This window comes from Podarcis cretensis, assembly GCF_951804945.1.
Source record: "Podarcis cretensis genome assembly, chromosome: 6".
Taxonomy (NCBI): Eukaryota; Metazoa; Chordata; class Lepidosauria; order Squamata; family Lacertidae; genus Podarcis; species Podarcis cretensis.
Window position 1 is genome coordinate 95,499,889 of NC_137175.1, and position 71,096 is coordinate 95,570,984.

Sequence of the window (71,096 nt, forward strand, 5' to 3'; positions counted from 1 at the left end):
ACCCCACTTTTCTGGGGGGGGGAATGGTTAAGGAACCCCCCCCTCCGGTGGAAAGGATGCGACCCCCACCGCGCGCTCTTCTTCCTCCCCCAGAAGCCGCTGCAGGAAGGATGCTGCTAAGCCGGGCTCCTTTGTCTCCCTTTGCCGAGCGAGGACTCGCCGGGGGCTGACCCAGCTCCCCCCGCCTCCGGCTCCCTCCTTCCGCCCCCCTGGCTGCCGCGGCTTCGGGGGGCTCTCAGGTCGCCTTGTCAATCACGGCCGCCCAGGAGCCGCCGGGTTGCGCGCCGCAGGTTGGAAAGCCATTAATTACTCGCTCGGCCATGCAGGTTTGCGCGCAGGCGGCTCCTCTCGCCGGGGCTTTGCTGCTGCCGCCGCCGCCGCCGCCTCCTGGCTGCCCATGGAGCTCTAGCAGCGCGCACGATGGCCGCGCCTCCCGCCTGCTCTGCCCGCCGGCTCCTCGCCGCGCCCTGGCTGCTTCTGCTGCTGGCCGGCGCCCTGGGCGCTAAGGTAAGGGGGCTGGTGGCCACCGCCAGGGACGCGGGGAGCCTGGGCTGCCGTGCGCCCCGGCGCGCTCAGGGTTGGTGCGCCCTCCCCGGGGGATCCTCTGCCAGGCCACTTGCCAGGGGGCAGCTCTGCTGCCTTGGCTGGCTCAGCCTCCGGGACTGGGGAGGGCAAACGCCGTCGGCTCACAGCCCCTGGTCACCGCGCCCAGGGCCTGGGAACCGAAGAAATGCGCCCCAGCGCGCGCCTTCCTTCTCCCAGCCGCTGTATCAGCAAAGTCTGACGCGCCCGGGTTTTGTTCTTGTTGTTTTGTTGGTTGTTGGTCTCCCTCTCTTCCTCGCCCCCGAAAACCACCCCCTCTCCAAGCCAGAGATCATTATATCACGAATTTAAGGAGGAAGAGGGGAACGGGTGGCAGTTTGCGCCAGCCACTCCCTTCGCTGCTTTGGATTCCCAAGGGATTAGGAGACCCGGAAAGCGAAATGCTTTGAAAAGTCCCCTGCTAGGATTTCCTTTGGCTCCGGAGACCCCCTTCTTGCTTTCCCCTTGGCCGGTTCAGCTATCAAGTCGTCTTCCCTTTGAAGTGGAGGCGTTTTTAACACATGGCACGAAAAACAGCCTCTGATCCTCTCCGGCTGTTTTTGCTCACGTGTGAATAACGTTAATGCCGGATGGAAAAAACGTACAGGAGGGTTTTTTATAATAAAAAATGCACTTGTATTGCATTTGAGTTAGAGACTTGGAGAAGAGCAAAGCCTGGTTTGGATAATAATGTGTGGAAACAGAATCCAAAGGAAGCTGTAGCCCTTAATGCGAGCTGACATCTGGACCGTCCAATATCCTGATCCTAAATACATTATGTGGCAATGAGGGCAATTCACAGGTGGGGAGGACCCAAGACTACAGTGCTATGCAAACTTCTCACTGTATCCATATTTTCACTGCATTATGTGCATGTGATTCCCAGAAAAGTGGCTGTACTGAGACAGTGGCATAGCGTGGGGGGGGGCGGGGGGGGCCGGCCGCACCGGGCACAACATCTGGGGGTTAGGGTTGGGGGGTGCAAATCCACGGGTTAGGGGGTGCAAATCCACGGGTTAGGGGGCGCAAATCCACGGGTTAGGGGGCGCAAATTACTTGCCTTGCCCCGGGTGCTGACAACCCACGCTACGCCACTGTACTGAGAAGCTCACCCCTCAGGATTCCCCTTGCAGACAGTGTTTCTGCAGCACAGCAGTTGGATTGCATGCACACATAACCAAAGCGTTGTGCTCCAGCACCTCCTGTGCTGTTGCATGGGATCCCGGGACTGACTTAGATGGTGTATAGTTGGTACAGCCACTTGCGGTAAGAAAACTCTATGGAAGGAAGCCTAGTTCACATGCAGGATCAATCCCATGCACTTTCATTGCTCCAACTTCTACATACCCTGTTTTAGCATCCAACTATTCTTTATTCATTTATTATTTCATTTTTTTTTTCACCTCCTTTTTTCTGCCTAGGACAGCTCACAACAATAATTTTATAGGAAACAATTCAAATCATTGTAGATAGCCGTTAAAAACCAGGAGTAGAAAAACTTAATATAACACTATCAGCCACAATCCTGGAAATATTTACATGCTTCATGAATGCAGGTGAGGAGAGGGGAGTGCCCACTTTTCCTTGGGAAGGGGCTCCACAGTGGGGCTGCTTCCGCTGTGGTCCAAATATAACCCACTCTAAATCGCATCAGTTGGGCATGTTCTGCTGGGCTGAATCTATAGTGGTAGACGTTTTGATATTTGGATAAAGTGAAACCTCAGCTACAAAGCACTTGCCTTGGAAAGAGAATTGAGGTTGATGGGGTTTTTTTAACCAGCAGAAAACCACCCCCCCCATTTTCCTGGACCTTCTGTCTCTGGGGTAAACTAGCCTTAAGCACCCCTCCTTTCCCTCTTCCATTTTCCCATTAACAACACATGTGGGCCATTCATTTGGGGAGGGAGGCAAAGACACACCTTCGGACCTGACAGAGAAGCTCTAATTAGAGCTCTGTGCTCTTTAATAACACTTGTCTCCCTGCAGCTGTAAAAACTCTGTCAAATCCTCCTCATTATTACAGAACACCCATTCAGAGGCCAGGCCAGCAAGCTCTACCTCTGCTATTCTAAACGGGGGAGGCAACCCCACCCCCCACTAACTTCAATCAGTTTGCCTGAGCCTCCCAGATTTCATGGGTCACTGAAGCCATTGTGGCCCTGTTTCTCAGAGGCTGGTGAGGAAGCCCTTTGCCGTTTCCTCACTGTGAATAGCCAGAGGGAGACATCTCTCTCCGCGTCTAGGTTGGGAGGGGCTGTCGCCCCCTCTCAAATGAGGCCTACGTTCTCTTTTGCCACCGTGCCGCAAACTTCCGGCAGCCGAGACACACTCTTCGCCTGAAATAAATTGGATGCACACTTCCCTGTTGTTCCACAAACTATTTACTTTGCTACGGATCTTGCCTTCCCAAACGCAAATGCGGAGGTCTTATGTTGCATCTCTGTGCGAGTTGCTGCTGTAGAAGTGCCTCTGGGAAGAGGCATGCTCAGAGCAGGGACTCACACAGAAGTGCAAGGTGGCCTCCTCTGTGGAGGCAATCCCGATGGATAGACGCAGCAGATTATCTGTCCTTACGAAAAGCTGATTAGAAAGGCTCGTCCCATGCTGCACAGCGATTCTTCAATCTTTTAGCTAAGCGGTTTCTCAATATTGATTCAATATTGGCACACAGTTCACCTTAATTATTGTGCTCTGTACGTTCCCACTGTGGCAGTGTTAGAAACAGAAATATGAAAGCTAGGAGCTAAATGGCACCTTAAACCGAGGTCATGGGCGCAACAATGGAATGTCTAGGAACACTTTTTAATAACAAGAATACAAAGCTGGAAATGAATTGAACTGCATCTAAAATATTACATGTTCGTTCGTCTTCCTCTGCCCACCCCCCTAATATTCTTAAGAGGGTCTCTTCGCCAGTCTTCAGAGAGTGGCTGGAAGTGGGGAGGCAGAAAAAGGTCCCTCTTTCCTTCCACACTGCAGTTTTAATCTGAAATCTTAGGCGCAGTACTGCTCCCAGAGCTCAGAAACTGCTTGCGCTAACGAAATTCCCTGTCACAAAATGCGCCTGGAACAATGGGAGTTTCGGACACTGCACTGTGGACATATTCTTCCATTCCTTTATATGCAAGTGGCTTCTACCCACTCATCATTGTCTGACACAATTGAGCTTTTCGGAAAGGAGACAAGAGAAAGACAGAAGGACCAAGACAAACACATTTTGTCCACACAGAGGAATTTGGAGCTGTTTCACGCTTTTACCATGGCTAGGATGCATGTAAACTTCAAACTACTCAGGACTAGGGCTAGGAACAGTGGGTGGTCATGGTTCCTTGGTGCATGCCTACAATGTGTTTGAAGTCAAGCTGTTCCACATCACGTTTGCAGGTGTACTTTGACAAAGACGGATTGCAGACTGGTACATCCAGTTGCCATGTTTTCTTGGTGTGTTCAAGAAGTAGGAGCAAAGTCTCGGATTGCTGATAATCCCTTGCAGACTGCTAGCCAAATGTCACTCTTATCCATTGAGCCCGTGACAAGCCGAGTGCATAACCAAACTGCCGTTTTGTGAAACACTCTCATCCTAGAATAGCTTAGTCTCTGTATTATCCTGCACAATGAATCGTGTGTAGGGTGTGTTTTTTTATACCACACATCTGGTTATCTGTATGGGCTTAGTAGGATTGGTGAAACTAGGTGCCACGTGGGACCAGTTCTACCATTAGGCAGAGTGAGATGGGTGACTCTGGTAGATTTTGGGTTTCAGGAAAGGCTAAAAAAAAAAAAAAAAAAGCTTTAAAATATAGTTTGTTGCACTTTTCCTGCCAGGGAATGGGAGAGGTGACTGAGATTTTCTGCCTCAAGTGCCAAAACAAATTGGGTCCTATGCAATGCGGCGTGTATGTATTTCTCCACCGAAGGCAGCAAAATGTCTTGGGCAAGGCCTGAAAGAGGGCAGACTGAGAATACCAGCACAAAGTTCTGGAGTTCCGGACAAATAATTTAATCAGCTGAATCAGAGCAGCAAGCATTATGGGAGTTTCAGAAAAAGACAATCTGGTTTTTTTCCTACCATTGGACAATATGTCAATATAATCATACTTAGGGCTACCCACTCTCTGTTTACTGAAATCTTGAAATCATTGAAGGCCCCATCTGCACTGTAGTATCTTACCACTTTAAACACTCATGGCTTTCCCCAAAGAGTCCTGGGAATTGTAGTTTCTTACAAGTGCTGGGAGTTGTTAGTGATATGCTACAGCTTTAAAAGCACAGGGCAAATGGGACCCAAACTTTAAAACCCAAAGCTCCGCAGCAGGGGAATGCAAGTCCTCGTACTCAAAATATATCATGAAATTAAGCAAAACGCAGGGCATGCGGCAAGCGTTCTTGAGTGGTGCCATTCAGTCTCGACCAAATAAGGAGGAACATTTGTTGCCCACAAAAATAAAACAAAAAACCCCGGCTAGCTCAAAATGCATGTGTATATGAACAGCAGCAGAGCTGTGTGGTTGGGAGAACACGCGGGGATGGAGTCTCCATGCTAACCATTCCCTGTTTTTGTCAGGACAGTAGGGAGGCACCAGAAGGAGCCGGTACCTGGAACGAAGAGGTCACCAAGTGGTGGGGGGAATGGGGCTCCTGGTCTACCTGCTCGCGCACCTGTGGAGGGGGGGTGATGTCCCGCGAGAGGCACTGCTTACGGCAGAGGTAAGTACCAGCTTGGCACGAACGCTGCGACAAATAGCTGAAGCTGTTGTTGCCACCGCAGTATAAAAAGAGCAGAGAAGGGGAAAGTTGCCGGCAGCCGAGGTTCTTCCTGAGTCCCCCTTCTCTGTGTTTGGCCCCGTTCCTCTCATTTCCTCTCCGCTCTTATTCTGCGACCCCTTCTCCTTTGAATATCATTGTATTCCCAGGGTCCCAGCGGGCTGCTCTATTCATCCTCCTGAGGTACAACAACTCACATCCTGAGCTGGTTCCCCGGCTGAAAGGGAAGGGGAGGCGTTGCACAATGATGATGACAGATTTCGTTCTCACGAATTCCAGCCGCGTTCTCGTCCTTGGCCCGCCCACTCAAATTCCCGTCCAGAATTGACTTGCGAGGCCTTTGTAGAAGCCCCTGCCTCCTCTCCCAAGAGCTGAATGGGAAGCCTTGAAGAGGCACCTCTTTGAACCTGCTACTCCAGATCCCATGACGCTAATGAGGCCTGCCAACCAAGAACTCAATAAGCTTTGCCTCACACCCCCCCACCCCCAAATCCCTCCTTTCTATTCTGCATGAGTGCACTTCTGAGCGGAGGGAGCCTGATCAAGGCCCCCCTTCCTTTCCTCTTTCCTTCCGTCAAAAGGAAAGGTGGGGAAAACTTCTTTTATGTGGGCTGGCTGGCTGCATAATTAGGGTCCAGATATGCCGAGGTGCCTTCCGTCTGGAGATGGCAGGATTCTCAAACATACTTTGAAATAAACTGCGCCGTTAACAAGGCACCCCAGTGTCTCTCTTAAAAACAGCAAACCCAACTCCATAGCTAACAGCTCCAGTCACCCCGTTTAAAAAAAATTCTATTTATCTATGCACACTCCACGGAATGTAATGACAGTAGTCGCTCAAGGAAGGAGGGGTCGGTTTGTACATCAAAGCCCTGCTGAGTTCATGCAACAGGACTATGAAAAGAAGCTACACAAAGCCAGGCGCTTGAAGAAGGCTTTCTGCCCATGGTCCTTCCAGTCCTTCAGAGCTGAGCCTTACAGCCTCTAGGGCCAGTAATGATGGTGGTTTTGGAAAGCTGTGCTTTTTCAGGAGTTTGGAGTGTTGGGTTGTGGGTTTTTCTTTTTTGGTAGTTACAGGCATTTTCCAAGGGAAGCTATCCTACTTCTCGTGCCTGTCTAGATGAGACACACTTAGTAATTCCCGACTTACGGTACCTTTAATTGCAGCATGCCTGAGTGCTGGCTGGGGCTACTCATTGCTGAGAAAATAGCACTCTGCACATGTTCTTTAAAAAAAGAAGAGTTATTTATTGATGCTTATTCAAAGATAAACAGAAATACATATCCATTACAGATTATCTTTTTATAATACCATCCTATAAAAAAAGAAAAAGGGCAGAAGGTAGAAAAGAAAAGAAAAAGAAAAACCTAAAGAGAGAGAAGAAAAGATAAAAGCATTTCCTGCAGCCAAATATAGTATTCATTCATTAAAATCCAACCGTTCTATCTTCTATACACCAGTATTTTTTCAATCTTCAAATCAAGATATTACAAGTTAATTTTCTCTTTCACGCAAAAAGTCCATAAGAAATTTCCAATCCTTAAGAAACGTCAGTAATGATTTTTCTCTAATTAAACATGTTAACTTTGCCGTCTCTGCCAAGTGCAATAGTGTTTTTTTAAAAAAATCAGCCATTCATCTGCAGTGGGCAAGGCTGTATCTTTCCATCTTTGCACTCTGCACATGTTCAGAGGCACTTTGAACATGTTCCAGGACCGAAAGCAGGTTCTGGGACAGGTCTAATGAACTCAGATAGAAGCCCAGGAATGGGAGTCCTTTCACCCATCCCAGTCTGGGAGACGATGACTTCTCCTCTCCACTTCTGGGTTGTGTATGATGGCAGTAGCAAACTGACAAAGAAGGGCAACAGAAATTGTTACGGGTGTTGCAATGGCGTTTCAAACCCTGCATAGAAGGAGAGGCTATGGCAGGCATAGGCAAACTCGGCCCTCCAGATGTTTTGGGACTACAACTCCCATGATCCCTAGCTAACAGGACCAGTGGTCAGGGATGATGGGAATTGTAGTCCCGAAACGTCTGGAGGAGGGCCGAGTTTGCCTGTGCCTGGGCTATGGGGCCCCTGAGCCTGGGAAGCAAAAAACATCCACTGCTTTTTTCTTTTGCAGGCTGCAAGTTTCTCAGGGGACAAATAGTAGCATGTGCCTCGGTCAGTCCAAGCACTACCAACTGTGCCAACAGCAGGTAAGATCAAGTCTCCTGCATCCTTATTTAGACATGGATTCGTTCTGTGGGATGATGTACAGAGGCGGAGCTAGCTGCTCTGGCACCTAGGTAAACGTAAAGGGACCCCTGACCATTAGGTCCAGTCGTGACCAACTCTGGGGTTGCAGCGCTCATCTCACTTTACTGGCCGAGGGAGCCGGAGTACAGCTTCCGGCTCATGTGGCCAGCATGACGAAGCCACTTCTGGCGAACCAGAGCAGCGCACGGAAACGCCGTTTACCTTCCCGCTGGAGCGGTACCTATTTATCTACTTGCACTTTGACGTGCTTTCGAACTGCTAGGTGGGCAGGAGCAGGGACCGAGCAATGGGAGCTCACCCCGTCCCGGTGATTCGAAGCGCCAACCTTCTGATCAGCAAGCCCTAGGCTCTGTGGTTTAACCCACAGCGCCACCTGCGTCCCACTGGCACCTGGAGCGGCGCAAATGCTGTGCACCTGGGGGCGGGGCCATGGGGATGGGACGAGTGTCCCAGGGGGCAAGCCGCCCATGGCAGGCTGCTTCCTGGGCGGCGGGGGAGGGGGGAGCCACACCGCTTTGCCAGCAGCCTTCCTTCCTTCCCTCTTCCTTTTGACAGCTCAGGGAAGTCTCCCCCCCCCCCCCGGAAGCAGCCCAGGAGCGGGGCACAATGCCGCGTCACCTACCCGTGACTCCTAAGCCTTCCCCAAGCTGTCAAAATTAAGGGGGAAGGGCGGAAGGTCGCCAGCAAGGCAGCGCAGCTCTGCCCCTTCCCCCGATGGCTCCGGGTAGGCTTGGGAGTCGCAGGTGCCGAATGTCACCCCCCTTAGTGATGACACCTGGGGCGAACCACCCCCACCGCCCTCTGCCTCCACCCCTGCTGCTATGAGCATGAAATCAAATAGAATTCAACTAGCAATTGGTTGGTTACTGCTATCTATATGGAGGCATCAATATGTATGGAACTTGAGAATGGGTTATTGGACTTGCCAGGCTGCAAGCTGCAGCTCGGTCCTATATGCATCTACTCAAAAGTGAGCACCATTGAGTTCCCATGAGTTTAGTGGGGCTTATTCCCAGGACTGCAGCCTCAGAAGATTACAGTGGTATCTCGGGTTACAGACGCTTCAGGTTACAGACTCCGCTAACCCAGAAATAGTACCTTGGGTTAAGAACGTTGCTTCAGGATGAGAACAGAAATCGTGCGCCGGCGGTGCAGCGGCAGTGGGAGGCATAGCTGTCAACTATTTATTTGAAAATAAGGGATCAGCAGCCTTGAAAATAAGGGATCAGCAGCCTCACCTGTCAGTCTACGGGATATGTAACAATCCGGGATAGCAGCGGGAAACGGCACTGGAATAAGGGAATTTCCCCCCCAAAAAGGGGAAGGTTGACAGCTATGGTGGGAGGCCCCTATAGCTAAAGTGGTCTTCAGGTTAAGAACAGTTTCAGGTTAAGAACGGACCTCCAGAATGAATTAAGTACTTAACCCGAGGTACCACTGTACTCTTGGGAACATCTGGCAGTAATTCCCACCACCACCCCACATTCTGGGTGGGGGGGTTATAAAGGAATAGTGAGGTTAGATCCTCCTAGACTATATCATCTCTCTCTCTCTCTCTCTCTCTCTCTCTCTCTCTCTCTCTCTCTCTCTCACACACACACACACACACACACACATATTACTGTTTTATTATTTATTCCCCGTCCATCTGGCTGGGCTACCCCACTCATTAAACTCGCTCGCAGAGATAAGCTCTTTCCACCTGCCCTCTGTTCAAAAGGAAAGGGTGGGTGGTGGTCTGATCCTGCTCCTCAGTGAAACATGGGCATGTTTCAGCTTAGTGGGAAGAAGGAACCGTCTCAAGTGTTTTGGATTTTTGAGGGGTTGTTTACAGAGGACTTTCACTGGTGCTACAGGAAGCATTTGTGAGTGCCCTGGCACCCATAGGCTCTAGGGCAGCCTTTCTCAACCTGTGGGTCCCCAGATGTTGTTGGACTACAACTCCCATCACCCCTAGCTAGCAAGGCCAGAGCTCAGGGTTGATGGGAGTTGTAGTCCAACAACATCTGGGGACCCACAGTTTGAGAACCGCTGCTCTAGGGAGTTCAGAAATAAAGGAGTTTGTTTGATTTTTATCCCACCCTTCTAAGAAGCCATGTGTGGCCCACGTGGTCCTCTGTTATCTGCATTAACAACTCTGTAAGGTAATTTAGCATAGCAGAGAAAGAGAAAACCTGACCCACCCCTCCAGTACATATGGAAACTGCTTCTCAGTCAGGGGGACCATCTGGATCAAGACCACAGTGGGCCTCCTTGCCACGCCAGGATCCAGATCGACCCCCCCCCCCCAACAATGGCTTGCTTTTAAAAAGCCAATCTTGCAATTGCATTGCTGGCATCTTGTCCTACTTTAGCCCTGAATCTTTCTCTTTTTATCTGGAGATCTTAAACCCCCCACCTGCTTGAAATCTTAAAGTTCAGAGCCTTTGCAAATACAGTGAGAAGCATAGCTGTCAACCGTCCCTTATTTGACGGGAAAGTCCCTTATCCCAGTGCTGTGTCCCGCTGCTGTCCCTTATTGATGATGTCCCTTAAATTTCCCGGGTTTCAAAGGAAGCAGCTCCTCTCCCTCCCTCCCTGCCGGCCAGGGAGGAGGCTCCAACTGTGTTGCCTGGCTGCGTTGCTCACCAATAAGGAGTCTAAGAATGACTGGGGGGGGTGGAGCTTGCATGCTTTGTGCCGATCAAATTGGCCACGTTGCCTGGGGACTCGCCTTTGCTCAGTGCTTCCAGTGGAGAGGTGACGGTGGTTTTCCTTGCTGCATCCCCTTTGCCGGGTTGCTGCACTGTGGGAACCACTGCTTGAGTTTTCATTTGGCTGCTGGCTGGGCTTTCTGCCTTTGGCTCGGAGGGGTTCAGAAGGTGAACATACCTGTGCCTGGAAAATCCCTTATTTTGGCTGCTGATCCTTTATTTCCGAGGCTGCTGGCCCCTTATTTTCAAATCTGTAAGTTGACAGCTATGGTGAGACCTACCCTTTCGTTGAGAGGAAAGGGGATTCCATGATGAGCTGAGTTTCTCTCTCCCTCCAGCTTTGTCCTGCCAACACCGCCAGCTTCAAGCAGTATCAATGCGCCAGTTTCAACGCCAAGGCCTTTGGAAAGCAGCATTATCAGTGGATGCCTCTCTACCCAGGTTTGCCTTCGCTAAGTTACTCAGCAGAAGCGTTCGGATGAAGTTGCTGCACTTACAAGGCTTGGTGGAGTCTTCAATCCGTAAGACTCTAGGAGCAAAACAGCAGAAGTCCCCCTGGCACTTTAAAGACAGAGATTCATTGTGACCTAACTTTTTGTAGAGTGGAAACCGCAGCACGCAATGACACACGGGGTTAGATATATAGACAGAAAGTGTTAATGGTGGGGCCAAAACGGTATGAAATGCAAGAGAAACGGTGGTAGGCTAAAGTTCAGATGGAATTCTTGAACAAGATTGTCACCATTTCCAACATCAGTCACTAGTGATAACACAGCCCTCTTAAGCTTGCTTAAAGGTAAAAGGCAAAGGGACCCCTGACCATTAGGTCCATTCGTGGCCGACTCTGGGGTTGCGGCGCTCATCTTGCTTTATTGGCCGAGGGAGCCAGCGTACAGCTTCCGGGTCATGTGGCCAGCATGACTAAGCTGCTTCTGAACCAGAGCAGCGCACAGAAGCACCGTTTACCTTCCCGCCGGAGTGGTACCTATTTATCTACTTGCACTTTGACGTGCTTTCGAACTGCTAGGTTGGCAGGAGCAGGGACCGAGCAGCGGGAGCTCACCCCGTCGCGGGGATTCGAACCGCCGACCTTCTGATTGGCAAGTCCTAGGCTCTGTGGTTTAACCCACAGCTTATGCTTCTTTAATTCAGGTAATGGGAGAGGATTTCAAAGCTTGGAAAATGTGTTACCATCAGTGAGTAATCACTGTTCTGAGTAAAGTGGACTCTAGTCCATGAAAAAGCCATTCTACAATAAAGCTTGCTACGCTTTTGAGGAGCCACAACACCCAGGGTGCCCTCGGTTGAGGCAGGAGCAATGGCGAAATCCGTTTGCGTTGGGAGCGTAAATTCAGCCGATAGGTTTCCTCACCCAGGATCGCCCAGTGTCTCAGTTGGGTGGCAGTGGATGTTAAAATCATTTAACTGACCTTAGCACCCAGCTTGCACAAAGCTCCAGCGGAGTCTGCATGATCCCACTGGTCCTTAGAGGAGAGCATCTTCCGCCTCTCTTCTCCTGGACCGCTGCCGTGTCACCCTGTGTTCCAGCTTCTCCTGTGTTTTTGCTCTAGATGATTACACCAGCATCTCTAACAAGCCATGCGACCTCCAGTGCACCACCAGGAACGGAGAGAGGCAGCTGATGGCGCATGCCCAGGATGGCACGTCGTGCAAAGACAGGGCCTACCAAGGGGTCTGCATCAGTGGGAAGTGTGAGGTAAAGCACTGTAAGGAGGACCCACCTCCGGGACTCAGGAATGACCTACATTGGCTATGTTCTTCCTTCACTGTTGGAGGTAGTATGCCTCTGAATATCAGTTGCATGGAATCACAAGGGCTGAGGGGAGCCTATGCCCTGTTTGTGAGCTTCCCACAGGCATTGTCAGGGACATTGTCAGTTTAGAATTACAACAGGGGTTTGAGGGAGGTCACAGCTCGGAGGCAGATGAGGGGAAAAGCTAGGAAACAATGGGAGAGGAGGAGGAGGAAGCACCACCAGGGGGCGACAGCTGACGGACACAGTGTCTTAGAAAGCATCCCAGACCCTCAATCTCCCAGAACCTGGCGAGCCTTGAAAGTAGGAGAGCAAAGAGCTCAAAGACAGAGGGCACATAGCAGCACCTGTAGGAGAGACAATGAGAGTGATGAATGAGGTACTTAACACCTTCCAAAATAGCTAAAATGTATAAGACAAAAACAAATCTGTGCTGGAGGTGTGGTAAAACAGAGGGGACACTTATACATGTTTGGTGGACCTGTGAAAAAATAAAGAAAACTTCTGGAATATAGTATATGATGAGCTTAAAAAAATGTTTAAGTATAACTTTATGAAAAATACAGAAGCTTTTCTACTAGGGATAATGGACACAGGTGTAGCAAGAGAAGATCAGAAAATATTCCTCTATGCCACAGGAGCGGCAAGGATCCTAATTGCTAAAAAGTGGGAAAAAGAAATTGTGCCAACAAAAAAGGAATGGCAAGACAAACAGTATAATGAACTGGCTAGATTAACAGAGGCAATTAGAGATCACACTAGACAAGAGTTTCAGAAAGCATGGGGAAAATGCAGAGAATACTTCACAAAACAGTGTCCTGAAATACATACCTGGACTTGTTTCGATTAATGTCTGCAGGAGACTTTGTGGATATTCAAGTTATAATTAGAAAAATCTTAATAATTATTCATAAAGGAAACAGCTTATAAGAAGTAAATATTTTCTTTCTTTCTTTCTTTTTTATAAATATTTATTAAAGTTTCAAAAATAGTACGAAAAGAGAAGAAACAACAAAAATAGAAAAATACAAAAATATAAAAGTACAGAAATAAAAACAATTTAAAAACACATACAGTTTCCATTCACTTATTTTCTTTTACCTTATTTTCCCGACCTCCTCATACCTCCCTTTCTTATATTCCCATTCAGATTATTTATTCAGCAAATCCTCATCATTGGTTCTGTTACTTATTTCAAAACCTTATTTTCCCTATCTCTTAGCATTTCAGCTGGAAACCATTTAATTTCTTTCCAACATCATTCTAACATTCATTAATTTTACAATATTTCTGCAAATAGTCTTTGAATTTCTTCCAATCTTCTTCCGCTGCCTCTTTTCCCTGGTCACGGATTCTGCCGGTCATTTCTGCCAAACCCATATAATCGATCATCTGCATCTGCCATTCTTCCAGAGTGGGTAGATCTTGTGCCTTCCAATATTTTGCGATGAGTATTCTTGCTGCTGTTGTCGCATACATAAAGAAAGTTCTATCCTTCTTTGGCACCAATTGGCCGACCATGCCCAGAAGAAAGGCCTCTGGTTTCTTAGAGAAGGTATATTTAAATACCTTTTTCATTTCATTATAAATCATTTCCCAGAAAGCCTTAATCCTTGGGCACGTCCACCAAAGGTGAAAGAATGTACCTTCAGTCTCTTTACATTTCCAACATTTATTATCGGGCAAATGGTAAATTTTTGCAAGCTTAACTGGGGTCATGTACCACTTGTAAATCATTTTCATTATATTCTCTCAGCTTATAAGAAGTAAATAAGGAGGCCAGATACAGGATAAAGGAAGTCTTTTATTTGGTTGTTTGTATTGCTGTATGTTAGGGGACGCAGGTGGCGCTGTGGGTTAAAGCCTCAGCACCTAGGACTTGCCGATTGAAAGGTCGGCGGTTCGAATCCCTGCGGCGGGGTGCGCTCCCGCTGCTCGGTCCCAGCGCCTGCCAACCTAGCAGTTCGAAAGCACCTCCGGGTGCAAGTAGATAAATAGGGACCGCTTACCAGCGGGAAGGTAAACGGCGTTTCCGTGTGCGGCTCTGGCTCGCCAGAGCAGCGATGTCACGCTGGCCACGTGACCCGGAAGTGTCTCCGGACAGCGCTGGCCCCTGGCCTCTTAAGTGAGATGGGCGCACAACCCCAGAGTCTGTCAAGACTGGCCCGTACGGGCAGGGGTACCTTTACCTTTACCTTTTATTGCTGTATGTTATGCTTACTGTATGTTATGTTTACATTTAATAAGGGTGGATTTCTGTATTGGGGGTTTATGGTATGTTGTAAATAAAATTTCTAATATTTAAAAGAGAATGACGAATGAGGAAGTGGGAGAGATGGGGGGGGGGTGGAGATTCACTCAGGACAACGCCATTACTCAATAGGCTGGGTTATAAAGCCTCTCTCTGTAAATACTAAATAAAAAGTGGACGGTAATAACATTCCTTGTCTTTGTACGTTCCTGGGCAACTGGCCGTGGCAGTCACTTGCAGCAGACTGACTGGCATCTGTTTGGCCACAGCGAGAGCAGCATGCTGGGTGAGATGGGCCTTTGGTGCGACCTGCCAGGGCTCTTCTTTACAGTCTTTTGTACAAAGGATAGAACGTGAGCAAATGCACAGCGATCCATGCGTTTCAATTTTGAAAGTGATTAAAGGGGTTCAGAAGAGATGGCTTCTCGTCTGGGGTATGGATTAGGCGCACGGAAAGTTTTCACACTCTCAAGTCTGCCTCCACTTTTCTCTCTCTCCAGCCAATCGGGTGTGATGGCAGCCTCTACTCTTCCCAGGTGATGGATCGGTGTCAAGTATGCGGAGGAGATGGAACTACTTGTTACCGCGTCTCGGGTAGCTTCCGAAAGGGGATCTCGCATTTAGGTACACTTTGCTAACAGCACTTAAGCTATTTCCTATGCTGCCTCTTGGTACCCCTCTTGCTTCTCAGGAAGTTGGCAGAAGAGTCGCTTAGGCTAGAGCAGGAGCTCCCCCCCCCCACAGCCCCATACCTGAAGCCAAAGCAACAACCAAGAAGGAGCTTGAAGAATTAACATAAAATATAGTTGGGTGCTACTGAGCCTTTGTGCGGACGCGGGTGGCGCTGTGGGTTAAACCACAGAGCCTAGGACTTGCTGATCAGAAGGTCGGCAGTTCAAATCCCTGCGACGGGGTGAGCTCCCGTTGCTCAGTCCCTGCTCCTGCCAACCTAGCAGTTCGAAAGCATGTCAAAGTGCAAGTAGATAAATAGGTACCACTCCAGCAGGAAGGTTAACAGCATTTCTGTGTGCTGCTCTGGTTTGCCAGAAGCGGCTTAGTAATGCTGGCCACATGACCCGGAAGCTGTACGCCGGCTCCCTCGGCCAATAAAGCGAGATGAGTGCCACAACCCGAGAGTTGGTCACAACTGAACCTAATGGTCAGGGGTCCCTTTACCTTTACCTTTACCTTGAGCCTTTGTATTAGAAGGTGCAGAACTGAACTGAGAAATCACGTTAGCTTAAGAGCAGAACTACACATTACAGTGGTACCTCGGGTTACATACGCTTCAGGTTACAGACTCCGATAACCCAGAAATATTACCTCGGGTTAAGAACTTTGCTTCAGGATGAGAACAGAAATCGTGCTCTGGCGGCGCGGCAGCAGCAGGAGGCCCCATTAACTAAAGTGGTGCTTCAGGTTAAGAACAGTTTCAGGTTAAGAACAGACCTCCGGAATGAATTAAGTACTTAACCCAAGGTACCACTGTACATACAAAGGTGTACGACAAAACCTCCAAAGCCAATTTCTGGTGAGGAAAAGCGGTTTCAGAATGGGGCAATTTAAAGCAGAGGAATGGGATGCGGCGCTTAATCCTTCACCTGCCTGGTTTTTTTTCTACAGAAAGTTAGGGGGTTGTCACCATTTCCCACCCTAAGGGGTTCCAGTTGCAAATTTACCTTGCAAACACACATCTACAATCCTGTGAAGGGGGGAAGCAGCTAGAGCGTTGGTGGACATTTTCAGCAGAAAAGCCGGAGGCAGAGGAAGGGGTATTGCACCCCTTTCCTACATCTGCACTGCTCCAGATTGTTTCTTTCCAAAGCTGCTTTGGGATGGCTGGGAAGAGTTTGTTAAATGCGTTTGTAAGTGATGTGCAGTTCTGCCTTAGGAGAGAGCTCATTTCCAGGATGTTAATATCTGATGCCCTGCGATCTAGGCTGTAGGGTGGTATAAAGGTAAAGGTAAAGGGACCCCTGACCATTAGGTGCAGTCGTGACTGACTCTGGGGTTGCGGCGCTCATCTCGCTTTATTGGCCGAGGGAGCCGGCGTACAGCTTCCGGGTCATGTGGCCAGCATGACTAAGCCACTTCTGGCGAACCAGAGCAGTGCACGGAAACGCCGTTTACCTTCCCGCTAGAGCAGTACCTATTTATCTACTTGCACTTTGACATGCTTTCAAACTGCTAGGTTGGCAGGAGCAGGGACCGAGCAACAGAAATTCACCCCGTCGTGGGGATTCGAACCGCCGACCTTCTGATTGGCAAGTCCTAGGCTCTGTGGTTTAACCCACAGCACCACCCGTGTCCCTGTAGGGTGGTATACTAATTTAATAAATTAATGATGATGATGTCAACGAACCTTCAGTTTCTGTTTTTAAAACAATTCCATATGATCTTTTGCAAACAAACAGACTTTACTCTGCACTACGTGTTTGTGCTTTTGCCAAACATGAGATTTTTGTGTAAGTGTGAAAGAGTTTTAGGGAATCGGCAGGAAAGGAAGTGAAGGACAATTTGGAGTGGAGGCATAGGATAGCCAGAAGGCTGGTTAGAAAGCACTGCATGCAAGTGCAGCAATGTTGCGTGAGCACGATATCCTACCTGTGTTTTTCTTTCCCTCTGAGCGGACTGGGAAACAATAGAGACAGATGAAATGGAGGACTCCGGATTCTGCAGGAGATAGTGACATCTGCAGAAGTGGAATCACAGAAACCAGGAAATCCCCCCCTCCTCCCTTGTCCTTTAAACACAGACAGCTGGGACTGTTTGTTCAGTCAGGCTCACAAATTGGTGACTCTTCCAATAATCATCACAACACTAGATGGGGGTAGAGTACTGTTCCTTGTGCACAGCGACATTTATTCCGGTGTTAAAAAAAAGCTGCCAGATCCAAATTGTTTTGCCTTTTATAAATGAAGGCACACAAAACTGATACCAACACAGAAGCCATATAAATCACACCTCCCAAAAATCTATATTTAGGGCATATCTCCCTATTTCCAGGTTGAAATCCCTCTTCCCACATCCTCAGCCTGCTTGCAGTTGTTCAGAAAGCTCAGGAAGGCCTGGTGCCTCAAGACCCAAAGTGCTGTGTTGTTTCTGGGTTCTTGGTAGGGTTTCTCCAGTTCCAGGCAGTGGTATCTTGTGCAGGATGTTGAAGGACAATTATTCGCTTATTTTCAAATCCCTGCATCCCGGATCCTGCAATAAGCAAGGTCTCTGGGCTGCATGCTGGATGCCAGGAAACATTCCACAGGAAAAAGAGGAAGGGGCTATGAAATATACTCAGAGTTGCAAAGTGATTTCATGCTCTTTATTCAGCTCATAGTGGTGAGGAGGAATGAATGAAAGTCCCCTCAAAGTATCTGCTTTATATACATTATTTACACAATGGGCTGCACATGATTGACTAATTCCGGAATTCTACTGTAAGCCAATCAGGTTGTGGATTCACTTCAATCTGGAGCATGATTGGGTGGTTCCTGCCAACCAATCACACTGCTGCATTGTTCTAGGACCAATGAGACTGCTGCATTCTGAATCCTATTGTTCTAGGACCAATCAGACTGCTGCCTTTTGGATCCTATTGTTCTAGGACCAATCAGACTGCTGCAGTTTGGATCCTATTCGACTCAGTACATAACAGGCTAATTGGGAATCTGGATCCTAGGGAGATGTGCAATGAAGAATAGATATGTTGCTGCCCTCTGTTATGTTGGGCCAGTCACACATCCAGCACAATACATATTATCCACTCTGGCCGGCAGAGGCTCTCTATGAAGTCAAGCAAAGGTTTTTCCCTGACTTGCAAACTGCAGGTGCCTGGGATCTTATGCATGCAAAATACCTGCTCTGTCACTGATAGGTGGCCCTTGCTTTTCTGAAATTATCCACCTCAAGGTGCATACTCTCCAAAAGTTTAGCTGGGATAGCCATATAGTCAAGATATAGAAATGTTACGCCTTTCAATCAACTCATCAGCATTTTCTATAGTCTTTGTCCCTATTTCCATTCCCCCCAACATTAATATTAATATTAATATTAATATTAATATTAATATTAATATTAATATTAATATTAATATTAATATTAATATCTATGGCAGCTAAAGCTGAGGATCAGTTTTTTTTATTATTATTATTATTATTATTATTATTATTATTATTATTATTTGTGGGTGGCACCGTAGTCTAAACCATCAAGCCTCTTGAACTTGCAGGTCATAAGGTTGACAGTTCAAATCTGTGCAATGGGGTGAGCTCCCGTTGCTCTGTCCCAGCTCCTCCAAACTAGCAGTTCGAAAGCATGCCAGTGCAAGCAGATAAATAGGTCCTGCTGCAGCAGGAAGGTAAATGGTGTTTCTGTGAGCTCTGGCACTCATTGCAGTTTAGTCATGCTGGCCACTTGACCTGGAAAGCTGTCCGCAGTCAAACGCTGGCTCCCTCGGCCTGAAAGCAGAGATGAGCACCGCACCGCATTGTCAAATTTGACTAGACTTAACCATTCCGGGGTCCTTTACCCTTACCTATTTATTATCTGTGCTTTGCAAGCCTCCTATGTTTCATATATGCACATTCTAGAAGGCTCATGAATTAGAATCCTTGGAATAGAACACCTTGGCAGATTTACCCAGTAACTTAGGCTCACTCCCAGTTCATACATTATGTTGGACCCTCTCATGGTGGAGAAATGGCCTCCCCACTCTCTTTTACCATGCAGATGACAACAATAATAATAATAATAATAATAATAATAATAATAATAATAATAATAATAATAATTTTGGTATTTATACCCCGCTCATCTGGCTGGGTTTCCCTAGCCACTCTGGGCTTCTTACAGCACATAAGAAATTGTAAAATGTTAGATATTAAAAATTTCCCAATACAGGGTTGCCTTCAGGTGTCTTCTAAAAGTCAGATAGTTGTTTATTTCCTTGACGTCTGATGGGAGGGCATTCCACAGGGTGGGTGCCACTACCAAGAAGGCCCTCTGCCTGGTTCCCTGTAACTTTGCTTCTCGCAGTGAGGGAACCGCCAGAAGGCCCTCGGTGCTAGACCTCAGTATCCGGGCTGAACAATGGAGGTGGAGACGCTCCTTCAGGTATACTGGGCCGAGGCAGACATACACCTCAGATGGTCTAAATATACAGCTAAACTAAATCTACAACTAAAAAAGGAATGCATGAAAAATGTATATTCTACAGGTACCGCTATTCAGTCACTGGTTGCAGTGCCTTATTGAGCATCTAGTCTTTGGCAAACCTGGGTTTGCCTCTGTGCAATGTGTGCAATGGTCCAGACACACTCAACTAAATTAACACCTGTGACCTAGTGGAAACAGAGAAACTGCTTCATGGAGCAATGCCAGTTTCCCTGATTTTGGTTTTCTGTTTTGTCTTTGGTTCCTGTTTCCTAGGCTATGTGTTCATCACCAACATCCCCGCTGGTGCTACAGACATCCTCATTATAGAGCGGAGGAAAACAGAGAACATCCTAGGTAAGCGATGGACAGAAATGCTCCACTGGGGTAATTTGTCCCGCAGCACAGCAAGGAGAGTGCTTAACTGACTTAATTACTGCATGCAAGCCTTAAAGAGCATTCACGAGACGGCTTTTTTGTTCTTGACCAATCTGTTCAGAGTAAATGCTATCCCTTGATTTCAGCTTCAGTGGCATCAAAGAAGAGGAAAGCCTTAAAATTACAGTGCCTTTTATCAAGAACTTTTAAACAAATGAATTGGTTCTGACCAAGCAAGTTTTTAGTTAGAGGGACATCTTAATAAAACTCTCTCAACGCATGCATTGTCTTTTTGTTTTTTAAATCCCTTTCCTATTTAACCTAGATTATGTCTAGGGGAAGGAAGAGGGAAATACGGTAAATCTAAGATACATTTGTGGAGTACACCCAATCCCTCTACTCTGATGGTTCCCACTCCTGGGCACATGGCAGATATAACAAATATTGGTACAATATTTTAACAAAAGTAGTAGGGCACCTGCCCCCAAATGCTACCATTGAGTTGCACTTTTTGTAATCTCTAGCACATCCAGAGCTTGTCCTGAGATCTGAAAACTTGGGAGAGCCTCTATCCAGCAGCATAGCATGGAGGGAGGGGGGCTGAGGGGGCCATCACCATGGGCACAGTTTTTTGGGGGGGCACATCACAGCACCCTGGTGCCCTGCAGCTGGAGGGCAGCTGAGAAGGATGCAATAGGCTTGTGCCCTGACCCCTGGGAGCCCAGCATGGCTTTTGGGAGGGCACTGTGAGCTGTTGCTTCCTTCTCACAGTGCCCTCCAGGTGGGGGGCAGCTGAGAAGGATGCAACAGGCATGCGCCCTAGCTCCTGCAAGCACCTGCAAAGAAGATGCCTTTGTCTTCCATCCCCTCTCTGTCTCCTTGCTAGCGTTAGCGGATGAAACTGGGCGCTTCTTCTTCAATGGGAATTCGGCTATCGACAACCCACAGAACTTCCGAGTAGCTGGCACCGTGTTCAAATACCGCCGGCCATCCAGCCTGCACGCCGACGGCCTCGAATACATTATTGCACAGGGGCCTACCAACCAGTCTCTCAACGCCATGGCAAGTGATGGAGGCTACAAAAAGATTGCTTTCTTGCTCCTTGTGTGAGCCCCAAGAATGGGAGCACAAAGTTAAAGGGGGCTTGGGGGCCTGATCCGCAACAGTGGGTTGAGGCAAAGTTCTCAAATCGCATTAGATGTCAGGAGCGAGGTGGCAGTTAATCACGCTGTGCAAGTTGGAATTATTAGCAAGAACACGATGTGCACAGACTTGGTGGAGTACCTTTGCCCCATAGATCAGTTGCTGAGACTGAAAGTCCTGGGCTCGTCCCCTCCTCTCCAGGGCTTTTCCCAAGCAATCAGAGACTGCACCTGTATGTAGCTTGTTGCTGCTCCGCCCGTTTCAGCCCACTTCTGTTTCTGTGAGACAGGTGGGGCGGGGAGCCGGTTGCAGCAGGAAGGGGAGAGACTTGTGACTCCACCAGGCTGACTCATCTCTGCTTCTGGACTTCTCTCTGCCACAGACTCTCCCTGCTCACTGAGCCTGTTACCCTTTCAGCTTCTGATACCTCATCTTCCCAGTCTTCTCCCTCTGACTGCTCACTGTTGTCTCACCACTAATCCCTGGGCTCTGATCCTTCATCCCTTGGTGGTTCCCCAGCTAGTTTCTCCCACCATTCCTCTACATCCCATCAGTCCATGACATTACCTTCACGTGGACTGAATCAGCTAGATTGGTGACTGGAAGTGGCCGCTGAGACCATATAACACCAGTCCTGAAAGAGCTTCATTGGTTCCCAGTACGTTTCCGAGCACAATTAAAAGTGTTGGTGTTGACCTTTAAAGCCTTAAACGGCCTTGGTCCTGTATTCCTGAAGGAGCGTCTCCACCCCCATCATCCAGCCCGGACACTGAGGTCCAGCTCCGAGGGCCTTCTGGCAGTTCCCTCGCTGCGAGAAGTGAGGCTACAGGGAACCAGGCTGAGGGCCTTCTCGGTAGTGGCGCCTGCCCTGTGGAACGCCCTCCCACCAGATGTCAAGGCAATAAACAACTATTTTACTTTTAAAAGACAACTGAAGGCGGCCCTGTTTAGGGAAGTTTTTAATTTCTGACACTGTATTGTTTTTAATATTCAGTTGGAAGCCGCCCAGAGTGGCTGGGGAAACCCAGCCAGATGGGCGGGGGTATAAATAATAAATAATAATAATAATAATAATAATAATAATAATAATAATAATAATTATTCCCAAGTGCTAGTGCCAATGGATTAATTTTGTTTCCCTTTGCTTTTTCCTTTTCCTTGTTGAACCCAGTACTATAACTTCAATGGGAAAGTCCCTGTTTAGGGAAGTTTTTAATTTCTGACACTGTATTGTTTTTAATATTCAGTTGGAAGCCTCCCAGAGTGGCTGGGGAAACCCAGCCAGATGGGCGGGGGTATAAATAATTAATAATAATAATAATAATAATAATAATTATTCCCAAGTGCTAGTGCCAATGGATTAATTTTGTTTCCCTTTGCTTTTTCCTTTTCCTTGTTGAACCCAGTACTATAACTTCAATGGGAAAGTCCCCCATGTGACCTACGACTACACAGTGCCCAGGGCGCTGTCGCCAGCTCTTCAAACCGTTCCCCCCGCCGTCAAGATGCCAACGCTGTACCTTCACTTGCCGGAGCCCAGCCACAATCGGCAGGACGCCGTCCCGCCCATTTCCCAAGATTTCAACGCCACTTGGTTATCTCTCGCGCCGGATGACGTCGGGGAACCTTTCCCCCGGGGGGAGGAGCGCGGAGGGGTGGCCTTCAAAAGTCAGGGCTTCTTCCCATTTAACTCAACTGCGCAAGGCAAGGACTGGGGCTGGAAACATGGGGCAGAGGATGAAAAGTTTGGTTTCCAAGTCCAGCGTGTCTACCACACCAACGGAGCAGGTGATGACGAAAAGATAGAAACAGATCTGGGTTGGTATATTTTCTTGCCACTGTATTTGCAGTGTTGGATTCCTTCTGGCCCCACATGAAGCATGGGGTGGGGATGGGGGGCAGAGTAGCCGTGTTCTCCCAAAGCTGCCTTCTGAGAACCTGTGCTTTTTTGCATTTCTGTTCTTAGTTATGTAATGCCTTGTTCCTGCCCCATATATCCTGAGCCTTCTGCAGGGGGTTGGGAGGAAGTAAATAATCGTTGTGGGTTTGCTTGGTTTCCATATGAACCTACCCAGACCCTGAGATCATCTTCTGAGGCCCTTCTTCATGTGCCTCCTCCTCAAGAGGTCTGGAGGGTGGCAACACGAGAGCAGGGCCTTCTCTGCAGTGGCTCCCCGTCTGTGGCATGCTCTCCCCAGGGAAGTTTGCCTGGCGCCATCATTATACACCTTTAGGTGCCAGGCAAAAACATTCCTTTTTAACCAGGCCTTTGGTTGATTTGATTGACATCCTATACCCTTCTAAAATGTGGGGTTTTTTGGGGGGTGTTGTTTTTATTTTGATTATTTATTTTGTGGTTTTATATTTTGATTTTGTTCTGTGAACTGCCCTGAGACCTCTGGGTATAGGGCAGCATATAAATTCAAATACTACTACTACTACTACTACTAATAATAATAATAATAATAAGCAGTCTTGAGGTAAGGGGACAACTGTGGTTTGATGAAGGGCTGTAAAGGATAATGTGCAAAGCCAGAATAGCTAGTAGCTATTATGAGAATTTGATTTTTTTGGAAATTCAAACTTTGAGATTTAGGGTTGCTGAATTTTGAAGAGCAAAAAAAGGGAGGGGACACATTTGCCGACTTTTAACTATGGATCGCTAGGACGACACTTGTTTTATGTGTCCTGAAAAGGAGGACGTGTCCTGGAAAAAGAGGACACATGGCAACCATACATACACACCTCCTTGCCAAAATCTGAAATCATCCCTAAACCCTGAACGTTAAAATTCTGTAGTTGTGAGAGCTCTGAAATTATGAGGACTGGAAACTCATTTTTTTAAAGCACTGAGAGTGTGTCCTGTTTAAGATGCTAGATTGCAAATCACCAAATCACACCAGAAAATTTGTCTTGTGAGCATAACAGGGGAAACGAGTTTTGTCCCATGTCTCTTGAGGAACAAATGCCTTAAACTGGATTGGCTGCTATCCTGTGTTTTCTTTAAGCCCTCAGACTCAATCACCTCACAATCAGCACAGCGATTCCCCATGGTGCAGCGAGGCCTGAGCTCCAGGAGGCCAGCAGGATGGGGCCATCCAGGCTACGTCTCTTCAGGAAACTGTGTCTACAGGACCCCCAGAATGCTGCTTTTTGCAGGGAATTGCATTACCTAGCCATCAAGCTGGGGAGGAAGAACTCGACGGTGGGCTTTTGGGGCGAACCTTTGGTCGAGTGGTCCGAAGGGCTGCACAAGCCACCTGCAAAAAAGAACTTTCTGGAGGATGCGAATGCGGAAGCGCATGCGGTGGACAGCGCAGTGAACGATACGGTTGTGGCGATGCCGTCCAAGCCTAGTTCCAGCACCAGCGTTCAGGCCGGTTTGGGGAGCAAACTCCTGTCAGAACCTCTTCAGGCTCCTGGCACTGAAAGGCAAGTAGAACGAACGTTTCCTGGAGCAAAGGACCAAATGTCCTCTTAGGGGGAAGATAGGTGTCATGCGAACTCCCAGCAGAGCACCTCCGCCATGTGGGGAGGCTGGTTTCCTCTCAGCCTCGCCATCTGAATGGCTGTCAAACACACCAGCATGTTGTCTTCGGTCTTACCCCAAACCGCAGGATTCAGATGTGCTACCCACCCATCAACAATAGTTCTGTGGGGCACAGTGAAGACCGATGGGAAGATCGCAAAGCCAGAGCAGGGACCCATCTAGGGGCGCAGTGGGCAGCCTCTTTTGCGAGGCCCCACTGAAGCTTTCAGGATGTGGGTGGCACTATGGGTTAAACCACAGAGCCTAGGGCTTGCCTATCAGAAGGTCGGCGGTTCGAATCTCCCTGACGGGGTGAGCTCCCGTTGCTCGGTCCCGGCTCCTGCCATCCTAGCAGTTTGAAAGCACGTCAAAGTGCATGTAGATAAATAGGTACCACTCTGATGGGAAGGTAAACGGTGTTTCTATGTGCTGCTCTGGTTCGCCAGAAGCGGCTTAGTCATGCTGGCCACATGACCCGGAAGCTGTACGCCGGCTCCCTCGGCCAATAAAGTGAGATGAGTGCCGCAACCCCAGAGTTGGCCACGACTGGACCTAATGGTCAGGGGCCCCTTTACTGAAGCTTTCCCCTGCTTACGCAGAGGACTCGTAATCTGGTGAATCAGGTTTGCGTCCCCGCTCCTCCACATGCAGCTGCGGGGTCGACCTTGGGCTAGTCACACTTCTCTGAAGTCTCAGCCTCACTCACCTCACAGAGTGTTAGTTGTGGGGGAGGAAGGGAAAGGAGAATGTTAGCCGCTTTGAAACTCCTTAGGGTAGTGATGAAGCGGGATATCAAATCCAAACTCTTCTTCTTCTTCTTAATTTATGCCTTCCTTGTGTCATGCTAAGGTGTGTGAGTCCATTCTTTGAGAATTACTGGCCTAAAAAACGGCATCATTGACAGGCCACCAGCACTTGAGTTTTGAAATGCGTCAGATTTGGTCTGCACCAGACTCTGAGGGAGCAACGACTGCATTCATACCTGGCTCCTTTCCTAGTCCCCTCAGAATCCCAGAAAGGTTGGCCTTTCCTTCCCAGAGTAGACAATCCACCTGTGAGTTCATGCAAGCTCCTTTTCCCCTGCAGCAACGACTTTGAGCTGAATCCCCTCGGTCACGACGACATCAGCCTGGCTGACATGTATCGCTGGAAAGTATCGGCCTATGCCCCTTGCAGCTCGACGTGCACCTCAGGTAGCTTTGCTGCGAAGGTGATGGTTTTCGAGAGCAATTCTCGCGAGGGACCCAACCTTTTGCTTGAATGTGCCTCGTATCCTAGCACCCAGAGATCTCTTTTCTAGAAATAAGCCTGAAAGTCTGGTATTGTAGGTTGACAGGAATGCATCTGCTCTTCATTCAGGTATCCGTTGACTGTTTACTTCGCCTCTGCATTCTTAACTCTTCAACCACAAATTCTGCATGGAGCGGCCCCTCAAAAGTTGGTGCCTCTCAAGCTGTCTTGGACTACAATTCCCATCAGCCCTTCCTAGCACAGCCAGTTGGTCCATTTAGTCTACTGTTGCTTGCATGGACAGGCAGTGCTGCCTAATAATAATAATAATAATAATAATTTATTTGTACCCCGCCCATCTGGCTGGGTTTCCCCAGCCACTCTGGGTAGCTTCCAACAAAGATTAAAAATACATGAAAATGCCACACATTAAAAATTTCCTGATAAAGGGTTGCCTTCAGATGTCTTCTAAATGTCAGGTAGTTGTTTATCTCTTTGACATCTGGTGGGAGTGCGTTCCACAGGGCGGACGCCACTCCCGAGAAGGCCCTCTGCCTGGTTCCCTGTAGCTTTGCTTCTCTCAGTGAGAGAACCGCCGGAAGGCCCTCGGAGCTGGACCTCCCTGCTGCCCGGTCCCTGGGGTTGGTGGGAGCTGAACTTGGACCTTCCTAAATGTGACCTGCAGTCCTTCCCCATTCTAAGCCACTCTGTGCATCCATATGGCACAATGACTGACTTTTTAGCAGGTTTGTTCTCTAGCTGCCCTGGAGCATTTAAGCCGCCACAGTGCACATAGGCAATAAACTATCGTATTTTTAAATTAATTGATACAAATTAAATTTAATGACATAATTGTTCATTGCACAGCCTTGATTCTTCATTCATATCCCAGCATTAATTGTGATGCTTTAAGATGCTGTCCAGCTCAGCTGCTCAGAGCCCCTTCATGTCATAGCTGTCAACTGTCCCTTATTTGGCGGGAAAGTCCCTTATCCCAGCGCTGTGTCCCACTGCTGTCCCTTATTGATGATGTCCCTTAAATTTCCCGGGTTTCAAAGGAAGCAGCTCCTCTCCCTCGCTCCCTGCCGGCCAGGGAGGAGGGAGGCTCCAACTGTGTTGCTTGGCTGCGTTGCTCACCCAATAAGGAGTCTAAGAACGACTGGGGGGTGGAGCTTGCATGCCTTATGCCGATCAAATTGGCCACGTTGCCTGGGGACTCGCCTTTGCTCAGCGCTTCCCAGCGGAGAGGTGACGGTGATTTTCATTGCTGCATCCTCTTTGCCGGGTTGCTGTGTCAGCATCGCCCTTGAGCCAGTGTCACCAACTGGACTCATGCACTTCAACCCCGACTGGGTTAGGCGAGCTGGGTAGCACTTCCAGAGACCACCAGGTCAAAGTGCTGTGGACTCACAGCTTAGAGTTGTGAGCACCGGATTCACTTCCACAATACAGTCGTCCACACAGCAGAGTATAGCAGAGTCTGGCAGTGTATAAACAACTCGGAGAGCAGCTCTGTAGAATATCTTCTTTTATTCTATAACTACAGCTATAATACAAAACTATATACAGAGCTAAATAGGTCTAAGCATAAATGAATGCTACACTGAGTGTCTGCAGCTGCTCTTAGCAGCAACCTTATCTCTACACACGATCTCTAACACTCTCTCTCTCTCCGACACACTGACTGACTGACCGACTTGGTGCTGGAGCTGAATAAGTAGAAAGCAAAACACTGCTCCTCCTCTCTGGAGAATCAGCAGACTCGTCAGGAGATTCTTGGATATGGGAGGGGTGAAATCTCCTCATGCTGTTTCTGTGGGAACCACCGCTTGAAGCTTCATTTGGCTGCTGGCTGGGGCTCAAAAGTCGAACATACCTGTACTTGGAAAATCCCTTAATTTGGCTGCTGATCCCTTATTTTCGAGGCTGCTGGTCCCTCATTTTCAAATCTGTAAGTTGACAGCTATGCTTCATGTCTTCCAAGGAAGAGATGAGAAAGGAAACACGAGTAGCTTGCCCTCCCATGCTTCTGGATCTTCTCTGGAAAGCAGAGGTCTACAAAGTCCCTCTGGAAAGATGGGCATTGTGGGGACAGGATAATGGTCTCCCTGTGGAGGCAAGGCCATCTTCTCCCATCAGATGAGATCTGGGAAAGTGCTGGTTGCGGCAGAGGGAAAATATCAGTCGCTTAGGCTGCTTAGCAGCCGTCAGGGAAGCTGCTAGGGGCCATTTAACGAACAGGGACTAAAAAGAAACACTTTTGGTTGTCCACCCAGGGATCAGCAGCTCCTACGCCATGTGCGTCCGCTATGATGGCGTGGAAGTGGAAGAAGCGTATTGTGACGCCCTGACGCGCCCTGAGCCCACCCATGAGTTTTGCACAGGCAGAGACTGCCAACCTAGGTGAGTGAAAGGAGCCAGTTCCCAGAACGGGACTGGGGTGGGGTTGTAGGTGTGCAATCTTATTCCTGAACCAGAATATGAAATCTATAGTTTGAGGTTGATGGAAGGTGGTTAACTGTAATGTTCTTCTGTCTTCCTTTACAAAATGCAAAAACTTTACATTTGCAAAATGCTGGGGAAATTATAAACAACTACAGGACTTATTATAACGGGTCTCCTATGTGGTTGTTTACTTAATTGGTAAACCAAAATCAGCTTGCAGAGTTTATATATATAAAATTTTTATTTATACAGTGGTGCCTCGCAAGACGAAATTAATCCGTTCCGCGAGTCTCTTCGTCTTGCGGTATTTTCGTCTTGTGAAGCACGGCTATTAGCGGCTTAGCGGCTTTAAGAAAAAGGAAACAAACTCGCAAGAACTCGGAAGACGTTTCGTCTTGCGAAGCAAGCCCATAGGGAAATTCGTCTTGCGGAACGACTCAAAAAACGGAAAACTCTTTCGTCTTGCGCGTTTTTCGTCTTGCGAGGCATTCGTCTTGCGAGGTACCACTGTACTTTTCAAGTTTATACATTTTATTAGTTTTACAATCAATTTAAAATTTCTAAACTTGACTTCCTTCCCCCTCTTTCTGCAGTTCTTTAAATTTATTTTTTAATATCTTCTGCATATCCAAATTCATTTGATTATCTACTTTAAATATATACTCTTATGAAACTGCAGGTTATTGCAATAATCCTGCCAATGCTTTTATCTGTTTGAAATTTATCTGTAAATATTCAATAAGCCATTTACATTCTTTTATAAAAAGTTTGTTATCTTGATTTCTTGTTCTTCCGGTAAGTTTTGTCATTTCTGCATATTCCATAAGTTTTTGTATCCATTCTTCCTTTGCTGGGACTTCTGCTTCTTTCCATTTTGGGGCGAGTAGCATTCTTGCTGCTGTAGTAGCATACCTAAATAAATTTCTGTACAATTTGGGTAGTTCTGTCCCTATAATTCCCAAAAGAAAAGCTTCTGGGTTTTTTTAAAAAAACACACACACGTTATTTTGAACATCCTTTTCAATTCATTATGTAAAAAGAAGGTTCTTTTTATCATATGTGTTGGTCTTTCAGTAAGGTTAAAGCTTACTGGGAAATGATAGACAGTCATACCTTGGGTTGAATGTGCTTCAGGTGGAGCATTTTCAAGTTACGCTCCGCGGCAACCCAGAAGTAAAGTAGCGTGTTACTTCCGGGTTTCACCGCTCGCTTATGCACAGACGCTTAAAATGACGTCACGCGCATGCGCGGAAGTGGCAAAACGTGACCCACGCATGCGCAGACGCGCAGTCGCATCTTGTGTTCTATTCAGGATGCAAACGGGGCTCCGGAATGGATCCTGTTCGCATCTCAAGGCACCACTGTATAATAAATTGCAGAGTTGATATTTTTAGTGGGAAATGCATTTCACTCTTGTGTGGTTATAAATCAGGGGTTGGCAACCTAAGGCCCACGGGCCGGAAGCGCCCCATGGGGGCTGGTTAACCGGGCCCCGAGCTGCCCCCGAACCGAGCTGCCTGCTCGGTGTGTCTCTGTGCGCTGTACTAAATTGGTGCAGCATGGCACGGGGGGCTCTCTTCCGTGGCTCTGGAAATTGCTTCTGTGCAGGCATAGTTTCCGGCATCTGGGCATGTGCAGAAGCGATTTCCAGTGCCGCAGATGTGCTGACACGATTTCCAGTGTCACGCTGCGCCACTCCGGCCCACGTAGGATCTCTGCGGGAGTGATCTGGCCCATGCCCGGTAAGCCTTGCTGACCCCTGTTATAGAGCCTCATGTAGTTTGGAAACTTGGAAGGCTCTTCTGTTTTCTTGACTCGGGTAATTCTACTGCTCTGACCTTCCAAGTTTGCTCAGACTAAGCCATGGTTGCTCTCTCTTCTCTCTCGCCATTGGCGCCTGCCTGGAGGTGGGAGACCAGCCGGTGGAGTGAGTGTTCCAGGACCTGCAGCGAAGGCTATCAGTACCGAACGGTGCGCTGCTGGAAGATGCTGGCTCCGGGCTTTGACAGCTCTGTTTACGACGACATGTGCGAGTCGGCAGGGCTAGCCAGGCCCATGGAGCGGAAATCTTGCAAGAACAAAGCTTGTGGACCACAGTGGGAGCTGTCAGAGTGGTCGGAGGTATGTGGTTCTTTGGCAAGTGCAGCAAAAAAAAAGGTTTACAGCATGGGCCGGGGGAAATAGCTAAGCGAGCCTCTCTGCGAGTGCAAAGACAAATGTTCCTTTTAGGCACTGGGGGAGCAAAAGAAGGGAATTGTGATGTTTTAACCCTGATTACCTTCATCTTAAGGGATGTGGGCGGCGCTGTGGGTTAAACCACAGAGCCTAGGACTTGCCGATCAGAAGGTTGGCAGTTCGAATCCCCGCGACGGGGTGAGCTCCTGTTGTTCGGTCCCAGTTCCTGCCAACCTAGCAGTTCGAAAGCACATCAAGTGCAAGTAGATAAATAGGTACTGCTCCGGCGGGAAGGTGAACGGCGTTTCCGTGTGCTGCTCTGGTTCGCCAGAGGTGGCTTAGTCATGCTGGCCACGTGACCCGGAAGCTGTACGCCAGCTGCCTCGGCCAGTAAAGTGAGATGAGTGCCGCAACCCCAGAGTCGGCCATGACTGGACCTAATGGTCAGAGGTCCCTTTACCTTTACTTTTACCTTCATCTTACGCAATAGAATCACGGGCATGAAATCCGTTTTAAGGAAGATAGCAGCCTTAGCGTATTATTATCATTTGAAGCAGGGTGGGCTCAAGTGTAAGGGTCAAACTCTGTTTTCATTTATTTTTATTTCTATCGTAAATTTCGTTGCCCAACAGCACAAACTCCCAGGAAAGAGTAAAGCACTCCATGCATTTCTGCTTCTCTTTCAACCATGTTCACAGCCCCCTATGGCACCTTTTCTATATTTCCCCACCCAGGGACTGCTCCTTGCACATCAATGCATAGCAAACAATTAATAAATCAGTGGTGGTAATAACCTAATGTCCCATTTCACTCGGAATGAGTGCTCAGTGGCTCCACAATAATTAGCACAAGTATTCAGAAAGCCAAGGAAAAGCAAGTTTAGTCTACTGGCGTGTCCTCCAGCTGTACTGCCTGCCCCCTCCCCATCTAAGGAATAAAAGAAATACATGTTCATCCCCTTTCTGCTTTTTCTGAGTACAGTGGTACCTCGGGTTAAGTACTTAATTCGTTCCAGAGGTCCGTACTTAACCTGAAACTGTTCTTAACCTGAAGCACCACTTTAGCTAATGGGGCCTCCTGCTGCCGCCGCGCCGCTGGAGCACGATTTCTGTTCTCATCCTGAAGCAAAGTTCTTAACCTGAAGCACTATTTCGGGGTTAGCGGAGTCTGTAACCTGAAGCGTATGTAACCTGAAGCGTATGTAACCCGAGGTACCACTGTAATCTGAAGTCTAGACCATAATTTCCAGTATGCTCTTGCCAGGGTGGGGGGCAGTGGCTAGAACCGTGATATCTTAGACTACACAGCAACTATTACAGTGGCACCTCGAGTTACAAATGCCTCAGGTTACAAATGCTTCAGGTTACAAACTCCACTAACCTGGAAGAGTTACCTCAAGTTGAGAACTTTGCCCCAGGATGTGAACAGAAATCGTGTGCCAGTGGCGCAGTGGCATTAAGAGGCCCCATTAGCGAAAGCACGCCTCTCGTTTAGAACAGTTTCAGGTTAAGAACAGACCTCCGGAATGAATTAAGTTCTTACATAGAGGTACCACTGTGTTTATGTAGAATATTGGGTTCTGACCTAGCTCCAGGTTCACTGCGAGAAGCGAAGTTACAGGGAACTAGGCAGAGGGCCCTCTCGGTAGTGGCGCCTGCCCTGTGGAACACCCTCCCACCAGATGTCAAAGAAATAAACAACTATCTAACATTTAGACATTAGTTGATTAGATAAACAACTATCTGACATCTGAAGGCAAGCACCTTAGAGACCAACTAAGTTTGTTATTGGTATGAGCTTTTGTTGCATTTTTGTGGGCAAGGTAGAAATAATAATAATAATAATAATAATAATAATAATAATAATAATAATAATAGTTCTTGTTATTATTATTTAATATTATTATTATTTCAACATCTGAGGCAAACAACAACAACAACCCAACTTCCCCTCCCCACAATAAACTATACTGTGAATAAGTTAGTTATCATTTGCTTTTTTAAACCGCACTTAAATTCTTCTGCCTGGGGCAGATGGCTCTGTTAGGAAGGCATGCATGTTGACCTTGAGCTGACATAAATTGTTTGCGATAGTAATCACTTTGGGAATATTAGGTCGCTTTCCTGAGTGGAAAGGGTGATCCCATACTGTTTATGAAGGAACAAGCTTGTCCACAGAAGAATCATTGCCTCCTTGGGGCTTGCATCTTTGACGCTGTTTTTCATTTTCCCTGTCCCATATCATCCTGTTCCCATCTTTATAGTGTTCTGCTCGATGTGGTGGCCCGGGGACGATGAAGAGGGAGGTGCGCTGCTCTGTAGAGCCCAATCTGTGCAGTGAGTCATTGAGGCCTGTCGGTGAGCGGGAATGCTCAGGCCCCCCCTGCGACTGGCGTTGGACTGCCTCTGACTGGGGGCCGGTGAGTCACAGAACATTCTTTCTATTTTCTCCTCCCTTCCCTTCCCCATCTTAGAGGATCGGATTAAGAGGGCATGGAGGTGACAGGTCTGTCATCCGTGGGGAGCCTGTGGGTTTTGAGGTGGGCAGCAGGAGACTCATACCAATTCCTGTCTCTTTGCTGCATGCTTTCATAACCAAGAAAATAGGCTGGCAAAGGATCCCAGCATGTCACAAACTCAGTTCCCGGTCAGACTTGCTGCCTCCCTGGAATGAGAGTATGCTTTCAGCTTTTTTCTGTATATGTTTTTGGGCAAGGTTGGCAGAAGCACAACAAGGGTCTAGGCACAGTGGCGTAGCATGGGGGTGCAGGGGGGGCTGGCCGCACCGGGCGCAACATCTGGGGGGGGCGCGCTCGCCGCCTCCGGAGTCGCCGAAGAGCCTCGGGCGCAGGCTGTAGCAGAGCCCTATGTCTCGCGGAACTGACGAGCTGTGCGTGCGTCCAGGCTGAAGGCGTCCGGCAGGCAGCGGCTCTCAGCGCTCGCCGCGGTCCCCGCGTGTCAGGGCCGCGGAGGGTGCGCCAGGCAGCCCCTCCTCACAGCCCCCCCGCCGCCGCTGCTGCTGCTGAAGCTGCTGGGCCATGTTGCATTTTCCTCACCTCTCCGCCCTCCTCCTCCTCCGGGCAAGCGGCGTCGTTTGGGTGGCAGTGTACATATGCAACAGACAATCTTTATAGAATTCATTCAAACGAGTACAAAATGAAATCTTTAGTCTCAAAGTCTCTGAAAATCTTTAAATGAAGCGAGGTACCAGACTTTCTACGATGAAAGACAAGCTGTGAAGCTTTGTGTATTCAGCAAATATGATGTCCAACACTGAACAGTGATTCCAGATATTGACTACTGTTCTGTAGAATTTTTTGTCAGCGTGGTGGGAGGATATAGAATTGCTTCATAAACCCATCTTATTTCGAATGCATGTATGTAAATGAAAATATCAAATGCTGTGGAACAGTGCTCATGTAATAAGATCTTCTTAGCCTGGGAGTCCTGTACCTGGATCAGACCCTGCATGCATATTTTTAGAAATTATTCTGCAATTGTGAGGTCTAGGTTAAGGTTACCAGATTTTTTCCCAATTAATCCGGGGACACTTTTCAACTTCAATAGATTTTGAATGGGGTCTGATTTGTAAACCCGGGGACTGTCTCTGGGAAACGGGGGACATCTGGTAACTTTAGTTACCGTATTTTTCGCTCTATAGGACACACTTTTTCCCCTTCAAAAATGAAGGGGAAATGTGTGTGCATCCTATGGAGCGAAGATGCCATAGCCCCGCGACCCTCTCCCGGCTGGAGATGTGACGCGTGGCTATGGAAGGATCCTCTTTAGCCGCGCACCACCTCTCCAGCTGGGAGAGCGCGTGAGGGGCTAAAGAAGCCATAGCCCCGCGACCCTCTCCCAGCTGGAGAGGTGACGCGCGACTATGGCAGCAGCCTCTCCGCTGCGCCTTTCCGCTGCTCCCTGACCTGCTCTTTGGGGCTGGTGGTGGGCTTCTCCCACCAGCCCCAAAGAGCAGTTCGAAAGGAACCTGAAGCCTGGAGAGTGAGAGGGGTCGGTGCACACCGACCCCTCTCGCTCTCCAGGCTTCCAAGGTAGCTGCCTGAACGGCACCTTGTTTTAGAGCGGGAAAACAAGAGGGGGGAAATTCTCCCCCTCTCTGCGCAGGGCCTCCTGCTGCTTCGCTGAAGGGGCGCTGGGCAGAGAGGGGGAGAATTTTTTTTCTTGTTCTCCCCCCTCTAAAACAAGGTGCGTCCTATTGTCCGGTGCGTCCTATGGTGCGAAAAATACAGTAGGTACTTTTTTTAAAAAAAGAAGAAGAAGGCAATTTCTGCATCCTGTCCATATTACTTGTGGCTGCATGGAATACACCCGTACCATAAATGTGTCCAAAGTCTTACAGATGTCCCCAATGCCTTCCTGATTAGACACTGATGCTCAGCCGCTGTTACCTTGAAAGGCCTCTTTGTTTCTCCAAGTGCTCAGGTTTGTGTGGCGAGGGACGAATGAGCCGCTTTGTCACGTGTCGCAATTTGGAGGGGAAAGTCATCTCCGACTCCCTGTGCAACCCCAACACCAAGCCTCTAGCAATCTATCCCTGTGGAGATAAGAACTGCCCTGCGCATTGGGTTAAGCAGGAATGGGACCAGGTGAGTCCGCGCTTGGTCATGCCCTCCATACGAACAGGATACTCTTGCCAACACCACCCAAAAAAGGTTTGCCTACTGTTGTGTGTGTTTCTTGACTAACCATTAACTCAGTTCTGTGCTTTGCCGTTGCCTTCTGCTTCTGATCTCCCCTGAGCTTTCTCTTGGTAGGGTATCAGAGGTGTCAAAGCAGAGGGTTCATTGTTTCTGTTATAACCCCCACCCCCCAGTTTCTATAAAAGGACACAAGGCAGCTTGCATAAAATCAGCGCACTACAAAATAAGATTTAGGAGGAGAAATAGCAACTTTAAAAATAACCAACCCTTTTATAAGCAGATGACAGGGAGCCACGGGATTGCATCCTTCTTTCCTCCCCTGGCCCCCAATTCACCAACCTCAACTAGGGTTCCCTCTTAACCAAGATTTGAAACCAGGATTTGAGGTAGCTTCCATAGTTAAGGAGAAACCTCACTAGCATCAATATGGTTTTGGGTCCATCACCACATCTGCAGGTGGCCAGAAGACAGATCACCACAGCTCTCAGTCCACCTGCAGTCAGTGTTGTCCATTCTGGCACTGTACAGCTACTGATGCTGGCCTGGTTCCTCCGCTGCTCATAGGCTGATTTTCTGCTAAACCACCTGCCTGTCTCTAAGCTAAAGGTGAGGCGCTTCCCCCACCTATCCAGGGCTGCATCGCTTTGGGAGTAAACTATTGTGGGTAGCTGCACGCCAGAGCAAAAACTGGATTTCTTTCTGGGCAGAGCCACACCTTAAATTTAAAGCACATCCAACACACATTTTAAGGACATTACGTCCCCCAAAGAATCCTGGGAAATGTGGTTTGTTAAGGGTGCTGGGGATTGTATCTCTGTGAGGGGGAAACTAAAGTTCCCAGGATTCTTTGAGGGATGTCATGTGCTTTAAATATGTATTAAAAAGGTAAAGGGGACCCCTGACCATTAGGTCCAGTCGTGGCCGACTCTGGGGTTGCGGCGCTCATCTCGCTTTATTGGCCGAGGGAGCCGGCGTACAGCTTCCGGGTCAAGTGGCCAACATGACTAAGCCACTTCTGGCGAACCAGAGCAGCGCACGGAAACGCCGTTTACCTTCCCGCTGGAGCGGTACCTATTTATTTACTTGCACTTTGATGTGCTTTCGAATTGCTAGGTTGGCAGGAGCAGGGACCGAGCAACAGGAGCTCACCCAGTCACGGGGATTCAAACCACCGACCTTATGATCGGCAAATCCTAGGCTCTGTGGTTTAACTCATAGCGCCACCCGTGTCCAAATATGTATTAGATATGCTTTAATTTCTCCCTTTTTGCCATCCTCTCTCCTCCCCCATCAGCCCATTGGCTTGCTGTGAGAGACTGCTGTTTATATTTCATGTTTCTTGAGATAACTGGCTCCATTTTTCCTTTTAGTGAAAAAAGAGGTATAGCTATGAAAAAGCAAACAAAGCAGAAAGCAAAACTACATAACCTCTAGTTTACTGAGAATGGATCTAGACACATCAAAGAAGTGTTTCGGTTAAATGCTTTGCAAACTTTGTATGAGAAATCGGGTTGGCAAAAAAGGAACTCCACAGCGCCATCTGGCGTCACAGTGTTAGCATGCACAAACAACACACATAGTGTGTTTTTTTCTTTGCCAGTGTAGCTGAGTCCTTGGTGGGGTACAGCTATTAAGGGGGAATAAAAACAAAAACATCAACAAAGGTGGGATGGGAAGTCAAAAAGAAAATGTGCAATGAAAAGCACCCCTATATATTTGATTGGAGTTGTGTAATAACTTGGAAGATTTGATAAAAATCATTATTAAAAAAATATTTACTGAGTGGATTGGAAATTTTATAATGAAAATAAAATAACTTGCACCCTTGCAGTAAGGGTTGACATAATGAAAATGGGAATAGATCGAGCCTCGAATCAATCAAAGTTAACTTTTGCTCTGTGCTAGATTTCAAAGAGGCAACCATACCTTTGCCTTCCTTCCAACACCTGCTTTGCCAGAGCACATCTTGAACTGGTAACTGGCGTCAGTCAGAAGCATGATGGGCGATTCCATGGGGCAACTGCCTAGCATAACCCCATGCAACATTCTCATGCAACATTCAACATGCTGACGACTGAATGAAACCCCTCTTCCTCCCTTCCAGTGCAATGCGACATGTGGCCGAGGCGTCAAGATGCGGACAGTGCTGTGTGTGGGGCTGGAAAATGGACTGTACAAGGAGTACCCCGAGAAGCGCTGCGACGCTCTCCCCAAGCCAGAAGTGCAGGCGTCCTGCTTCAAGAGACCCTGCTCCACCTGGTTCTCCACCTCTTGGTCCCAGGTAGAGGAAGAGGGGGTAGTTCTGTAGTGGGGCTTAAGATAGGGATGAAAAGAGCCCCATCTGCTCCTCACTTCCCTCTACAGGCCCTGCAGAAACTGCCTTCTTAACTGATGGACGCACTATGGGTCTCATCCACTCAGTAGATGAGGAACCACACACACCTGTGCGGGTCCTCATCCTGTTCATCACCCAGCCTTGACAGATCACCAACAGGAGCACCCTTAAGCAGGGGGCTAGAGCAGGGGTCAGCAACCTTTTTCAGCCTTGGGCCGGTCCACCATCCCTCAGACCATGTGGTGGACCAGACTATATATATATATATTTAAATGAACGAATTCCTATGCCCCACAAATAACCCAGAGAAGCATTTTAAATAAAAGCACACATTCTATTCATGTAAAAACACCAGGCAGGCCCCACAAATAACCCAGAGATGCATTTTAAATAAAAGCACATATTCTACTCATGTAAAAACACGCTGATTCCCAGACTGCTGGATTTAGAAGGCTATTGGGCTGCATCCAGCCCATGGGCCTTAGGTTGCCTACCCCTGGGCTAGAGTCATTCCTGGGCCACAATCAGATTTGATTTGATCAGGCCCACATGCAAACCACCCTGGCTTCTGTGCACACTGAACCCCTGCTCCAAGTACAGTGGTGCCTCGCAAGACGAAATTAATCCGTTCCGCGAGTCTCTTCGTCTTGCGGTTTCTTCGTCTTGCGAAGCACGGCTCTTAGTGGCTTAGCGGCTCTTAGCAGCTCTTAGCGGCTTAGCGGCTATTAACGGCTTAGCGGCTATTAACGGCTTAGCGGCTTTAAGAAAAAGGAAACAAACTCGCAAGAACTCGCAAGACGTTTCATCTTGCGAAGCAAGCCCATAGGGAAATTCGTCTTGCGGAACGATTCAAAAAACGGAAAACTCTTTCGTCTTGCGCGTTTTTCGTCTTGCGAGGCATTTGTCTTGCGAGGTACCACTGTATTAAAATACTAATTTGCATTTCACAGTGCTGCTTTGCTACAGCAGCCCTTTGCCAGCTTAAGCCAGCTCTGCAAAATTCAGCCGAGAGAGCAAGTCCTTTTAGGGCAAGAGCTTTCTATCATTTCAGGACAGCCTCCGGGGATCCCTTTTGACAGGCCGCCTCTGTTGCTATAAACGTTGCACTCCGTATCCCCCTTTCCTGCCACTGGGGAACATTTAGTTATCTTGATTTTTAACCCCCGCCCCCCTCTGCCTCCCGTAGTGCAGCAAGACCTGTGGCACAGGCCTGCGTTTTCGTGAGGTGAAATGCTACCAAGGAGAAGTCCTGGGGCAAGGCTGTGAGTCGGCTTCCAAGCCTGAAGCCAAGCAGACATGCCAGCTCCAGTTGTGTCCCACAGATGCCCCAGGTAAGGGGGGACAATTTCCTCAGGGGGTGCCCTTGCGGGCTCAGTCCTGAGAGAGAGAAGGGTCACAGCTATTTTTGCTTTGTAATGCACGTGGAGATTGTGCGGCAGAGAAGCAGAACGGCAACGTTGACTGGCTCTGCTAACGATTGGCTGACCGGCTGTGATGTCACAGAAGGGTGATGTGAGCAGGAGGGTCTGTGGTTGCCATTGGAGGACTGGTTTAGCTCCGAGAGAGAGAGACGGGGCAGGCAGGTGCATGGAAAAGAATGGGGCAGTGGTGAAACATTGGGTCCAGGATGGCAGGATTTGTGGAAGGGTGGTCTTGACAAATGAGCAGAAGGGAAGGCCAGAGGAAAGGATTGGAGGAGGAGGACGAAAACTAGGGAAGAGAATGGAATAAAGGGTACATGTTGGCCAAGAACTGCAGAGACAAGGAGACTACGGTCCCCATATAAATTCGAAGTCAGCCACATATTGGAAATAAATTAGCTCAGTCCGTGTGGGATGGCCAGGGAGGGATCAAGCTACTCTCTTACTGACGCCTGTTGTTTCCACTCTTTAGATGAAGACTGTGAAGACAAAACGACGGCTAACTGTGTGCTGGTTCTAAAAGTGAAGCTCTGCTCACACTGGTACTACAGGAAGGCTTGCTGTAGATCTTGTAGGAGCAAGTTGCCCTGATTCCACATCTGGCTGTTGTAGCTTCCCTGCCCAGAACAAGGAGCAAAATGTCCTTAAACACCAGAAGACATTACTGAAATCTGCATTCTAGACCGGAAGCCATGGTTCCTGATTTGCAACAACTCCTAGCCAGCTAGCAAGTATTTTTTTTAATGTAGCAGTCAAAAGGACCCTGTTTACACGGCCTTTCCAAAAAAGACATCAGGTCTCTAGAAACCACAGCACCAACATGTAACTATCAGACTTCAGAGTGCCCCTCGCAGGTGCTTTATCATGCTACGTGAAATGCTAAAAACCTTGACCTCCCCCATATTGTGGAACACCTGGGGCTTAATAAACTGCCACCCCTTCCCGCTCCTTTAGCCTGTAGACGGTCCCCTGCTGATATTGGCATCTAGGTGAATCCAGGCCTTTGCATTTATGTAGTGCATCAGATTGTAAGGAGCATTTTGCAGTCATTCAAATGTAAAGAACAGCCCTGCTGGATCAAACCAAAAAGTCCAGCTAGTCCAGCATTCTACTTCTCACACTGGACAACAGATTCCTTTTGAGAAGCTCACCAACCGGACGTGATGGCTTCCTTTTGCTGTTGCTCTGGGTCTCCAGAGATATTTAATTTAGCTGTTGTAGCTAGTACCACCCGATAGAACTTTCCTTCATGAATTTGTTCTTTGCTGAAGGCCACCTGGAGAGTTCATTAATCCGAAAGGAAAATGGGAGTGTGTGCTCTCTGAGTTTTTCGGAGCGGTGCCAGTGCAACAATTCTGCACAACTGCAAGCTGCGTAGTATCCATCTATACAACCCATACGATACCTCTGGCATTGCGCATGGCAGTTGGGAATTCATGGGGACGAGAGGCGCAACCCATGCAGGGCAGGAGAAGCAGCACATTGATCAAAAACATTCTTTGGTTAGGGTGCATCAAGTCAGTCTTAGAACTTGGTACACAGGAATCTCATGTGCAGACATATGCTTGGAGGAAAGTTATGTCACAGCATGAATAAACAAAAGGGGAGAGAGAGAAGCGGGATGCTTTGAATGTTCCATCCTATAGATATAGCAAGTTATCTGTGATTAATCTACAAAATCTTTTTTAAAATCACTTTACAATAAAGAGAGAGGGGGGAAAAACACACTTGTGCTTTCACAATGTGAGGAGACTTGTGGTAGGTGGGAAAAGGGCCTGTGCAACGGAAGTTGCACGTCCGTGGCAAGAAGTAGCAGGAATGGGGAGGTGGCTGACTTGGGAATCTGAGGGGAGGGGAGGGGAGAAGCTCTCCAATGTTTCTGTGAAATTGCTGGGTGGGATTTTGGCCTGGAATGATGGGGACATATCTAGCACCAAAGGCAGGCACAAGACATGCGCAACTACGCTTCTTGATAAGGATGAGCCTTTTGAGATGGGCTCTTCCAAGGATGAAGCTGTGACCTTGGGAGAGGTCATCGGGAGAACGCAGGGCATCTACAAGCAGCTTAATATCCCTCTTTGAGGCCTCTTGAAAAATATTACAGTGGTGCCTCGCAAGACGAAATTAATCCGTTCCGTGAGGCTCTTCGTCTAGCGGTTTTTTCGTCTTGCGAAGCAAGCCCACTGACAGCTTAGTGGATTAGCGCTATTAGCGGTTTAGCGGCTTTTAGCGATCAGCTGTTAAGCGGCTTAGCGGCTTAGGAAAAGGGGGGGGGAGGGGAAAAAACCCGCAGGAACTCGCAAGACATTTTCGTCTTGCGAAGCAAGCCCATAGGGAAATTCGTTTTGCGAAGCGTCTCCAAAACGGAAAACCCTTTCGTCTAGCGGGTTTTCTGCCTTGCGAGGCGTTCGTCTTGCGGGGCACCACTGTACTTGGAAGGATCCCCTACAGAAATGCCACACTTTTTTGCAAGCATTGATTCATCCCAGCCCCACATCCCAGGCTGTGCATTCTGCCTTTCAGTTACCACTATCCATCATTCCTGTGAAAGATTTGTGGGAATTTGTACAAAGGGGAGTAAGACGATAAGGACATGGTTGACGATCTTGTGGAAACCTCAGGTGAGAAGGCCGTACTTGCTTTCTCCAGCACAGCTTGATGTGCCCATGTCTGCACTACCTGTTTAAGATGCATGACTAAGCCGCTTCTGGCGAACCAGAGCAGCGCACGGAAATGCCGTTTACCTTCCCGCTAGAGTGGTACCTATTTATCTACTTGCACTTTGACGTGCTTTCGAACTGCTAGGTTGGCAGGAGCAGGGACCGAGCAATGGGAGCTCACCCCGTCACGGGGATTCGAACTGCTGACCTTCTGATCGGCAGGCCCTAAGCTCAGTGGTTTAACCCACAGCGCCACCCACATCCAGCAATTGAAGTAGACCTGGTCAAAAGTATGGTTCTGTTGACTCAGGCAAGAAGAGGCCAGGCCCTTAGTATTTACACCAAGTCTAGCCTATCCAAAGCGGTTGATGCTGCACACTTAAGTTTCCCTTCTGTGGCTGAAGAGGACTCTGATACCTGAGAACCCACAGCCCCAGGTAGACATCAGGGCCACAAATGGTGAAGATTCCATTTCCACGGGGAAGTTTTCTGCCTGCCCCGAGGGCCAGAGTGGCACACTTCCAGTTAAAAAATAGGAAACAAATACCTAGAAGAGCGAGCAGCAGAAGACACCAACAGGAGGCTGAATTCCTAAGGTGGGACAGGACAGAATGGCAGGGGAGCTTAGACTGGTAGATTGTCACTGAGAATTTGTATACTTCCTTTCATTTTGAGAATATGAAGGTAGTGCCACATTCTCTGCTATGAGACGAGTTACTTAAACTGAAGGACAGGCTCGGGGGCCAGGGTTTTACAGTCTGGTGGAGCTGGTTTGGCTTTCAGATGAGCTGACAGGGCACCCTGGATGGTGCCCTGAAGAACGCATCTGAGTCTGGCTCCATCTTAACTATATGTTTAAAGCAGTATCATACCACTTTGAGCAGTCATGGCTTCCCCCAAAGAATCCTGGGCACCGCAGTTTGTTAAGGGTGCTGAGAGTTTTTAGGAGACCCCCGTTCCCCTCGCTGAGCTCCAGTTCCCGGAGTTCCCTGCTAAGAGGGAATGGTAGTTAAACCACTCTGAACACTGTAGCTTGATGAGGTACAACTCTCAGTACCCTTAATAAATTCCAGTTCCCAAGATTTGTTGAGAAAAGCCATGACTGTTGAGTGGAGCTTGGCCACAAGCCGCAGGTTTTGATCCAGCAATGGACAAATGGATAAACGTAATGGAAGACAGCAGACATCTACTTTAGTATTTCAAAGTCTGTATTATTGTTTTTTTCCATTTTAACTTCTAACCTGGCTCCATTGCTGAGCAACAAAGGAAACACGTTGAAGACAAACAGCAGTTCTGAAGTACAAAAACAACGGATCGGGACCTTCTCCTTTCAGTCATACTTGCTTGTATTGATACTGTTTGGCCCCGCCTCTCCTCTACGTGCTACGGAAGCCGTGCAAAAGGTTACGGTTGGTGGTTTTCTTCAGTGAAGAAGGGAGGGGAGGAGATTGGGGGAGGAATCAGCACCTTGAGCAAAAAGAAAAACCCTCACCTGTGGCTTGGAAAAGAGGACACACCCATGTTTTACCTGTGTGCCAAGGAGGGAACAGGTTTTCAGGGTCAGCACCCTTGATGCACCCAGGAGAGATGTGCAGTGCAGAATGTCAACACTCCAAGTTTGGATTCAGGAGTTTGGGTGGCAACACAAGGCAAGGAGCAGTGCATATTGGGCTATCCGCCTCCTCCCCCCGCCCCCAGCGGGCTCACTTCCATTGGGGAGGATGGCAAATACAGCGGAGACGCTACTGGGATTTTGTTCTGCAAAGATTTTGAAGGAAAGTTTTTAATTCAAGGTGGGGATATGTCTGCAAATGGCTACTCAGCACCGAAATAATAATTTCTCTCTACAAAAATTGTGACAGGGTTTGGGCTAGCATTATATCAGCTCGTTTTAATTCTAGAAGTTGGGGGTCACAATGGCCGAGTTGCAATTTGGCCTTGGTTTGAACCTATCTTTAAATACCTGGCAGTAGTTTTAAGCCTCATTAAACCATGCTCCAAGAAAAATGTAGTTTGTTCTCAAACTACGGTATATTTACTGCAATGGGCTGATGTTCCTGCATGAACAGTTGGCTTGAAAAACCTCCTCAATCCAGTCCTGTTTGCACTTTGCTGTGTGCAGTGAGCGGCCCTAGACGAAAACCACTTAGAAGCTTGGGTGATCAAGCGGTTTATACATAGCTGGAATAAATAAAGATAAAAATAAAATGTGCACCACCACCCAATACCTCAGCTAATTGCGGTGGAGATCAGGAGAGTAGCATGATGAATATTCCCACCCAGAACTGCACACAAATTTCCCTTCTGCATCAGGACAACTCTCTTAAACCTTGCAAATAGGATTTAAATTGAGGCATGTAGGTCAAACAGTAGCGATATTACCACAGAAATACTCGCTTGAGTAGAAACCGGTAACCAGGGGACCAAAATAAATTCTGTATACATCTAGTCCACTAGTACACTTGTTAAGAACCGCTGACCACAGTTTTCTACCTAGGACTAGTAGAAAACTTTATTGGATGCAACCCAAATGAAATTAGTTGTCACTAAATACTGCTGAAAGCAATGAACTTTGAGTGAGAAATGTGTTATCTAACAGCCATTTCTCCCATTATGCTGGGCAGCCATGAGATCCACATGCTGCATCGGGGTAGCCAACATGGCGCCCCCCAGATGTTATTGGACTTCAGCTCCCATGAGCCCCAGCTGCATGGCCAGCGGTCAGGGATGATGGGAGTTTTAGTCAACAATACACGAAGTGCAACAGGCTGAATAATAATAACTATGAACATTTATTGATTATTTCCTAACGGAAAGGTCTAGCCCAGTGTGTGCAACATATGCAGTTCATATATATGGTATATAACTGTAATGGTTCTAGGGGATTGCTCGTGCGTAAGTTGGCGCCACACCTGGCTGAGTTACCTGGGTGAACCCTTTCTGTCCGGACAGCCATCCATCTGTGGCTGTCTCAATCGCTGGCAGAATCCGTCAGTGGGCGTTTCTTGAACTTCTTCCAGCAAAGAAGCTCTTTGACGCCTAGTCTCCTCCTACTCTCTCTGCATGAAAGCCTTCTGCGCAGGGAGGGTGTGGGCAGCGGAGGACCCGTGCTCTCCCCACTGGTCTCCGGCGAGGAGTCATGGAGCCACCTTGCCGATTCCCCCATCTGCCCCCCTTCTCCACTGGTGCTACGCTGATTTCCTTCCCCAGCGGATGAGCTGCCTCTCTCCCTACTGGGACCCTCTCCGGCATCCCTCTGGAGCCTTCCCTCCGCCTCTGGCTCCGATGGCAGTTCCCTGACAATAACCTATGATAATTCATTTCTTCTTTTCTCATTGTTTCTTCTTGTGAGTTCCTGTATAACACAATCCTGAGGCTTTCGTATTGTTTGTAGCTGCACCAGCCAGCTTGTGCCAGCAGCCTACATCAGCTGTGTTGTTCTCGTTACCTTGAGGACTTTTCTGTTTTCACCTAAGGATTGTGTTAAACAGGAACTTCCAAGAAGAAACAATAAGAAAGCCTCAGGACTGTGTTATACAGGAACTCGCAAGAAGAAACAATAAGAAAAGATGTAAGGAAATAAGAGCTGGACCATCAAGAAGGCTGATCGCCGAAGAATTGATGCTTTTGAATTATGGTGCTGGAGGAGACTCTTGAGAGTCCCATGGACTGCAAGAAGATCAAACCGATCCATTCTGAAGGAAATCAGCCCTGAGTGCTCACTGGAAGGACAGATCGTGAAGCTGGGGCTCCAATACTTTGGCCACCTCATGAGAAGAGAAGACTCCCTGGAAAAGACCCTGATGTTGGGAAAGATGGAGGGCACAAGGAGAAGGGGACGACGGAGGACGAGATGGTGGGACAGTGTTCTCGAAGCTACCAGCATGAGTCTGACCAAACTGCGGGAGACAGTGGAAGACAGAAGTGCCTGGCATGCTCTGGTCCATGGGGTCACGAAGAGTCGGACACGACTAAACGACTAAACAGCAACAACATATACCATATATATGAACTGTATATGTTGCACATCCTGGGCTAGACCTTTACCTTAGGAAATAATAAAATGTTCACAGTAATTATTATTCAGCCGGTTGCGCTTTGTGTATCGTAATAACTGTATTTGCGTAGCAAGGTATTGAATTTGTAGTCCAGCAATGTCTGTATCCTTGTTACAAGAAAGGCAGATGAGTCTGTGCAGCTACACTCCTTTTAGTAATGTGAGAAGACTTGGACCACGTGGAGGGAACCCAAGCTGTAGCTCCTGTCCTTGCAATGCCAGTCCTTTGCTGCAATTCTGATGGTACCGCAATGTGACTACTCAGCAGGAGATAGGAGGGGTGTGAACTGTACCATATCCTGCTACCAATGGAAGGATGTGTGTCTTGTTTTGTCCTGATTTTAGTTCAAAAAACCAAGAACTTCCCACCATGCGCTAATTTAGCACACCAGGGAAACGGCTAAGCTAAAAAAATTCTCCTTTATGCGCACCATGAAAGGAGGATTCTCATTTAGATATTTAAAATATTTCTCAAGGAAGCTGACAAAATAAAATAATAGCAATGCAACCATTGAGGAATGAAATATCAGACAAAGCTGTCAGAGTAACAGCGGCAAAGGTGATTTAAGAAAAGTCGTCTTATTCGCCTTTTACTTGGCACTGAAAAAGGAGAGTGGGTGCCAAGAGGACATTTCGAGGAGATGAGAAGGCCTTGTCCCTGCTTGCTACTCACCCAACCTCTGGTGGTGAGGACATCCAAAGTAGGTCTCCAATAATGATGTAATTGGCAGGATCACATGGGAGAAGGTGAGCCCTCCTCCCAGACTGTTTAAGGCAGCCTTAGCAAACCTAATGCCCTCCAGATGTTTTGAATAGCAACTCCTATCAGCCATGCTGGCTAGAGCTAATGGGACTTGTAGTCCAGAACATCTGGGCAGCACCAGGTTGACAAAGGCTGGCTTGGGGCAAATAGGTCAGTTCGAGAACTTTGAATCACACCCAGAAACCAACTGGAAGCCATTTTTATGTGTGGGTCAGTCTTCATTTTCATGTATATAATGGATTTCCGTTAGTCCCGTTGTGTTGCTTTCACTGGAATTTAGCAGGAGCTACACAATCATATAAGTCAGGAGGTGGTGGTAGAACTAGCTAAGATAAAGCCTATCTCCTTGCCAGGTTACTTTTCTCCTGGAGTGCAGGTTTAAAACAAAATAAAACAGGGACATTTTAAAATTGCATCCTTCCAGTGCGGACTGGCGGCATGGCCCAGTTAACCACCTCATTTTTCTGGGTGCTAGTAATGACTAACATTTGGTGGATTGTTCCTATTTTCCCAACAAGGAAAGATGGAGTGTGGAGTGTGGAGTGTATGTAAAAAACTCTCCACAGAGGAAGTTCAGTGAGTCCTCAGATGGTTTGCAGGTTCCAAGAACTGTTGACAGCTCACAAAGCTGTATATAACCCAGTTGGGTGGATTTGCAAAATTAGCAGGTTGTTTTAGGACAGATCACCTGTCACTCTAAATGTACATTTGAGGCTCTTGTTTGCGCATTTGCTAACCCCCCACCGCCGCCCACTGCAACCCGTTCTAGACGTCTGCAGGGATCTGATGAAACAAGCTCAAAGCTCAGGACCCCAATACATTTTATGTCTTACAAGTGCCAAAAGATTTTGGCATGTTTTGCTAAAGCAGAATGAGGCTGCAATCCCATGCACATTTCCTGATAGTAAATCCCAGCTGAGGCAATGGGACTGACCTCTGGGTGAAATGGTTGCTTTCACTCCACACCAGTCTCTGCAGACAAGCAACTCTGTGTAACCAGGTTGTGAATGTTATGTAATTCTTGTCTCAAGTGTCTCAAAAATCTAAACAACCCCCCCCCGCACCCCTGAGCTTGCTACGAGTACAGCAGACATAGGAAAACTCCGGCCCTCCAGATGTTTGGGACTACAATTCCCATCATCCCTAACTAACAGGACCAGTGGTCAGGGATGGTAGGAACTGTAGTCCCAAACATCTGGAGGGCCGAGTTTGCCTATGCCTGGAGTACAGTATGTGCAGAGATGTCAGTAGGTACTTAAAGGGGCCCTACACAAGGTCCAGGGCACAATTTTTTCACATCGCATGGATCCTTGACCAACCATTCTGCTCACAGCATTTGCATATGTTAATATGCCTCTGAGAAATTGAGACGGGCAAGGTCTTTGCTGGGTGCCTCTTCTCGCACCCCTGAAATTCAGACAAGTCCAGAAAACTGCTTTGCTTTGACAAATGCATCCTTGATCAAGAGATTGTGGGAAGCTGCACAATCCCAATTTGTGGTCTGCACATCTCAGGGGGTCCACGTAACCCACCCAGGTGGTCCGTGGCATTATTCACATCATGAAAACCACCATAGAGAGAGAAAACTTTTCAAAAGTAGGGGTCCGTAGCTTGCCTTTTGTAAAGCAGAGGGTTTGCTGTACTTACCTAATTGGGGACCACTGTTCTAGGGACTGAAGTTTGGGAGGGAGGAGGGGATATGTGGCCAGCAGAACACACCCAGTACGACTGGGAACGCAAAAGCGGTGAAGGAGGGTAATGCTGCTCCCAATCCATCCATCCATCCATCCATCCATCCATCCATCCATGCCTCCAGCCCAATCTCTCACTCTCACACTCACACTCACTTCAGTCTTTCCAGCTACCTAGGTAAAGGTAAAGGGACCCCTGACCATTACGACCAGTCATGGCTGACTCTGGGATTGCGGCGCTCATATCACTTTATTGGCCGAGGGAGCCGGTGTACAGCTTCTGGGTCGTGTGACCAGCATGACTAAGCCGCTTCTGGCGAACCAGAGCAGTGCACGGAAACACTGTTTACCTTCCCGCTGGAGTGGTACCTATTTATCTACTTGCACTTTGACGTACTTTCGAACTGCTAGGTTGGCAGGAGCAGGGACCGAGCAACGGGAGCTCACCCCGTCGCGGGAATTCGAACCGCCAACCTTCTGATCGGCAAGTCCTAGGTTCTGTGGTTTAACCCACAGAGCTACCTGCACCCCCTTTCCAATTACCTACCATGCTGCCAATGTTAGTGTTTCACCGACCAAGCCTTGGTTTGGGCATATTTGCATATAGAAGTCCAAGAGACTTCTCCCGCATATGGAAGCCACCAGTTTTATACATCAGAACTCCCACTTGTGTAGAAACTCTAAAAAGAGCTCATTGGGTGTTAGAATCGTTACCGCTTCAGTATGCAAGTAGGCGGTGGTATGACTGTTCCAAAAATATTCTTAGATTGCAGAACTAATTTTCCGTGGGCAGGGACTTCTTACACTGGAAAGGATTTTTTAGAAAACCTAGTCTTCTGGTTAGGAACTCGGAAAGCTATCTTATCCTGACTCAGCTCATCATCTGTGTCAGATCCTGAAAAGTCCAGCATTGTCTCTACTGAACGGAAGCTGTTCTCCAGGGTTTTAGACAGGAGACTTTTCCAGCCCTATCTGGAGATGACAGGCATTAAATCTGGGACCTTGTGGTTGCAATGTGTGTGCTTTCCTCCTCTCCCTAACATGCTTGTTTTCTGTACGCAAGGAGTTTTTGCATGAGAAAGCATTTGCTTGGAACGAAAGCTTCCCGCTGACATGCTAGGTCTATATGCAATCTGAAGTGGCCATCTAGAAAATATTTTATCACCAGTGAGCCGTGGTTATCAGGGTGAAGTGCTACCATCCAGATTCCAGATCATGCGCATCTCACTTACACACTATACACTGAAAGTGCATCATTTCTGCCCGAGAATCCTGGAAACTGTAGCTTGTTAAGGGTGCAGGGGGTTGTGGCTCTGTGATGGGTAAGCTACAGTTCCCAGGATCCTTTAGGTGAAACCTTGTGCTTTCAATGTGCTTTAAATGATGAGAGCCAACATTTAAGCGCTCAAGGGCAGTGGACCATTGTGCTTATTCAGCTGGGCAGGGTCCAAACAGCTGGAAAAACTGGCAAACTGAGACACCTTCCATGCAAAGCTGGTGACGGAGGACCCTGAGAGACCCTCCCGGGCGGATCGAGCCCTTAGTAATTCAAATACAGAAACAACACTTGACAAATAACAAAGGGTGAAATTGCAAACATTGTAAGAGAAACAAATCCATAACTCAACCCAGTACAAATCCTTCCGCAGATCCAGAGTTCTTTTTAAAGAGGCGCATGATATTGTCTTGCAAATTCCACGAAACTCTCAAGCTTGGCCTTAGCTTTCAACCCATGGCCCTTCTTAGCCTTGTGAAACATGGTTTGTAGTCATCCTCCACATTCCATATCAGGACTTACTTATAAAAAAATATTATATTTTGCAGTTTCATCAAAGGTGTATCAGGAGGTTGCCCTAAACATGGGCTTTGAATACTAGGGAAAGGGAGGTGGACGAGAGGCCACTTACTCCTCAGTGGTGCAGTTTGTGGATGTCAGAAGTTATCATTTCTATGAAAGCCTGTGAGAGTTAAGGAAATTGAGAGAACAGAGTCTTTTTTTTTGCTATAGAAAAGCCACCCAAATGCAGAATTGCACCACTTCCTAATCTCCCAGTTACTTTCCTTTATCTTTTGCATATTACGTGCTTGTGTGTGTGTGTGTGTTTGTGTAATAAGCAGAGAATGGTTCACCTATTTTTACATTCTAGTACAGAGAATAGCATTCAGTTTGTAACTATTATATTACAAGGATATTAATTCCATTTATTTGTTTTCCTCCTCTCTACTTCCAATGAACAGGAGCACTGGAAGTGAGTTTAGCAAGGATTTTGCCATCCTTCTCGCTAATTCCACCATCATTACTGGGTAGGACAGTGTACAATAAATGGTGTGTTGTCTGACTTAGTATGCACTCATATTACCTGTCAAGGGAGACCAGTGGCTATTGCTTTGGAGAGAGAGAGAGAGAGACAAATAGGGTTTTCTACAGGTAGACACCAAATATGTTTGTGGGGGTCAGGGTGGACCTGGAAGAGTGTTTAAATACAAGTTACTTAGTTTGTACTGTACATAGCCCTCCTTAGACAAGACCCTTCAGTGGACCCAACACTGTTTGCAGGTTCAAAAACTGCCAAGTTCAATGTCTTGGGCGCAATGTCACCACTTTCCCTCTTAATAAGAAGAGCCTTGCAGCGACGATCAGAAACAATGTTGGGTCTTAGATGCACGTTCCATTTTCGTTGAAAGGTTTCCGTAGCAATCCCCACTGCCCCAAGGGGATCAAACCGAAGCACCCTACGGCCGTAACCGATTGCGATCAGACTTCTGTACTGAAAGCCCTCGAGTTGGGAAAAGTCTCGTGGATGATGCAATGGTGATGTGTCACCGGGAAACTCTGGAGGCCAGCCATTTTGAGGGGCAGCCCCATTTCTTTGCAGCATGTAGGCATGTAGGTGATCCTCTCGCCCCCGTTACGCACCAGGTCAGCGGTCCGTATGTAAAAGGGGGAGCCGTAGGGGGAGCAGGCCGGGCAATGGTTCCGATTGCCTGGCTTGTTAATCTCATGGGGCGGGAAAGAGGAGTTGCCCTGCCCGTCCATGATGCGAGAGTTGCAAGCGTTGCACATGGCATAGTGCGAGTGTGAAGGAAGGTCAGTCTCCTCCTGCTCCTCCTCCTCCTCTTCCTCCTCTTCCTCTTCATCAGTGTCATCTTTCTTGCAGCAATAATACTAAAGCAGGAGGGAAAGAACTGGGGTTAGGTGACACACGCAAAAACAAAAGCGCATTTAAAAATATAAGAATGCTTAGCATGTCTTTAGTATAGTGGCAAGAGGGACGTGGGTGGCGCTGTGGGTTAAACCACTGTGGTTAGGAAGTTCGAATCCCCGCGACGGGGTGAGCTCCCGTTGCTCGTTCCCTGCTCCTTCCAACCTAGCAGTTCGAAAGCAAGTCAAAGTGCAAGTAGATAAATAGGTACCACTCTGGCGGGAAGGTAAACGGCATTTCCGTGGGCTGCTCTGGTTCGCCAGAAGCGGCTTAGTCATGCTGGCCACATGACCTGGAAGCTGTACACCAGCTCCCTTGGCCAATAAAGCGAGATGAGCACCGCAACCCCAGAGTCGGCCACGACTGGACTTAACGATCAGGGGTCCCTTTACCTTTAGTATAGTGGCGGCCACCATAGCCTCTCTGTTGAGCCCATGAGGCTGTTTTGGGCAAACCCTTTCACCGGGCATCCAACGATGCCAGGTGTTATGAGAATTATAAGGTAAGATATAAAATAAATGTTCATAAATGTACCAGGCAAACACATATGTAAATATATAAACCACGAGTCTGAAACAGTACAGGAAAATAGCCCTGAAACCATTTTGACTCTCCCAAATTGACCTCAAATTTTTCTCTAAGGAAATGGGGAAACCTCCCCATTGTCTCTTTGCTCACAAATCCTGTCTTAAGGGCGTATCTGTGTATGAATAGGGTGAGCCTGTGACCTGGATTCAGGAACGGAGTATTTACCATCACAAAAGAATGGCCAGGATGCCCAGGTATTGCAACCAGTGACCATTATCAGGTACCCTGGCAAACAGGATTTCTGCTGTAGACCACCTCCTCTGCTGTTGACTGCCTTCTTCTGTGATGTATGTATGATGTTTCGGAGGGGGGGCGGTCTTGGGCTCCAGGATGGGCAATTTCAAAAGTCTATATAAGAGCTTGCACTCCAAGGTTCTGGGTTCCTCCTTCCTCCTGCATGTGGGGAGTGGGGACCCTGTTGCAACAGTTTGATAAAGATCAGGCTTAAAGGTAAAGGTAAAGGGACCCCTGACCATTAGGTCCAGTCATGGCCGACTCTGGGGTTGCGGTGCTCATCTCGCTTTACTGGCCGAGGGAGCCGGCGTACAGCTTCCGGGTCATGTGGCCAGCATGACTAAGCCGCTTCTGGCAAACCAGAGCAGTGCCTGGAAACGCTGTTTACCTTCCTGCCGGAGTGGTACCTATTTATCTACTTGCACTTGATGTGCTTTCGAACTGCTAGGTTGGCAGGAGCAGGGACCGAGCAACGGGAGCTCACCCCGTTGCAGGGATTCGAACCGCCGACCTTCTGATCGGCAAGTCCTAGGCTCTGTGGTTTAACCCACAGCGCCACCCGTGTCCCTGCTAAGATCAGGCTTACTAGCTGCTTTGTTTCTCAATATTCTCTGGTTGGCCTCTGTTATTTTCTCCTAATGATAGAGAACCTACATAAGGACTCTATACGGGCTCTTGGGTATTAAGGGAATTAAGAGGTGTTTTTCTTATAACACCAGGCATGGGAAATTAAAACCCTTTCTTGGGCACAGAAGTTTGGCCAGTTGCCAGGCACCTTCCCACTGAGATGCCGCTGGGGGCTCAGAGTGTGGTGGAGAGGGCAGTAGGAGAGATCAATGCACAGAGGCTTAAGACAACTGCAGGCTGTGAGCTCTGTGGGTCTAGAATACTGCCAGAAGAGGTTTTGAGAGGGGTCTGTGAACGTGAGTTCGTGGGAGGGAAGGAAGGAAGGAAATATGCGTTGCACATGTGGCGTTTCTGCGTTTGAGGGCAAAGATTCACCATGCAGGATGAAATGGCAGGCCTTGATTTGAGCATACCGAGGTTCCTTCCATTCCGAATGGGAGAGGCGAAAGGTCCTCTGAATAAGTTTATGCACGAAAATCAATGGCAACCTTTATAGGTCTAAATGTTCTATATGTTAATTATGCATGTTTACAGAAGATGCCAATTAATATATAATGCCTTTTGACTTCTGCAAAGAGATTTGGAGAAACATTCTGGACTGAATGAAGCAGTAGTTTATAGTGTTGCATAGTTTGGTAGTGTTGTGTATTATTATTAAGATGACAGTCTTGCAAAGACCTGCATTGTCAACAATGTTTTTCTTGTAATTAAAAAAAAATACATAAAACAAAAATAGAGACAGATAGCTATCTACCAGAGATAAGTACCATAAAATACTTTTTTTTATTCTAATTTATTTTGGTTTGCTTTAAGTTGTTCCGCTGGAGGAAATTTTTCTTTCTTATTCACTTCATATTGTGTTACATTACTTAATTCCTTCCTCTGATTTTTGCCCCTCCCACATCTGGCTTCCACCCCACCCATAATTGGAACGAGGTTCTTTGGCCTTAGCACAATTCTGTCTCCGTGCAGAGAAATTGTCTGACCAGCCGTGATGGTGGCTGAGAGTGTGAATTGCAACCAGGGAAGGCCCTTATTCAACTGTCATCTCACCCACGTGCCCTTTGCTCAAGATGCTTTCTCTGAACCTTTTGTTGTTGTTGTTTAGTCGTTTAGTCGTGTCCGACTCTTCGTGACCCCATGGACCAGAGAACGCCAGACACTCCTGTCCTCCACTGCCCCCCGCAGCTTGGTCAGACTCATGCTGGTAACCTCGAAAACACTATCCAACCATCTCGTCCTCTGTCGCCCCCTTCTCCTTGTGCCCTCCATCTTTCCCAACATCAGGGTCTTCTCCAGGGAGTCTTCTCTTCTCATGAGGTGGCCAAAGTACTGGAGCCTCAGCTTCACAATCTGTCCTTCCAGTGAGCACTCAGGGCTGATTTCCTTAAGAATGGATACGTTTGATCTTCTTGCGGTCCATGGGACTCTCAAGAGTCTCCTCCAGCACCATAATTCAAAAGCATCAATTCTTCGGCGATCAGCCTTCTTTATGGTCCAGCTCTCACTTCCATACATCACTACTGGGAAAACCATAGCTTTAACTATACGGACCTTTGTTGGCAAGGTGATGTCTCTACTTCTCAAGATGCTGTCTAGGCCTGTCATTGCCCTTCTCCCAAGAAGCAGGCGTCTTTTAATTTCGTGGCTGCTGTCACCATCTGCAGTGATCATGGAGCCCAAGAAAGTAAAATCTCTCACTGCCTCCATTTCTTCCCCTTCTATTTGCCAGGAGGTGATGGGACCAGTAGCCACCTGTAATATAGGGATAATACTGACCTACTTTACAGGACTCCTGCAAAAATTGCTAACGGAACAATCCTATGTGTGTTGACTCGGAAACGACTATTTTCAGTGGTGTTTACTCACAGGATTGCAACCTGAACTAATAGATTTTAAATACTGCAGTAGAGGTGTTTAAAATGTGAAGCTTTCTTTGGATGCAGAAGCAAAACAACCCATAAAAGCATAGATTCTTACCTGTAGCCTACAATAGCACAGAACAGCAATGATGCACAGTAAGATCACTGTCGCTAGTATTCCTCCAGTGATTACAACAGTTCCTGCTGTCATCCGACCGATTCTCCATCAAACTCTAGAAGAGCAACAAAGATAACTAGTAAAAATTCAGAATCCCTATAGCAAGGGGAGCCAGAAGGTAAGATTGAGGTGTACAACTAGTAGATCTCTGGGTGGTTTGCCGTAGATCTAAAATTCTTCAGCAACAATAAGAAAGTGGCTTTCCCCTCCAAGACTGCTGAAATAAAGAAAGCTTAGGGTAACCAGGAGTGGACTCCTCACTTCAAAATGTGCTCAGAGACATCCTCAGAAGTTACTTGTCATGCTGGCTGTGTTCTGCCTCCCCTATTGGAGACCATATGCCTCTGAATTGTGGGAAATTGCAGTCAAATATAACTAGAAAGGTTAGTGCTACTTAATGCATGAAGGGGTTAAGATCATAGAACTGTATTCCTAGACTCAGCTAGTTCACATTCCTCACCTGGAAGGAAGTTATGTTTCCTCCTTGGTTCGAAAAAGAAGTAAAAACTGGGCAGGGGGGACCACAATCATTCAAAGTAATTCAAATTACAAACACAATCATTTTGCTTTTATATCACATTCTCAATAATTTTCCAAGTACCACCCTCTGCTTCCCTCCCCCCTGACTTCCCCTCACCCATGTGAGATCTTATTGGCATTTGTATTATGGTTTCTTGTTGTGTTAGCAGTTATTTATGCTTAATAGTCATAACCTTTATAATATCATCTTGTATAAAATCTGTATTTAGACTCATCTTGTGAGTCTTTTCTTTTACGTTTATGTTAAACTTAATTTCCATGTCCATCTTTTTTCATATATATCTCTACACACTCCCACTCTCTCTTAATTTTTTGCTTGGGGCAGCCCCTAATTGATGCCGTTAATTTTGCCATCTCCATAAATTCACCGATCTTAATTCTCCATTCTAATAATTCTGGTATTTTTTTCTGTTTTCCTTTTTTTTTTTTTTGCCACTAGTAATCTAGCCGCTGCTGTCACGTAGAGGTATATATTATTTTTATCTTTGGGGATATCGTTGGTTATCAAGCCTATCAGATATGCTTCTGGTTTTTTGAGAATTGTGCTTTTAAATATTCTTTTCAACTCTTCATGTATCTTGGTCCAAAATTGTTTAATCACCTTACACCCCCACCACATATGGTGCATTGTTCCCACTTCCACTTTACATCTCCAACAAAGGTTTGAATATTTTTTATAGATCTTTGCCAATTTGACTGGGATGAGGTACCAACAATAACACATTTTCATTATATTTTCTCTTATCAAATAACAAGCTGTGAAATTTATGTCGACACTCCATAATTTCCCCCACCTATCTAAATGTAATGTCTTGCCCAGATCTTGTGACCACTTTATCGCTGATTCTTTTATTACTTCATCTTTCAATTCCCACTCAAGGAGTAGATTGTACGTTTTTGATATAATTTTTTTATTTGACTGCAATAGTTCGCTTTACAGTTAGGAATTTAGTTTGTTCTTTTTCACTAAGTGAACTCACCAAGGGAGGACATGCCTGAGCTTGCTCACTACAAGCTCAGACTGTGCTTGGCGCTATTTCACTATCTTGTCTGCAGGGAATTAGATGACATTGACTGTTTAATGAGCATTCATTCTGATCTGTTTGTGGACAGGTTAAATGATGTTGCTTCCAGTGTCCTTTCACACTTCCCTGTGCATTTCCCCATCACTTTCCCTCAGGGGATGTGGATCTGTTGTGCAAGACATCCCGGTCAACTACAGTTGTGCAACCAAAATTTGCAGACATGTGACTGAATCCCACTCGAAAACAGAAACATTATGGAAGCACCCTGCGTCTCCTTTACTCCTTTACTCCTCCTTCGTTGGCCTTGGGATGCTACTAAAAAAGCCAAAGTAGATCAGGCTGAATATTGTCTCCCTGCTTATTTAACTTATATGCAGAATTCATCATGCAAAAGGCTGGGCTGGATGAATCCCTAGCCGGAATTAAGATTGCCGGAAGAAATATCAACAACCTCAGATATGCAGATGACACAACCTTGATGGCAGAAAGTGAGGAGGAATTAAAGAACCTTTTAATGAGGGTGAAAGAGGAGAGCGCAAAATATGGTCTGAAGCTCAACATCAAAAAAAACGAAGATCATGGTCACTGGTCCCATCACCTCCTGGCAAATAGAAGGGGAAGAAATGGAGGCAGTGAGAGATTTTACTTTCTTGGGCTCCATGATCACTGCAGATGGTGACAGCAGTCACGGAATTAAAAGATGCCTGCTTCTTGGGAGAAAAGCAATGACAAACCTAGACAGCATCCTAAAAAGCAGAGACATCACCTTGCCAACAAAGGTCCGTATAGTTAAAGCTATGGTTTTCCCAGTAGTGATGTATGGAAGTGAGAGCTGGACCATAAAGAAGGCTGATCGTCAAAGAATTGATGCTTTTGAATTATGGTGCTGGAGGAGACTCTTGAGAGTCCCATGGACTGCAAGAAGATCAAACCTCTCCATTCTGAAGGAAATCTGCCCTGAGTGCTCACTGGAAGGACAGATCCTGAAGCTGAGACTCCAATACTTTGGCCACCTCATGAGAAGAGAAGACTCCCTGGAAAAGACCCTGATGTTGGGAAAGATCACAAGGAGAAGGGGACGACAGAGGACGAGATGGTTGGATAGTGTTATTGAAGCTACCAGTATGAGTTTGACCAAACTGCGTGAGGCAGTGGAAGACAGGAGTGCCTGGCGTGCTCTGGTCCAGGGGGTCACGAAGAGGCGGACACGACTAAACAACTAAACAACAACAAAAGATCAGACAAGCATGAAATCTTCCCACTCTTGCCCTGATGTCTCCAAGTATTGCTGCTGTTCTCTACTGTTATTGTCTTATGTTGTTACTTATTTTAAAAATGGCTTTTTAAAATTACATTTAAATAGGATTTTAGAAAGGTAGTGGGCTGAACCAGTTTAGTCAGTTGATTAATCTATTGAAGCTTCACTGATGAACCAAGTTTTAACCAGCGAGAGCCACATTTAATCTGTGGGATCAAGAGTTAAAGATATTATTAGTCTGTCTAGTGTGGTAGCGGTTCTGCGGTGCTGCTGGAATTGGGAATTTGAAAGGAAACATTAAAGATGACTTTTAGCTCTCATGACGTTGAGGATCAGATTCAAACACCCCCATTCTAGCAGCTAGTCTGTTATTCCATTGAGTTGCGGGTTGTGTAATGCCTTTATTCCTAATTAAAAGAACAGCTGAGGCACAGCACATCAGTCTCATTAAAAGCCAAAGCAAATGAAAGTTTGTATTGATTCCTCAATCAATCTGTTGCAAAACAAACTAAACATCTCGCAGTATTTGATTTTTCTCTGCAAGAGCTCTGGATCTGGGGCTTGCTTCCTGGAATGGTCAGTCCCTTATCTTCTAGATGCTCCAGGGACAAATCCAAAAAGTCTTGAAATGGCAAGATAAAGATTCTCCAAAACTAACTAAATACAGATTTTATACTACTGCCTTGGTAGCATGTGGCTTTCAACAGACTATGTCAGGGGTTGTTCTCAATGTTGGGTTGCATCTAGAGATCTCAAACATTGCTCTTCCATTGGAAAACAGCAGGCATATGGCTTTTTCCAATAAAGAGTAATTTCTTGGGAGGAGAACAGAGCACACATTTTTGAACTTTTTTTTTTTAAGGGAAGGGATGTGGGTGGCGCTGTAGGGATGTGGGTGGTGCAGTGGGTTAAACCACAGAGCCTAGGACTTGCCGATCAGAAGGTCGATGGTTTGAATCCCCACGACGGGGTGAGCTCCCATTGCTCAGTCCCAGCTCCTGCCAACCTAGCAGTTCGAAAGCACATAAAAGTGCAAGTAGATAAATAGGTACCACTCTGTGGGAAAGGTAAACGGCGTTTTTGTGCGCTGCTCTGGTTCGCCAGAAGCGGCTTAGTCATGCTGGCCACATGACCCGGAAGCTGTACGCCGACTCCCTCGGCCAGTAAAACGAGATGAGCGCCGCAACCCCAGAGTCGGCCACGACAGGACCTAATGGTCAGGGGTCCCTTTACCTTTACCTAATTGCCTCATCCAGTTTTGAACTATGAGCCTTCATGCCACACAACAGAAACGGGGATAAAATGCTTATCGTTCATAAATAACTTGAAAGTTTTATGATTATTTTAAAACGCTATTTCCTGCCATTGCACCAAATTGGCAGCAGCCCAGGTGCTCTCCAGGTGACTTTGCCTTCAATGCCTCATTGAAGAATAGTCAGAGGATCACTTTCTCAGAGAGAGGAATGAGGCATCCATGCCTCTGTTACCTTTTCAGGTGCACAAGGAGGAACGCAGGAGGAAGAGGGCATCGTGTGGCTATTCCCTCCCCCCCACAGGTGGAATAAATGAAGACAACGGACACAGAGTTTTAGGTTAATGGGCGAAAATGGCCACAACTTTATTGATTACAGGAAAGAAGGGTATTGGCTTTAGGCATTGGCCCTAACCGACTATCCGGTCTGACCGGGAAGGGTTAAACACCAACAGGGGGAGCCACCCGAGATGCATATCCCTAGGCGCTCCCCGAGGGGTTACCGCTCGGGGGCGCGCTTTAGGCCCTAGCCTCCGTAGGTTTCGGACGAGGCGTCGCCCCTCGGAGTCCTTTAACGAACTACCCTTCAAGCATTGGGGGAGGTGATGGCGTTCCTCCCCCCCAACCTCATCTGCATGATAATACCCCGGCCAATGCCTACCGCCAAACCGAGGGAGTTGTGACGATTTGCTACGAGGTAGGCGAAAAAACCAAGTGGCTCACAAAACCAGCCAATTAGCCAAATGGAAAAACTCCTACCAGGCCCCTTGCGGCGACCAGCCGAAGCCCATAGCAAGGTCAGTGGCAAAACCTAAAGGGCGGGTGGGTGGGAAACTGCGTCGTCTCCAGGGAAGAAAGGGGGCGAGCCAGGGGCTGCCCTGACCTTAAGTGGCCCTACGAAGGCCCGCCCCTGCCGCCAGCCAATTGGCTGGCGCCACAGGGTATGCTAATTGGGTGAATCCCTGTCTCCCGCGAGGCTGACGCCAGCCTCGCGAGAGTGAGTGTGGGCAGGGTCGTGATCCCACAACCCCCCCCTCCTCCTGAAGATCGGAAGGGGCATTAGCAGGGAGCAGTGCAGTGGGGCATATTGAACATTTCAACTTCCAAAAATGAGGGGTACCTGAAAGTTGCAACATGACTTGAGAATTCAAAAGATATCACTTCCGGTTGAGCCCGAACCCAGCGCAAGCGGGGATTTCTTCGTCAGGAGAATCCCGAGCTTTCCGAAGGGAAAAGGGGGTGCTACAGGGCGCGGTAGCCCCCAAAAATACTCGCTGGTGGATGTCCAGGAGTTCTGGTTCCCGCGGATGCCGAAACGCTGACCGTCCGGCCGTCAGGTAACTCCTTTTGGAGCGAAGAGAACGGCGGGCAGGGAAGCGGGCTGAAGGGAAGCCATTGCTACCTTCAGAAAGCGAAGCCCCGAGCTTGCAGGGAAAGTGCTCAATTCTCAAAACAAAAGAAATTCGGATCTTAATTGATTAATCGAAAGGACTAATTTGGCCACGGAAGGATTCGGAGTAAAAAAGGAAATTTTACGGAGGTCAGCCGTCCTCTGAAATCAGCTTTGACGCAGAACTGTAAGCAGAGCTGGAAACGGAAAGTAAGTTGCCGCTAGCGGCTTTGATCTCTCCCTCCCTGCGGAATCTCTTTAAACTTCTCTAAAACAGTGCTGCAATAAAGTTAAAAGGGGGAGGGGGAGAAATTCTGAACTGGAAAGTCCTCGAAGATACTAATATAGAGTTGGGAAGTCTGTGCTTAACGTACTTTTCTACTTTTGAAGTATCTGCGTAACAAAGCTCCAGACTCCATTGTTACTATTTTTAGCCGAAGTTTCTGCGGAGGAACTGAAAGAATCGAAAGTGATATATTGAGTGCAACTCTGGCTGGATTGCTTTTATTGTTCTTTTCGCTTTTGAAGAAGGCTGGCAAGCAGGTAGTTTATGACAGATTATTATTATTTTTATTATTTGGAAAAGGGACATTTAAAACCTCAAGATAAGAACGTTTAAAAATTTTGGCGGCTATAAATGTATATTTGGGATTGAAGCCCCTGTGGTCAACAGGGGAACTACAAATTGTTTTTCTTTTTTATTTGGATATATTAGCGGTGGTATTTGATGTGAGATATATAGACTGAAATCTTTTCACCAAAATTTTGTGGAAGCTCTGCTCCTATTTTTATTTGAAAACCTCTGGACCGAAACTGGTGAGAATTCCTAGGGACAATTGGATTACATAGACTGCAGTTGTTTTTCAAAAGGATTATTTTTATTTTTTATTTTTGTTGTTCCTGCCCTGAACTATTTGGAGACTTGGTTTTTGCTAATCTCTGTTACTGGAGTAGCCTAATTGGTGGCAGAAGACGACTAAGGATTAGCCTAATTGGTGGCAGAAGATGACCAAGGATTAGCCTAATTGGTGGCAAGAAGATAAATAATTTGTTTTACTTTCTCCCTGGTGCTACCCCCTGGTGGAGACCAATTTTGAAATAACTTTTCTCTGGAGCCATTTCCTGTTGGAGTTTAATTTGGATTAAATTTTTTAAAAGATATCTACCCACTTCTAGCTGATTGGTGACTCTGCGTCTCTGGACTGCCCTTTTGGACTGGGGGATTTTGTCATTTGTTATTTGTTATCTGTTATTACTAAAAGGTTGATTGTGATATTAGATATTTGTACTTGTAAGATAAATAAATTGGAAAATGAGGAAAACAGGGGAGGGCACACCAGCAGATAGGAAAGGGTCAAAACAAGAGTCAGATTTTAAAGCGGAAATTTTGAAAATGTTTGCAGAGATCAAGCAAAGTGAAAAGAATTTAGAGACTAAATTAGAACAGGTGGATAGTAGAATCGGTAAAATGGATAAGAAAATTGATGAAACAGTAAATGAACTTAAAGGTCAAATTAAAGAAGTATCAAAAAGAACACAAAAGCTAGAGGAAGGGTGGAAGAAAACTAAAAATGAAATGAAGGAAATGAAAAAAGAGGAAGACAAAATGAAAACAGGAATGTTAGAGATGAATAAAACTCAGGAGGAGGTTCTGGATGCAATTGTGATGAATGAACTGAGACAGAGGGAAACCAACCTGAGGCTGAGAGTTATACCAGAGACACAGGGGGAGAATATCAAGGAGATATTGATTAAAGAGCTGGCGCAATGGTTAGAGATGGAACCAGACGAGGTTGCAAAAACAGTTCAAAGTGCATTCAGAATGAGAGTGAAATCAGTCAAAACACGAAAATTCCCTGGAGATTGTTTAATAACATTCAGAGACAGGGACATGAGGAATTTGATATTACAGAAGAACAGAGAAAAAAGATTAAACATTGATGGGAGTTACATTATTGTCTTTAAAGACATACCAATAAGACTACTGAAACGAAGAGATCCCTATAAATCATTTGCTCAAATTCTTAAGAGAAACAACATTGAATTTAGATGGGAGTTTCCCGAAGGAATTTCTTTCTTTTATAAAACCAAGAAACATCGATTGACAAGTCCGGAGGAGACAAGTAAGTTCCTGAGGAAATACAAGGAACTAAGAATAGAAGAAGAGGAGGAAAGAGGAGCTGTCGGAGGAGTAGCCATGGGAGGAGCAGAACCAAAGGACACCGGTGATGAGAACGGGGAAAAGTCGGAAGAAGAAGAAGAAGTAGAGGAATAAGAAGAAGAAGAGGAAGAAGAGAAATAAATATTTAAAAATATATATTTAATTTGGAGCTACAATGGCATTAAAAATTGTGAATTGGAACATTAATGGGATGAATGATAGGAACAAAAGGAATAAAATTGAACAATGTTTAAAAAAGAAGAATTTGGATATAATCTGTTTGCAAGAAACACATGTGGCAAGAAAACACAGGAAAATTTTGATCAACAAAAGATTAGGAAATGAATTCATATCTTCCGACAAAACTAAGAAGAGAGGGGTTGTAATATATGTAAAGAACAAAATTGAGGCTCAACAACTCTTTAAAGACGAAGAAGGAAGAATTATTGCAGTCCAGATCAAATGGCAAGGGGAAAAAATAATAATTGTCGGGATCTACACACCTAATGGAAATAAAGCAGACTTTTTCAAGAATTTGGAGGAAAAACTGTTCGATTATGTAGACCAAAAGATCATTATAATGGGGGATTTCAACGGTGTGGTGTCAATGGAGATGGATAGACTAAGAGCGGCTGGGCTCAGCAAGGAAGGAAAATTACCAAAGACGTTTTTTACAATGGTAAAAAACTGTAATTTGATTGATATCTGGAGATTGAGACACCCACTTGAAAAACAATTTACATTTTATTCGGACCCGAACCAATCAATGTCGAGAATAGACCAAACATGGGTCTCAAATGAATTAACCCCAAGAATCAGACAAATAGAAATCCAACCGAGAACAATTTCAGACCATAGCCCAATAGAATTGGAGTTACAAGGATATGAAGAAAGAACTTTTAGATGGAGAATGAATGATTACCTCCTGGATGATCAAAAAATTGTGGAAAAAGCACAGAAGAATTTGATGGATTATTTTGTAAACAATTCCAATAAAGGTATTAAAATGAGCACAGTTTGGGACGCCAGCAAAGCGGTTATGAGAGGATTTTTTATTCAACAAAATGCAATTAAGAATAAAAATAGAGAAAAAGGGAAGAAGGAAATTCTAAGACAATTAATGGACAATGAGCAGAAATTAGTTAAGAGGCCGAATAATGTGAAAGTCAAGCAGAATATAAAGGCCTTACAAGCTCAGTTTGCGATGATAATTAACAGAGAAGTGGAATGGAATATAAAAAAAATGAGACAAAGGAATTTCGAATCGGCTAATAAATCAGGAAAATTGCTGGCATGGCAGATCAAAAAGAGGAAGGAACAGAATACTATTAATAAAATCATCGTGGAGGGACAAGAGATAGACAACCCAAAAGGCATCAGAAAAGGATTTACGGATTTCTACAGACATCTGTATAAAAGAACAGAAAAGAACAACATGAGGAAGATAGAAAGATATTTGAAAGAAAAAAAGGTGCAGAAGATCCCGACAGAAAAAAAAGAAAGGCTGAATGCCCCAATAGAAATTAGTGAAATAAAAGAAGTTATAAAAAAGCTTAAAAGAGGGAAGGCCCCGGGGCCAGATGGATTTACAGCACGTTATTACAAAGAAATGAAACACGTCATGTCAGTACCTTTGAAAGAAGTTATGGACAATATTCTTAAGAAGAAAGAAATCCCTGAAACATGGAAAGAAGCGTTTATTACTTTTATTCCAAAACAAGATTCGGATTTGACACAAGTTAAAAACTACAGGCCAATATCATTGTTAAATACAGACTATAAAATTTTTGCGAATATTTTGGCGAGGAGAATTAAAACAATATTACAAGACGTTATTCATAAAGATCAAGCAGGTTTCTTGCCTGGCAGACAGATGAAAGATAATATAAGGAATATAATTAATATTTTGGAATATTTGACTGCCAGGAATGAGAAACAAGCAATGTTAATATTTGTGGACGCAGAAAAGGCCTTTGACAATATATCATGGGACTTTATGTTAAGAAATCTGGAATTTATGGAGGTGGGGAAGGAATTTTTTAATGGAATAAAAGCAATTTATACCGAACAAAGAGCTAAGTTAATAGTAAACAATGTGATTACGGAAGAAATAGGGATAAGCAAAGGTACGCGGCAGGGGTGTCCACTTTCGCCACTGTTATTCATCATGGTCCTAGAAGTCTTTCTAAATACTATAAGAGAAAATAAAGAAATAAAAGGGGTAGAATTAGGCCGGAATGAGTACAAGGTTAAAGCCTTTGCCAATGATCTGGTTTTAACGGTGGAAGAACCTCTAGAGAGTACTAAAAATATTCTGGAAGAGGTGGAGAGATTTGGTCAAGTAGCAGGTTTTAAACTAAATAAGAGAAAGACTAAAATAATTGCTAAGAATATGGACCAAGAAACGATAGAGACAATGCAACAGCAAATAGGAATAGAAATAGTGAAGAAGGTGAAATATCTTGGTATATGGTTAACTCCAAAGAACATTGATTTATATCAGAATAATTATATACCAGTGTGGAACGGAATAAAGAAAGATCTGGAGGTGTGGGGACGAATGAAACTATTGATGTGGGGAAGGATTTCAACGATAAAGATGAGCGTTCTGCCAAAATTATTGTTTTTGTTCCAAACAATTCCAGTAATCAGAGGGACGGCTATTTTTAAGGAATGGCAAAGATCAATTTCAAGGTATATTTGGCAGGGTAAGAAGCCAAGAATTCAATTTAAATTACTAACAGACGCGAAAGAAAGAGGAGGCTTCGCCCTGCCAGACCTGAAATTATATTATGAAGCAGCATGTCTCTGCTGGTTAAAGGAATGGATAAAATTAGACAATATAGAGTTGTTAGACTTAGAAGGATTTGATAATAGATTTGGGTGGCACGCATATTTATGGTCTGGAAAGAAGAAAGGTCATATAGGCTTTGAGAACCACATTTTCCGAAGATCGTTGAAAGAAGTGTGGGATAGGTATAAAAACCTACTCGAGCCAAAAACTCCTCACTGGTTGTCCCCACTGGAGGTTATGAGTGTTAAAAAAATCAATATGAGGAAAAATTGGATTACATATGGAGAGTTAATCGTTAAAGAAGGGGGGAGATGGAAAATGAAACCTTATGAAGAGGTAAAAGAGCATGTATATGACTGGTTGCATTATTTACAAACAAATGAAATGTTTAAGAAGGATTTTAAGGAATATGGATATGCGGAGAAAGAGTCAAAATTTCAAATGGAGATAATAAACAATGAATTTAAGATATTATCTAAAATGTACAAAATCCTGCTAGAATGGCACACGAAAGATTAGGAAATTAGATCGGTTATGATAAAATGGGCCAAAGATTTTGGATATAATATACAAATGGATGATTGGATTAAATTATGGAATGAAAATATGAAATTTACTGCATGTACAGCATTAAAAGAGAATATAATGAAAATGATGTATAGATGGTACATTACACCGGTGAAACTTGCAAAAATGTATAAAACATGTAAAAAATGTTGGAAATGTAAAGAAAAGGATGGCACTTTTTACCATATGTGGTGGGAATGTAAAAAAGTGAAGAGCTTCTGGGAGTTGGTTTATAATGAACTGAAAAAAATGTTGAAATATACATTTGTTAAGAAACCAGAGGCTTTTCTTTTAGGAATTATAAGAAATGAAATAAATAGAAAGGATTGTAAACTTTTCCAATATGCAGTAACAGCGGCGAGAATATTACTGGCCCAGAACTGGAAACAAGAACAAGTACCAACAATAGAGGAGTGGAGAGCAAAGTTGATGGACTATGCAGAACTGGACAAATTGACAGGGAAGATCAGATATCTACGAGATCAAAAGTTTATCGAGGACTGGAGAAAGTTGGTGGACTATTGGGAAGACATAAGTAATAGAGAAATAACGTTAGTGGCATTTAAAGAAGCTCTGTAAAAGTCAAAGTGATATCACAAAAAAGAAAAACAGTTTTTAAAAGGTTATTTGAAAGGCAATAGTGAAGTTAAGAACTGTGTAACTAAAAATCAAATTCAGATGATTGTCAGAGAGGCTGAGGGAAGTCCAAAATTGGAAAATTTGTTAAAGCTGAAAATGTGATATGTTATATATTTTTATTGTGGAAATTAATAAAAAATATTTAAAAAAAAAAAGAGAATTCAAAAGATATTTTGGTTAAATTAACGTAATTTGGTTTTGCTTAGTAAGTCGCATCTGTGTAAAATTGCATATTAAATATCAAATGTGATTGCAGTTATAGATTCATATTCTTATTTAGTTTGGCATTTTCAGAAGGTAAAATTAACATTCTTGGGTTTCCCAAAAGTTTTTGTGTGTGCTTCTTCATCAAACCTAAACCTACTGAGCTAAACATTGTCCAGTCACACAAAAAATCAACAGCAGATTTGCATTCCTCACGCCCAAGAGCATATTTTTAAGACTGAAGAAATTTGCAAAGATTACGTTTCAGCCCCTCAAATGACACGCCCTAGACTGTGGCCGTGTTGGCTGGCTATGAGCCAGTCAGTCAAGGCAGGCAGGTGGCTGGCCGGCCCTGTGAGAGGTGGATGAGGGAGATCACATTCCTACCTGCCCTCCTGATCATTCAGCATCATTTCCTCAGCATCATTCGCAGGGAGGGCTGGTTCTGCCAGCCTGAAACAGTGCATAGCTGTCAAGTGTCTCTTATTTGGCGGGACAGTCCCTTATCCCAGCGCCATGTCCTGCTGCTGTCCCTTATTGATGATGTCCCTTAAATAAGCTACTGAAGGTAATGCAGTCTGATTGGACAGTCTTGAGGGGCAAAGCCAACTGAGGCAAAGGGGCCCAAGACCATGCCACATTTGAACCTGAGTATCCAAGGTGTTTCATGTGAGAAATGGCGGTGAGTGTGTTTAATTTGAAGATATGCAAATGGATATGGATTGCATTGCCAGTGGGGCAGTGTCAGAAGGAGACATTTGCTCTTGCCAGTGGGCTAATGGAGTCCCATCAACCCTGATCAGAATGGTCAATGGTCAGGGATGATGGATGCTGTAGTCCAAAACACCTGGATGGCATCCCATTGGCTGCCCCTAAAACAATGTTGGCAATTGGCAAAGAGATTGGGGTGTATAAAAGGGATTAGCATACATCCAGAGTTCTTGTGCTTCTCAGTCAGAAGATGAGGACAAGAAATCCCCTTTCAGTGAGGTTAAGGGTTGCTTCCTCTGCTTGAAAAGAGGACACACTCATTCTGCAGCTGCGTGTAGAATGGAACATGAAGAACATTGCAGTTTTGGGGTAGAAGAAGAAGAGTTTGGATTTGATATCCTGCTTTATCACTACTTGAAGGAGTCTCAAAGCAGCTAACATTCTCCTTTCCCTTCCCCCCCCACAACAAACACTCTGTGAGGTGAGTGGAGCTGAGAGACTTCAGAGTAGTGTGACTGGCCCAAGGTCACCCAGCAGCTGCATGTGGAGGAGCGGAGACGCGAACCCAGTTCCCCAGATTACGAGTCTACCGCTCTTAACCACTACACCACACTGGTACACAGAGAACTGGGCTACTTGGCAAGAAGGTTCTATTTAGCAATCTTTTTTTTTTTTAAGCAAATTTTATTATTTATATGCTAACCATCTGATTCAGTTGCCCCAGCCACTCTGGGGCTAGAAGTGGGACCTCCAACAAAATGTTGTGGTGTGGAGTGCTCCTGTTGAATGTTTCAGCCAGCCAGCTATGCCTTATGTCAGAATACTCCATTCCGATCCAAACTCACACACAACCAGCATGGCCATGGAGCATGTTCAGTCCCTTAAAGGATTATTATTATTATTATTATTATTATTATTATTATTATTATTATTATTACTATTATTATGAGAGCCAGTGTGGTGTAGTGGTTAAGAGCGGTGGACTCGTAATCTGGTGAACCAGGTTCGCGTCTCCGCTCCTCCACATGCAGCTGCTGGGTGACCTTGGGCCAGTCACGCTTCTCTGAAGTCTCTCAGCCCCACTCACCTCACAGAGTGTTTGTTCTGGGGGAGGAAGGGAAAGGAGAATGTTAGCCGCTTTGAGACTCCTTCGGGCAGTGATAAAGTGGGATATCAAATCCAAACTCTTCTTCTTCTTTTTCTTCTTCTTCTTCTTGCCCTCTTGGTATTTTTCTCAAAGACTTCTGCAAACCTTTGAGTTCTCCCAAGCTTGCTGATCTCTTGTATATGGATGGTGATGTTTTGGCTACATAAGGACCCAGGACTCAGACAATGAGCTCACTTTGTGTATAGGATGCAGATCGGGTATGATATAGCTACCGGTAGGCCTATCCTCCGTGAAGCCAATCTTCTATAATATATTTTTATTTGTTTTTTTCAATTATTTGTCTGCACATTTATTCCCTGCCATTCTGCCCATCAACAGCTCACAGAGCAGCTCACGGTTGGAATCAACAACTAATACACAACCCAACGGAAAGCAGGATTTGAAATGTTATGGGGTACTTACGTTCAGTGAAGGGTGCGCTGGGCCTGCAAGACAGAACAGAGGCGATAGATAAATTAATCCCATTATTCCATTCTCTGATCTCTTATCAGCAGTGGGAAGCAGCTACGCCACTCTCCAGGACCTAGCTAGATGTTCACCAAATTGTTGTTTGTAATATGGCACCAGTGCGTAGATGGTACCTGACAGAGTAACATGGGGGTAAAGCTCTGCCTGAAGGAACTTGTAGCCTAAAAGCCGGCCATGGGAAAATGGAATACAGAGGAAAGGATGGCTGGTTAAGGTAGCATTTGAGAAGGAAGAGCGCAGATGTGCTATCCTACTGATGTTGAGAGAGAGTTCCAAGCACAGCAGGCAGCAAGGCAGACTGGATGGAATCACCGAATGGAACAAGAGGCCTGCAGTTCATAGGGCTGGAGGAGCTCTGACTTCACTCATTGGCTAAAAACACTGGCAGGCTGACTCATTTCGCAGAAATTGCTTAGAAGGAGACCTGCACATTTTGCTTGATAACTTTATTTCTAAAAGGACTGAATGCTTATTGTTATTACTGTATTTTTCGCTCCATAAGATGCACCTGAACATAAGACACACCTAGTTTTTAGAGGGGGGATACAAGAAAAAAATTATTCTTTAAAGGGAGCGCTGAGCAGAGCCTGTATGCATACCAGGCTCTGCTCAGCACTCCCTTTCACGAGCCGTGTGGAGTGTGTGTGCGGCGCTTGCAGGATTTTCCCCGAGGAGGGAGAGGGAGAGGGAGAGGGAGAGGGAGATGTGAATCACTAAAGCCATCATCTTACGCAGATTGTCAATTGGGCAACTGAGCAATCATTGTAATATATTTGTACAGTGGTGCCTCGCAAGACGAAATTAATCCGTTCCGTGAGGCTCTTCGTATAGCGGTTTTCTCGTCTTGCGAAGCAAGCCCATTGACAGCTTAGCGGATTAGCGCTATTAGCGGTTTAGCGGCTTTTACCGATCAGCTGTTAAGCGGCTTATCAGCGGATCAGCTGATAAGCGGCTTAGCGGCTTAGGAAAAGGGGGGGGGGGAAGGGGAAAAAACCCGCAGGAACTCGCAAGACATTTTCGTCTTGCGAAGCAAGCCCATAGGGAAATTCGTTTTGCGAAGCGCCTCCAAAACAGAAAACCCTTTCGTCTAGCGGGTTTTCAATCTTGCGAGGCGTTCATCTTGCGGGGCACCACTGTAGGTGGTTTTGTATTATATTTGATACAGCTATCAATGTCTGTAATGCAATATAAACATAAATAAATTTTATGCCCTCCCTCCTCAGGGAAAAGCCCCCATGCTGCACGCGGCTCGTGAAAGGGAGCGCTGAGCAGAGACTCCCGCCTGCTTTCGCAACAAAAGACACACACACACATTTCCCCTTACTTTTTAGGAGGGGGAAAAGTGCGTCTTATGGAGTGAAAAATACGGTATTTTAAATGAAAGCTCAAGAATCTGGGGGCCCTGATCAGGGACAGCAGTGAAGGCCTTTGTGGTGCCAAGTGGGTGACCCTGCCTTACAGTGCAAGAGGCATTGAGGTGCAACCCTCCTGCCGCCACAGTCCTCAGATGTCCCAACAACCGCTTTCCTGCTGAATCTTTGGGGTCCTGCTGATCTCAGAGGAAATAACTCTGGTCTGGAAATGAATTTCGACTTAGCACTCCTTTAATGCTGGGGGGTCCCAAACATAGCTGTCAACTTACAGATTTGAAAATAAGGGACCAGCAGCCTTGAAAATAAGGGATCAGCAGCCAAAATAAGGGATTTTCCAAGCACAGGTATGTTCAACTTCTGAGCCCCTCCGAGCCAAAGGCAGAAAGCCCAGCCAGCAGCCAAACGAAGCCTCAAGGAAAACCACGGTCACCTCTCCACTGGGAAGCGCTGAGCAATGGCGAGTCCCTAGGCAACGCAGCTGATTTGATCAGCACAAGGCATGCAAGCTCCACCCCCCAGTCATTTTTAGACTTCTTATTGGGTGAGCAATGCAGCCAAGCAACACAGTTGGAGCCTCCCTCCTCCTTGGCCGGCAGGGAGGGAGGGAGAGGAGCTGCTTCCTTTGAAACCCGGGAAATTTAAGGGACATCATCAATAAGGGACAGCAGCGGGACATGGCACTGGGATAAGGGACTGTCCCTCCAAATAAGGGACGCTTGAAAGCTATGCTCCCAAATGAAAATATGACAGAAAGGGCAGGCAAGCTAAGTACTTACTCTGAAACTATCTCAAATGGCACCTGTCACATGGTCCTGAGAGGTGCAGGCTGCTGTCAAAAGCTCCACATCGTCACATAGAGATCAGTCCATTTCTACAGAGGAGAAAGCAAAGCAC

At 46.4% G+C, this 71,096-nt stretch overlaps 2 protein-coding genes across 4 annotated transcripts in view; one reads left to right on the forward strand and one right to left on the reverse strand.

Annotated features, from left to right (window-relative positions):
* Positions 1-290: 290 nt before the first annotated feature.
* Positions 291-40,500, forward strand: LOC307218637 (ADAMTS-like protein 2). 3 transcript variants are annotated; one of them, XM_079981247.1, is made up of 18 exons: positions 296-507; positions 5,147-5,289; positions 7,474-7,549; positions 10,642-10,744; positions 11,875-12,020; positions 14,829-14,952; positions 19,750-19,830; positions 20,738-20,913; positions 22,401-22,812; positions 24,003-24,426; positions 25,610-25,716; positions 28,030-28,156; positions 30,106-30,319; positions 32,637-32,792; positions 34,809-34,979; positions 37,138-37,314; positions 38,555-38,699; positions 39,262-40,500. In XM_079981247.1, exons 1-18 carry the CDS (start codon positions 421-423, stop codon positions 39,378-39,380), a joined length of 2,988 nt encoding a protein of 995 aa, XP_079837373.1. In that variant the 5' UTR covers positions 296-420; the 3' UTR covers positions 39,381-40,500. The 3 variants fall into 3 exon arrangements, with proteins under 3 accessions (XP_079837374.1, XP_079837373.1, XP_079837375.1); XM_079981249.1 differs by having other exon boundaries at positions 410-507; positions 5,152-5,289; XM_079981248.1 differs by lacking the exons at positions 37,138-37,314; positions 38,555-38,699; positions 39,262-40,500 and having other exon boundaries at positions 291-507; positions 34,816-34,973.
* Positions 40,501-49,545: 9,045 nt separating this feature from the next.
* Positions 49,546-71,096, reverse strand: part of FAM163A (family with sequence similarity 163 member A) — a 124,167-nt gene continuing 102,616 nt past the window's right edge. The window contains exons 2-5 of the mRNA XM_079981797.1: positions 70,979-71,073; positions 68,764-68,786; positions 54,593-54,707; positions 49,546-51,126 (exon numbers count right to left, since the gene is read on the reverse strand). Of these exons, the coding sequence (XP_079837923.1) occupies positions 50,716-51,126; positions 54,593-54,685 (504 nt within the window). The 5' untranslated portion in view covers positions 54,686-54,707; positions 68,764-68,786; positions 70,979-71,073 and the 3' untranslated portion in view covers positions 49,546-50,715. The remainder of the gene's footprint in view (positions 51,127-54,592; positions 54,708-68,763; positions 68,787-70,978; positions 71,074-71,096) is intronic.

Coding starts and splice junctions, on each gene's coding strand:
- LOC307218637 (XM_079981247.1), top strand. CDS start 421: ATGGCCGCGCCTCCCGCCTGCTCTGCCCGCCGGCTCCTCGCCGCGCCC. Junction 10,745..11,874: donor GTGGATGCCTCTCTACCCAG/GTTTGCCTTCGC, acceptor TTTTTGCTCTAG/ATGATTACACCAGCATCTCT. Junction 19,831..20,737: donor GAAAACAGAGAACATCCTAG/GTAAGCGATGGA, acceptor TCTCCTTGCTAG/CGTTAGCGGATGAAACTGGG.